This window comes from Lynx canadensis, chromosome X (assembly GCF_007474595.2).
Source record: "Lynx canadensis isolate LIC74 chromosome X, mLynCan4.pri.v2, whole genome shotgun sequence".
NCBI lineage: Eukaryota > Metazoa > Chordata > Mammalia > Carnivora > Felidae > Lynx > Lynx canadensis.
This window is the reverse complement of record NC_044321.2, coordinates 46,773,947-46,846,035: the sequence shown is the minus strand read 5'-3', so window position 1 is coordinate 46,846,035 and position 72,089 is coordinate 46,773,947. Positions and strand designations below refer to the sequence as shown.

The following is a 72,089-nucleotide window of genomic DNA, read 5'->3' as shown; positions in this document are numbered from 1 at the left end:
TGATATAGGCCTGAACTCAGATCTACATAAAGAAAGAGCATTGGTGGGGCGCCTGGGTGGTGCAATCGGTTGAGCGTCCGACTTCAGCCAGGTCATGATCTCGCGGTCCGTGGGTTCGAGCCCCGCGTCAGGCTCTGGGCTGATGGCTCAGAGCCTGGAGTCTGTTTCCGATTCTGTGTCTCCCTCTCTCTCTGCCCCTCCCCTGTTCATGCTCTGTCTCTCTCTGTCCCAAAAATAAATAAACGTTGAAAAAAAATTTAAAAAAAAAAGAAAGAGCATTGGTGAATAAATAAGTAAAATTAAACCTTTTTTATTCTTAATTTACCTAACAGGTAAGTTTATTCAAAACAATAATAGCAATAGACTATCCAAATATTTACGTGTGCTTATGAATAAGTGAAATGAGTGACAGCAGTAATACAAGGAACAAGAGGGGAGAATTACAATTATTTTGTTATTAACATTTACTTTACCACTTGTGAAGTGGAATAAAGTAATTTGAAAGTGGACTTGGATTAGTTGTAAACGTATACTGAAAACTCTACAGTAATCACTAAAAAAGTGTAATTGATATGTCAACAAGAAAAAGAAAATTAAATAAGATACAATTCTGAATTAAAGCAACAAAAGGAATAAAAATAGTGAAAGGAAAGAATAGGAACAAAGAATAAGAGCAATGAATAAGAAGTAGTAACAACTATGAAAGATGTTATTCCAACTATATCAATAATGACTTTAAACATCAAAGGCCTAATACAGTAATTAAAAGACAGAGAAAGTTAAAGTGGATAAAAAATAACAACCATCTTTATGTTGTTTATATGAAACCTACTTTAAATGCAGAGACACACAGATTGAAAGCAAAAATATGGTTTCCTTCACTATGCAAAAAATGCTTATGTACAATGAATGAAGCCACCAATACAACAAAAAGGCAACTTACTGAATGGGAGAAGATATTTTCAAATGATATATCCAATAAAGAATTGATGTCCAAAGTATGTAAGGAACGTTTACAGCTCAAAACACACACACACACACACACACACACACACAATCCCTTGATTGAAAAAATGGTCAGAGGAACTAAATAGACATTTTTCCAAAGAAGATATACACATGGCCAATAAATACATGTAAAGATGCTTAACAATACTAATCATCTGGGAAATGAAAATCAAAACCACAATGAGATATCACATTATGCCTATCAGAGTGGTTAAAATCAAAAGGACAAGAAATAACAATGTTGGCAAGGATGTGGAGCAAAGTATATCCTCATTCATGGTTGGTGGGAATGTAAACTGGTATAGCCACTGTAGAAAATCATATGAAGATTCCCCAAAAAGTTAAAAATAGAGGGGTGCCTGGATGGCTCAGTCAGCTGAGTGTCTGACTTTGGCTCAGGTCATGATCTCATGGTTCATGGGTTTGAGCCCCGTATTGGGCTCTATACTGACAGTTTAGAGCCTGGAGCCTGCTTTGGATTTTGTGTCTCCCTCTCTCTCTGCTCCTTCCCCCCCTCCGCCTCTCTCTCTCTTTCTCTCTCTCTCTCTCTTTCTATCTCAAAAGAAAACAAACATCAAAAAAGTTAAAAATAGAAATACAAAACAGATGAACATAAGGGAAGGGAAACAAAAATAATATAAAAACAGGGACGGGGACAAAACAGAAGAGACTCATAAACATGGAGAACAAACTGAGGGTTACTGGAGGGGTTGTGGGAGGGGGGATGGGCTAAATGGGTAACTGGCACTAAGGAATCTACTCCTGAAATCATTGTTGCACTATATGCTAACTAATTTGGATGTAAATTTTAAAAAATAAAAATTAAATTAAAAAAAAGAAATAACATATGATTCAATAATTCTACTAGTGGGTATTTACCCAAAGAAAAGAAACTCTAATTCGAAAATATATGTGCACCCCTATGTTTACTGTAGCATTATTTACAATATCCAAGTTATGGCAGCAATCTACTGTACATTAATCAATGGATAAGGACGATGTGGTGTGTGTATGTGTGTGTGTGTGTGTATGACATTACCTAGTCACAAAAATGATGAGATTGTGCCATTTGAGACAACATGGATGGACCTAGAGGGAATTATGTTAAATGAAATAAGTCAGGCTGAGAAAGACAAGTGATATATGATTTCACACATATGTGAAATTTTAAAAAAACACACACAAATCAACAAAATCAGAATCAGACCTGTAAACACAGAGAATAAATTGGTAGTTTTTAGAGGCATGGGTGTAGACATTGGTATAAAGAAGTGGGAGATATAGGCCACCAATTATTGAGTAGTCATGGTAATATAAGGCACAGCATAAGGAATATAGTCAATGATATTGTACTAGTGTTGTATGTGGTAGCTACACTTGTGAGCATAGCATAATGTTTAAACTTGCCAAATTAAGGGCGTCTGGGTGGCTCAGTTAAGCGTCTGACTTCAGCTCAGGTCATGATCTCACATTCGTGGGTTTGAGCCCTGAGGCGGGTTCTGTACTGACAGCTGAGAGCCTAGAGCCTGTTTCAGATTCTGTCAGTCTCTCTTTGTCCCTCCCTTAATCACACTGTGTCTCTCAAAAAATGAAATAAAACATTAAAAAATTATAACTTTTTGAATAACATTATAAATAGGAGCACCTGGGTGGATCAGTCAGTTAAGAGTCCAACTTCAGCCCAGGTCATGATCTCATGGTTTTGAGTTCAAGCCCCATGTCAGACTCTGTGCTGACAGCTCAGAGCCTGGTGCTTGCTTTGGATTCTGTTTCTCCCTTTCTCTCTCTGTCCCTCCTCCCCCATTACACTCTGTCTCTGTCCCTCAAAAATGAATAAATGTTTAAAAAAATTAAATTTGTCAAATCACTATTTTGCACATCTGAATCTAATGTAACATTGTGTATCAACTACACCCAAATAAAAAAAATAATTAAAAATTAAAAAAATAAAGGTATGAATGAGCAGCCAAAGGAATCCTAAAAAAGTTCAAAGTTTGAGACATCTCACTTCTGATTTCAAACTATATTACAAAGAAATAGTAACAAAACAGTATGTTACTGACATAAAAACAGGCATATAGAACAATACAACAGACCTGAAAGGCCAGAAATAAAACACCTACATATACAGTCAACTAATATTTGACAAGGGAGTCAAGAATACATGATGAGAAATGGATAGTCTCTTGAATAAATGGTACTGGTTAAACAGGATAAAAAAATGCAAACAAATGAAATTGGAACACTATTTTACACCACATACAAAAATTAACTTGAAAGGGATTAATGACTTAAACATCAGACCTGAAGTTGTAAATTTCCAGGAAAAAAAAATCTATAAAAATCTGACATTGGTCTTAAGATTTTTTGGATATAACACCAATAAGCACAGACAACAAAAGCAGAAATCAATCAGTAGAACTACATTAAACTAAAAAGCTTCTGTGCAAGAAAAGAAGCAATTAACAATATGAAAAGACAGTCTATAGAATGAGAGACAATATCTGTAAATCATATGTCAGATAAGGGGGTAATATCCAAAATATATAAGGAATTCATACAACTCAATAACAAGAAAATGAACAATACTATTTAAAATGGGCAAAGGATATGAATAAAATTTTTTTAACATACAGTATTTTATTAGTTTCACGTGTACAGTATAGCAATGAAACAATTCCGTACATCACCCAGTACTTATCAGAACAAGTGCATTCCTCAATGCCCATCACCTATTAATGCATACCACTTTTCCCTTCCCCTGTAGTATAGGGGAAGATATTTGTTATCTATAGATAACAGTATATTTCTTGTTTTGTCCATCTCTTTCTTTTTTCCCTTTTCTAGTTTGTTTTGTTTCTTAAATACCACATATGAGTGAAATACTATGGTATTTGCCTTTCTCTGACTTATTTCACTTAGCATAATACTCTCTGGCTCAATCCATGTCATTCAAAATGGGAAGATTGCATTCTTCTTTATGCCTGAGTAATATTTCACTATATATATATAATCTTTATCCATTCATCAATCAATGGACACTTGAGCTGCTTCCATATGGTGGCTATATAAATAATGCTGCTATAAACATAAGAGTGCATGTATTCCTTTGAATTAGCGTTTTTGTATTGTTTGGGTGAATACCCAATAGTGTGATCGCTGGATCATGGGAAAGTTCTATTTTTAACTTTTTGAGAAACCTCCATACTGTTTCCCACAGTGGCTAAACCAGGTTGCATTCCCACAAACATTCAAGAGGTTTCCTTTCTCCACATCCTCGCCAATGCTTGTTTCTTGTGTTGTTGATTTTAGCCATTCTGACAGATGTGAGGTGATATCTCATTTTAATTTTGACTTGCATTTCCTGACGGTAAGTGATAATAAGCCTCTTCTCATGTGTGTATTGGCCATCTGTATGTGTTTTTTTGGAAAAAGATATCTATTCATGTATTCTGCTCCTTTTTTAGATTTATTTGCTTATTTTTTAGAGAGAGAGAGAGAGAGTGAGCTTGAGTGGGGAAGGGGAAGAGAGAGAGGGGGAGAGAGAATCTCAAGCAGACTCCACACTCAACGCTGAGCCCAATGCAGTGTTTGATCCCACGACCATGAGATCATGACCTGAGCCAAAATCAAGAGTCAGAAAGTTAACTGACTGAGCCACCCAGGCAACTCTTCTGCCCATTAATTAGATTATTCATTTTTGGGGTGTTGAGAATTACAAGTTTTTAAATATATTTTTAATACTAATCCTTTACCAGGTAATGTCAGTCGCAAATATCTTCTCCCATTCCATAGGCTGCCTTTTTGTTTTGTTGATTGATTCAAAAACTTTTTCTTCTGATGTAGTCCCAATGGTTTATTTTCCTTTTGTTTCCATTGCATTAAGAGACCTATCTAGGAAAAAATGTTGCGATGGTCAATGTCAGAGAAATTCCTGCTTGTGCTCACCTCTCGGGTTTTATGGTTTGAGCCTCATATTTGAGTCTTTAATCCAGTTTGAATTTGTTTTTGTGTATGGTGTAAAAAAGTGGTCCAGTTTGACTTCTTTTGCATGTTGCTGTCCAGTTTTCCTGACACCATTTGTTGAAGAGACTTCTTCCCATTGGATATTCTTTCCTTTGTCAAAGACTAGTTGGCCATATAGTTGTGGGTCCATTTTGGGAGTTTCTTTTCTGTTCTATTGATCTATGGGTCTATTTTTCTGCCAGTACCATACTTTTTTGATTACTACAGCTTTGTAATATAACTTGAAATGAAGAATGGTGATGCTTCCGGGTTTGGTTACCAAATTCAACACCCAAAAAACAAATAATACAGTGAAGAAATGGGAAGAAGACATGAATAGACACTTTTCCAAAGAAGACATCCAGACGGATTTTCTTTTTCAAGTTTGCTTTGGTTATTTGGTCTTTTGTGGTTCCATACAAATTTTAACATTGTTTCTTCAATTTCCATGGAAAACTTCTGGTGGTATTTTGAAGGGGATTACATTAAATCTGCAGATTGCTTTCGGTAGTATGGCCATTTTAACAAAAGTTGTTTTTCCAATTCATGAGTTTGGAATGCTTTTCCATTTTTTTGTGGCCTTTTCAATTGCTATTTGTGTTTTATAGTTTTCAGAGTACAAGTCTATTACCACTTTGGTTAAGTTTATTCCTAGGTATCTTATTGTTTTTGGTGCAATTATAAATTGGATTGATTCCTTAATTTCCCTTTTCCACTGAATAATTATTGATGTATATAAATACAAGATTTCTGTACATTGATTTTGCATCCTGTGACTTCACTAAATTAATTTATCAGTGTTAGCAGGGTTTTTTGGTGGAGTCTTTCAGGTTTTCTACATAGAATATCATGTCATCTGCAAATAGTGAAAGTTTACTTCTTCCTTACCTATTTGGATTACTTTTATTTCTTTTTGTTGTCTGATTGCTGTGGCTAGGATTTCCAGTACAATGTTGAATAAAGGTGGTGAGGGTGGACATTCTTGTCTTCTTACTCCTGACCTTAGGGGAAAGTCTCTCAGTTTTTCACCAGTGAGGATGATGTTTGTTGTTTTTTAATAGCAGATAGACATTTTTTAATGTTTATTTTTGAGAGAGAGAGAGAGAGAAGGAGAGAGGAGGGGCAGAGAGAAAGAGAAACACAGAATCCAAAGCAGACTCTAGGCTCTGAGCTCTGAGCTGTCAGCACAGAGCCTGATGCGGGCTCAAACCACAAACCGCAAGATCATGACCAGAGCTGAGGTAAGACGCTTAACCAACTGAGCCACCCAGGCACCCCACTATGGGATTTTCATATATGGCTTTTATTATGCTGAGGTATGTTCCCTCTACAGCTACTTTATTGAGGGCTTTTATCATGAATGGATGTTGTACTTTGTCCAATGCATTTTCTGTGTCATGAGCAGACATTTTTATGAAGACACACAAATGGCCAGTAGGTACATTAAAAAGTGCTCAACAGGAGCTTGGGAAGAAGATGGCAGCGTAGGAGGACGCTGGGCTCACCGCGCGTCCAGCTGATCACTTAGATTCCACCTACACCTGCCTAAATAACCCACAAAACCGCCAGAGGATTAGCAGAACGGAGTCTCGAGAGCCAAGTGCAAACGAGAGGCCCACGGAAGAGGGTAGGAAGGGTGGCGAGGCGGTGCGTGCTCCACGGACTGGCGGGAGGGAGCCGGGACGGAGGGGCAGCCTGCCAGCCAAGCAGAGCCCCCGAGTCCGGCTTGCAAAAGCAGAGGGGCCTGACGGATGAAGTGTGTTCCGAGAGCAAGCGCGACTTAGCGTCTGGGAGGTCATAAGTTAACAGCTCTGCTCAGAAAGCGGGAAGGCTGGAGGACAAAGGGAGGGAGAGCTGCTGAGCCCCCAGAGGACAGAGCTCAGTTTGGTGGGGAACAAAGGCGCTCGCCAGCGCCATCTCCCCCGCCCATCCCCCAGCCAAAATCCCAAAGGAAACCAGTTCCTGCCAGGGAACTTGCTCGCTCCACGCAAACACCCAACTCTGTGCTTCTGCGGAGCCAAACCTCCGGCAGCGGATCTGACTCCCTCCCGCTGCCACAGGGACAATCATGAATTGGATCACCTAAAGAGAAGTGAGCTAAGCCTGCCCCTCCTGCCCCTGTGCACCTTGCCTACCCACCGCAGCTAATATGCCAGATCCCCAGCACCACAAGTCTGGTAGTGTGCAAGTAGCCCAGATGGGCCACACCACCCCACAGTGAATCCCGCCCCTAGGAGAGGGGAAGAGAAGGCACACACCAGTCTGTGGCCCCAGCGGTGGGCTGGGGGCAGACATCAGGTCGGACAGCGGCCCCGCCCACCAACTCCAATTATACACCACAGCACAGGGGAAGTGCCCTGCAGGTCCTCACCACTCCAGGGACTATCCAAAATGACCAAGCGGAAGAATTCCCCTCAGAAGAATCTCCAGGAAATAACAACAGCTAATGAACTGATCAAAAAGGATTTATATAATATAACAGAAAGTGAATTTAGAATAATAGTCATAAAATTAATCGCTGGGCTTAAAAACAGTAGAGAGGACAGCAGAGAATCTCTTACTACAGAGATCAAGGGACTAAGGAACAGTCATGAGGAGCTGAAAAGCGCTTTAAACGAAATGGAAAGCAAAATGGAAACGACGACAGCTCGGATTGAAGAGGCAGAGGAGAGAATAGGTGAACTAGAAGATAAAGTTATGGAAAAAGAGGAAGCTGAGAGAAAGAGAGAAAAAAAACTCCGGGAGTATGAGGGGAAAATTAGAGAACTAAGTGACACACTAAAAAGAAATAATATATGCATAATTGATATCCCAGAGGAGGAAGAGAGAGGGAAAGGTGCTGAAGGGGTACTTGAAGAAATAATAGCTGAGAACTTCCCTGAACTGGGGAAGGAAAAAGGCATTGAAATCCAAGAGGCACAGAGAACTCCCTTCAGACATAACTTGAATCGATCTTCTGCACGACATATCATAGTGAAACTGGCAAAATACAAGGATAAAGAGAAAATTCTGAAAGCAGCAAAGGATAAACGTGCCCTCACATATAAAGGGAGACCTATAAGACTCGTGACTGATCTCTCTTTTGAAACTTGGCAGGCCAGAAAGGATGGGCACGATATTTTCAGTGTGCTAAACAGCAAAAACATGCAGCCGAGAATCCTTTATCCAGCAAGTCTGTCATTTAGCATAGAAGGAAAGATAAAAGTCTTCCCAAACAAACAAAAACTGAAGGAATTTGTCACCACTAAACAGCCCTACAAGAGATCCTAAGGGGGATCCTGTGAGACAAAGTACCAGAGACATCACTACAAGCATAAAACATACAGACATCACAATGACTCTAAACCCGTATCTTTCTCTAAACCCGTATCTTTCTATAATAACACTGAATGTAAATGGATTAAATGCGCCAACCAAAAGACATAGGGTATCAGGATGGATAAAAAACAAGACCCATCTATTTTCTGTCTACAAGAGACTAATTTTAGATCTGAGGACACCTTTAGATTGAGAGTGAGGGGATGGAGAACTATCTATCATGCTACTGGAAGCCAAAGGAAAGCTGGAGTAGCCATACTTATATCAGACAAACTAGACTTTAAATTAAAGGCTGTAACAAGAGATGAAGAAGGGCATTATATAATAATTACAGGGTCTATCTATCAGGAAGAGCTAACAATTATAAATGTCTATGCGCCGAATACCGGAGCCCCCAAATATATAAACAAATTACTCATAAACATAAGAAACCTTATTGATAAGAATGTGGTAATTGCAGGGAACTTTAACACCCCACTTACAGAAATGGATAGATCATCTAGACACACGGTCAATAAAGAAACAAGGGCCCTGAATGATACATTGGATCAGATGGACTTGACAGATCTATTTAGAACTCTGCATCCCAAAGCAACAGAATATACTTTCTTCTCGAGTGCACATGGAACATTCTCCAAGATAGATCATATACTGGGTCACAAAACAGCCCTTCATAATTTACAAGAATTGAAATTATACCATGCATACTTTCAGACCACAATGCTATGAAGCTTGAAATCAACCACAGGAAAAAGCCTGGAAAACCTCCAAGAGCATGGAGGTTAAAGAACACCCTACTAAAGAATGAGTGGGTCAACCAGGCAATTAGAGAAGAAATTAAAAAATATATGGAAACAAACGAAAATGAAAATACAACAATCCAAATGCTTTGGGATGCAGCGAAGGCAGTCCTCAGAGGAAAATACATTGCAATCCAGGCTTATCTCAAGAAACAAGAAAAATCCCAAATACAAAATCTAACAGCACACCTAAAGGAAATAGAAGCAGAACAGCAAAGGCAGCCTAAATCCAGCAGAAGAAGAGAAATAATAAAGATCAGAGCAGAAATAAACAATATAGAATCTAAAAAAAAATGGTAGAGCATATCAACGAAACCAAGAGTTGGTTTTTTGAAAAAATAAACAAAATTGAGAAACCTCTAGCCAGGCTTCTCAAAAAGAAAAGGGAGATGACCCAAATAGATAAAATCATGAATGAAAATGGAATTATTACAACCAATCCCTCAGAGATACAGTTATCAGGGAATACTATGCAAAATTATATGCCAACAAATTGGACAACCTGGAAGAAATGGACAATTTCCTAAACACCCACACTCTTCCAAAACTCAATCAGGAGGAAATAGAAAGCTTGAGCAGACCCATAACCAGCGAAGAAATTGAATCGGTTATCAAAAATCTCCCAACGAATAAGATTCCAGGACCAGATGGCTTCCCAGGGGAGTTCTACCAGACGTTTAAAGCAGAGATAATACCTATCCTTCTCAAGCTATTCCAAGAAATAGAAAGGGAAGGAAAACTTCCAGACTCATTCTATGAAGCCAGTATTACTTTGCTTCCTAAACCAGACAGAGACCCAGTAAAAAAACAGAACTATAGGCCAGTATCCCTGATGAATATGGATGCAAAAATTCTCAATAAGATACTAGCAAATCGAATTCAACGGCATATAAAAAGAATTATTCACCATGATCAAGTGGGATTCATTCCTGGGCTGCAGGGCTGGTTCAACATTCGCAAATCAATCAACGTGATACATAACATTAACAAAAAAAAAGAGAAGAACCATATGATCCTGTCAATCGATGCAGAAAAGGCCTTTGACAAAATCCAGCACCCTTTCTTAATAAAAACCCTTGAGAAAGTTGGGATAGAAGGAACATACTTAAAGATCATTAAAGCCATTTATGAAAAGCCCACAGCTAGCATCATCCTCAACGGGGAAAAACTGAGAGCTTTTTCCCTGAGATCAGGAACACGACAGGGATGCCCACTCTCACTGCTGTTGTTTAACATAGTGCTGGAAGTTTTAGCATCAGCAATCAGACAACAAAAGGAAATCAAAGGCATCAAAATTGGCAAAGATGAAGTCAAGCTTTCACTTTTTGCAGATGACATGATATTATACATGGAAAATCCGATAGACTCCACCAAAAGTCTGCTAGAACTGATACATGAATTCAGCAAAGTTGCAGGATACAAAATCAATGTCCAGAAATCAGTTGCATTCTTATACACTAACAATGAAGCAACAGAAAGACAAATAAAGAAACTGATCCCATTCACAATTGCACCAAGAAGCATAAAATACCTAGGAATAAATCTAACCAAAGATGTAAAAGATCTGTATGCTGAAAACTATAGAAAGCTTATGAAGGTAGTTGAAGAAGATATAAAGAAATGGAAAGACATTCCCTGCTCATGGATTGGAAGAATAAATATTGTCAAAATGTCAATACTACCCAAAGCTATCTACACATTCAATGCAATCCCAATCAAAATTGCACCAGCATTCTTCTCGAAACTAGAACAAGCAATCCTAAAATTCATATGGAACCACAAAAGGCCCCGAATAGCTAACGTAATTTTGAAGATGAAGACCAAAGCAGGAGGCATCACATTCCCAGACTTTAGCCTCTACTACAAAGCTGTCATCATCAAGACAGCATGGTATTGGCACAAAAACAGACACATAGACCAAGGGAATAGAATAGAAACCCCAGAACTAGACCCACAAACGTATGGCCAACTCATCTTTGACAAAGCAGGGAAGAACATCCAGTGGAAAAAAGACAGTCTCTTTAACAAATGGTGCTGGGAGAACTGGACGGCAACATGCAGAAGGTTGAAACTAGACCACTTTCTCACACCATTCACAAAAATAAACTCAAAATGGATAAAGGACCTGAATGTGAGACAGGACACCATCAAAACCTTAGAGGAGAAAGCAGGAAAAGACCTCTCTGACCTCAGCCGTAGCAATCTCTTACTCGACACATCCCCAAAGGCAAGGGAATTAAAAGCAAAAGTGAATTACTGGGACCTTATGAAGATAAAAAGCTTCTCCACAGCAAAGGAAACAACCAACAAAACTAAAAGACAACCAACGGAATGGGAAAAGATATTTGCAAATGACACATCGGACAAAGGGCTAAGATCCAAAATCTATAAAGAACTCACCAAACTCCACACCCGAAAAACAAATAACCCAGTGAAGAAATGGGCGGAAAACATGAATAGACACTTCTCTAAAGAAGACATGCGGATGGCCAACAGGCACATGAAAAGATGTTCAATGTCGCTCCTTATCAGGGAAATACAAATCAAAACCACACTCAGATATCACCTCACGCCAGTCAGAGTGGCCAAAATGAACAAATCAGGAGACTATAGATGCTGGAGAGGATGTGGAGAAATGGGAACCCTCTTGCCATGTTGGTGGGAATGCAAATTGGTGCAGCCGCTCTGGAAAGCAGTGTGGAGGTTCCTCAGAAAATTAAAAATAGACCTACCCTATGACCCAGCAATAGCACTGCTAGGAATTTACCCAAGGGATACAGGAGTACTGATGCATAGGGGCACTTGTACCCCAATGTTCATAGCAGCACTCTCAACAATAGCCAAATTATGGAAAGAGCTGAAATGTCCATCAACTGATGAATGGATAAAGAAATTGTGGTTTATATACACAATGGAGTACTACGTGGCAATGAGAAAGAATGAAATATGGCCTTTTGTAGCAACGTGGATGGAACTGGAGATTGTTATGCTAAGTGAAATAAGCCATACAGAGAAAGACAGATACCATATGGTTTCACTCTTATGTGGATCCTAAGAAACTTCACAGAAACCCATGGGAGAAGGGAAGGGAAAAAAAAAAAGGTTAGAGTGGGAGAGAGCCAAAACATAAGAGACTGTTAAAAACTGAGAACAAACTGAGGGTTGATGGGGGGTGGGACGGAGTGGAGGGTGGGTGATGCGTATTGAGGAGCGCACCTTTTGGGATGAGCACTGGGTGTTGTATGGAAACCAATTTGACAATAAATTTCATATATTAAAAAAAAAGTGCTCAACATCACAAAAATGTAAATCAAAACCACAAGGAGATATTACTTCACACCTGTTAGAATGGCTGTAATCAAAAACAAAGATAACAATTGTTGGTGAGGATGTGGAGAAAAGGAAACTGTTGTACACTATTGGTGAGAATGAAAACTGGTGTAGGCACTACAGGAAACAATATGGAGGTTACTCAATTAATTAAAAATAGAACTACTATATGATCAGCAATCACACTTCTGGTAATAAGGAATGTGGTATTCACACACACATACACACACACACACACACACTAGAATGTTATTCAGCCATGAGAAAGAAGGAAACTCTGTGGTTTGCAACAACATGGATGGACCCTAAAGGCATTATGCTAAGGAAGATTAGTTAGGCAGAAAGAATATACTGTTGGTATCACTTATATGTGCAATATAAAAAAAGCCAAATTCATAGAAACAGAGAGTAGAATGGTGGTTACCAGGGGTTAGGGGGTGATGGGGGAATGGGGAGATATTGGTCAAAGGATACAAGCCTAGTTAGAAGATGGATAAATTCTAGGGATCTAACGCATGGCACAATGATTATAGTTAATACTGTGTTATATACCTGAAAGTTGCCAAGAGAGTAGATCCTAAATGTTCTCACTACAAGAAAGAAATGGTAATCAAGTTACATGATGGATATATTGGCTAATGCTACAGTAGTAATGATTTTGCAATATATAAGTGTACCAAACAACACATTGTATATCTTAAATTTAAACAATGTTATATGTCAGTTGTATCTCAATAAAGTTGGAAAAAATTTTTTTTAATTTTTTATCTTAAAAAATGGTAAAAGGATGGATAAAGATATATCATGCCAACACTAAATTTGAAAAGTTGGAACAACTATATTAATTTCAGACAGAAGATTTAAGACCAAGGAAAATTATCAGGTATAAAGTGGAGGATTACATAATGATAAAGGAGTTGATTCTCCCAGAAGACATACCAATACCTAATGTGTATGCACCTAATAATAGAGCAGCAAAATACATGAGGCTAAAACTAATAGATCTTCAAAGACAAATAGACAAACCCAATATCATAGTTGGAAACTTCAACACTCCCTTATCAGATATGAGAATATTCATCAGGGAAAAAATCAATAAGGACATATTTGAAAGAAATAGCACAATAAGTCAGCTGTATCTGGCAGATATCTATCACCTACTTTATCCCATGACAGTGGAATACATATCCTTCTCAAACTCCCAAGGAATACTCACCAAGATACAGCACATTCTGGGCCATAAACATACATTAAATTTAAAAGAATATAAATCGGCTCCTGAGGGGAAGATGACAGAGCAGGAGGACCACAAGCTCACCTTGCTCCATGGATACAACTACATAACACTCACATCATCATAAATAATCCAGAAAGTGACCCAACAACTGGCAAAACAAACCCCACAGCCAAAGGTAGCGAAGATGCCACATCAAAGAAAGTATGATCTGAGACTTAAACAGACTGTGCCTGTCCACAAACAGGAAGGAGCCAAGAGCACCGTGAAGGAGGAGAAACAGAGGATCACACCAGGGCCCTTCGCAGGGAAGAAAAATCCTCATAATACTTGAAAGTGAGAAGGGTCAAATTTCATGAGTTCTTACAACCAGAGGGACTTAAAGCCTGGAATTCTGAAAAGCAGTGGGCTTGGCTCTGGGAGAGCCCTGAGGGCATTTGGAAGCTGTGTCCCTGACCTTAAATAAGCAGCAGAACAAACAGCCTGAGCAGACAGAGCTTAAAACCAGAGGTTTGAAAAACACCTGGGGTACGTGGGAGGGTGATTTATTCATCAGAGTTTGTTCCTGAGAGATAGGGATCTCAGAGAGGCTCCTCCAGGAACAACAACAAAAAAGCTGGCAGGTGCCATTTATGTCTCCCTCCCCCCCAGCATAAAAAACAGCCATCTACAGGAACCAATGTGCTGACACTCTTTACCCAATTTGCACCAATCTCTACCTTCCTGCACATCAGCAGATATGCCCTTCCCAATCATACTTGCATGAGTCCCTGCCCTATAGGACCCCTGTCAAAAGACCCAGGCCAACTTTGCAAGTACCATGTCTCCTGACCCACACCTTTTGCAGGGCCTCAGTCCTAACAGCAGTGTCAGCGGTGTAGGCAGTCACTGCAGAAGCCTGGAGCAGACATTGTTAGAAGTGCGCACTTCACCCACATGTACTTTGCAAATCTGCTTATGCCAGCCTAATCCCAGCAGGGGATGTAGAAAGGTATGTAGAAAGATGATCAGCATGTACCTTGTTAAAATACACCGCAACCCAACCAGGGACCAAACACCGCCCACAACAAAGCAAAGAGAGCCACTTCAGATGAGAGAGCTAAAATGGTGGAGAAGTAGGGGGGCCTGGATTTTTCTCATCTCTCAAACACAGTTGTATTGAGTTCAGATCACTTGGAACACCCAGGAAATCGATCTGCCAAGTGGCAGAAGGATCTCCACAGTTTGAGGGAGACATCTTGGCACGATCGAGATGCATATTAGTGAATTAGGGGAGATAAAGCAGCATAGGCATGGAGGGGATGGAACTCTTTCTGTGGTGAGACCAAAAGGAGAGAAAGAGAGAGGGGTTATGAAAGTGCAGCATTGAGTTAGCCCAAGAGGTAAACCTCTCTGGATGACAGGCTCAGAAATGAGAAATATGGATAATGCCAATTTCTTTTCTGCAAACAGCTTTAGGAGCTGAAACTCAGAGGTTTGGAAGTGGGCAACTTTCTCTGGAGTGAAGCCAGGAGGCTAGAAGCGCTTCTGGGGAGGAGGAGATGGGCCTGGAGTGCATAGTGTGGTGTAGTGATCTCAGGGGGGTACTTGGGAGAGAATAGTCTCCTTCCTGGAGTAATTTGGGAAGAAGGTTTATTGCCTCCCCAAGAACAAAAGACCCTGCAGGTGCCAGCCAAAGGCCTTTTATCAGCAGGGTGGAGTGGCTGTACTCTGTAGCAAGGGAGAGGAGACACACAGATCTGGATCCATTAAGACTTCAGGTTGTGAATCTCAGCCCTGTGCCTATAAGGCACAAGAGAATTGAGGAGCAGGGCAAGCTGACTGCCCTTGCTGTTCTGTGATGGCTGCCTGAACAGCATGGGTTTAGATACCCTGTCTGGGGAGGAGAGAATGGGGTGTTGCCATTTTCCCCAACACCAACATGGTGGGAATTCAGAAAGCAGCACAGAGACCCCCCAGTGGAGGTGAGACACACTTACACCAAACCCTGCCCCTCCATGCCTGGCAACTGCTTATTTACTGGAGCAAGACTGACTGACCCAATGCAGCCACTCTTTCCTCCAGACCAGCACAGCCAACCATCTCACACACCAACAGACAACTGTATTTGGGTGTGGTGGTGGTGTTAAATTTAATTTAATTTTACATTATTATTTTATTTCTACCTTCTTATTTTTTTATTTTGGAATCAGGCTCATAGTTTCTGTTTTGTTTTTGGTCAATTCTATCTATCTATCTATCATCTATTGTTTGTATATTTGATCAGGCATTTTTATTCTATTCTTTTTCCACCTATTTTCTTTCTTCTTTTTTTATTTTCCTTTCTCTTTCTCTGGATTTAGCCATACAGTTTTTTGATTCTCTGTTTGGTCGTCTTTTCTCCCCGGTCACTTTTCTCTTTTTATGGAATCAGGCTTCACACACACATGCACACACACACACACACACACCTTTTTCTTTTATTTCCAGGGCTACTTCAATAAACAAGGCAAAGCACACCTGGTTAAAATTCCAAACACTCCATCACTGCAAGAAAGGAGGAGCTCTTAGGATAAAGCAGCCAAAACACAACAGCAGAGTGCATGCAACATGCACTAAAAACACTTCCTGAGGTTCCAGGCCCTGGAGAGTGTATGACCCCATTTTAAAATTGGGGCGCCTGGGTGGCGCAGTCGGTTAAGCGTCCGACTTCAGCCAGGCCACGATCTCGCGGTCCGTGAGTTCGAGCCCCGCGTCGGGCTCTGGGCTGATGGCTCGGAGCCTGGAGCCTGTTTCTGATTCTGTGTCTCCCTCTCTCTCTGCCCCTCCCCCGTTCATGCTCTGTCTCTCTCTGTCCCAAAAATAAATAAACGTTGAAAAAAAAAATTTTAAATAGTAGTACTCTCAGGTTCAGGATACATAACAAGCTTTTAAAACACACAAAAGACAGAAAATTAGCCAAAATGACAAAATGGAGGAATTCTCCCCAAAAGAATGTTCAAGAAGAAATCAAAGCCAGAGAAGTGCTCAAAACAGACATAAAAAATATATCTGAACTTGAATTTAGAATCACAGTCATAAGACTAATTGTTGGGCTTGAAAAAAGTAGAGAAGACACCAGAGAAAATCTTGCCTTGGAGACCAAGGACCTCAGAAGTAGTCATAATGAATTTAAAAATGCTATACTTGAGATACAAAATAAGCTAGATACACTGACAGTGAGGATGGAAGAAGCTGAGGTGAGAATAGGTGAAATAGAAGACAAAATTGTGGAAAATAATGACACTGAAAAAAGAGGGAAAGGAAATTACTAGATCACAAAGGGAGAGTTACAGAACTAAGTGATTCCATGAAACAAAACAATATTATATCATAGGAGTCCCAGAAGAAGAGTGAGAGGAAGGAGAAGAAGGTTTAGTCAAACAAATTATAGCTGAGAACTTTCCTAATCTGGGGAAAGGAAACAGGCATCCAAGTCCATGAGGGACAGAGAACTCCTTTCAAGATCAACAAAAACAGGTAACCACCACAACACATCAGAGTGAAACTGGAAAAATACAAAGATAAAAAAAGAATTCTGAAAGCAGCTAGGGACAAATGGTCCATAATCTACAAGGGTACACACATAAGGTGAGTAGCAGTCCTGTCCACTGAAACGTGGCAGGCTAGAAGGGAGTGGCAGGAAATATTCAATGTGCTGAATAGGAAAAATATGCACCCAAGAATCCTTTATCCAGCAAGCCTGTCATTCAGAAAAGAAAAAGAGATAAAAACTTTCCCAGACAAACAAAAATCAAAGGGGCTTGTGACCACTAAGCCAGCCCTGCAAGAGATCCTAAGAGGAACTCTGTGTGAGTGGAAAGCACCAAAGACCACAAAGGACCAGAGACAACACAGCAAACAGGAAATCTACAGAAAACACAATGGCACAGAATTCATATCATTCAATAATCACTTTAAATGAAAACTGGACTAAATGCCCCAATCAAAAGGCATAGGGAATCAGAATGGATTAAAAAAAAAAAAAACAAGATCCATCTATATGCTGCGTACAAGAGACTCATTTGAGCCCTAAGCACACCTGCAGATTGAAAGTGATTGGATGGAAAACCATCTATCATGCTAATGGAGGTCAAAAGAAAAGCATAGTGTGTGTGTGTGTGTGTGTGTGTGTGTGTGTGTGTGTGTATAAAACAAGATTGTAAAACAAAACTGTAAATGAGATGAAGAAGGGCACTATATCATAATTAAGGGGTCTATCCATCAAGAAAAGCTAACAATTTTAAATATTTATGCCCCCAATTTATGACTCAAATATATAAATCAATTAAGCACAAACATAAGCAAACTTATTGATAATAACATCATAATTGTAGGAGACTTTCATACTTCACTTACAGCAATGGAAAGATCATCTAGGCAGAAAATCAATAAGGAAACAACGGCTCTGAATAACACATTGGACCAGATAAACTTAACAGATATATTCAGAACATTTCATCCTAAAGCAGCAGAATACACATTCTTCTTGAGTTCACATAAAAAAGTCTCCAAAATAGATCACATACTGGGTCACAAGAGAGCCCTTAGCAGGTAGAAAAAATTGATCATGCCATGCATATATTCAGATCACACTCCTATGAAAATTGAAATCAAGCACAAGAAAAAATTTGAAAAAAAAAAACCAAATACATGGAGGTTCAAGAACATCCTACTAAAGAATGAATGGGTTAACCAGGAAGTTAAAGAATAAATAGAAAATAATGGAAACAAATGGAAATGAAAACACAACAACCCAAACCCTTTGGGATGCAGCAAAGGCAGCCCTAAGAGGAAAATACATTGCAATCCAGGCCTATCTCAAGAAGCAAAACGGTACCAAATGCACAACCTAACCTTAAACCCAAAGGACATAGAAAATGAGCAGCAAACAAAGCCCAAAACCAGCAGAAGAAAGGAAATAATAAAGATTAGAGCAGAAATAAATGATATTGAATCCAAAAAAAAAAAAAAAAGTAGAACAGATCAACGAAACTAAGAGCTGGTTTTTGAAAGAATAAACAAAATTGATAAACCCCTACTCAGACTTCTCAAAAAGAAAAGAGAGTGGACCCAAAAAGATAAAATCACAAATGAAAAAGGAGAGATCACAGCCAACACCACAGAAATGCAAACAATTACAAGAGAATACTGTGAAAAAGTAGATGCCAACAAACTTGACAATCTGGAAGAAATTGACAAATTCCTAGACACACACTACCAAGTCTAACAGGAAGAAATAGAAAATTTGAACAGACCCATAACCGTCAAAGAAATTAAATTGGCTGACAAAACTCACCCAACAAATAAGAGTCCTGGGACAGATGCCTTCCCAGGGAAATTCTACCATATGTTTAAAGCAGAGGTAATGCCTGGTCTTCCCAAACTGTACCAAAAAATAGAAATAGAAGGAAAACTTACAAACTCATTCTATGAAGCCAGCATTACCTTGATTGCAAAACCAGACAGACTCCACTGAAAAGGAGAATTACAGGCCAATACCCCTAATGAACCTGGATGGAAAAATTCTCAACAAGATACTAGCAAATCGAATTCAATAGTACATTAAGAGAATTATTCACCATGATCTGGTGGGATTCATTGCAATGTTGGTTGAATATTTGCAAATCCATCAATGTGGTACACCACATTAATAGAAGAAAGGATGAGAACTCTATGATCCTATCAATAGGTGCAGAAAAAACATTTGACAAAATACAGTATCTTTTCTTGACAAAAACTCTCAAGAGGGTAGGGTAGAAGGAACATACCTTAACATCATAAAAGCCATATATGAAAGGCCCACAAGTAATATCATCCTCAATGGGGAAAAACTGAGAACTTTCCCCCTGATATCAGGAACACGACAGGGATTTCCACCCTCACCACTGTTTTTCAACACAGTGTTGGAATCCCCAGCCTCAGCAGTCAGACAACAAAACGAAACAAAAGGCATCCAAATTGTCTAGGAAGAAGTCAAAATTTCACTTTTCACAGATGACATGATATTCTACATGGAAAACCTGAAAGACTCCACCAAACAACTGCTAGAGATTATACATGAAATCAGCAAAGTCGCAGGATACAAAATCAATGTACAGAAATCAGTAGCATTTCTTTATATTTAACTTTTTAATGTTTATTTATTTATGAGAGAGGCAGAGCACGAGCAGGAGGAGGGGAAGACAGAGAAGGACACAGAATCTGGAGTGGGCTCCAGGCTTTGAGCTGTCAACACAAAGGGCTCGAACCCATGAACCGTGAGATTATGACCTGAGCTGAAGTCAGACACGTAACAACCGAATGAGCCACACAGGTGCCCCAGTAGTATTTCTATACGCCAGTATGAAGCAACACAAAGAGACATCAAGGAATCGATCCCATGTACAATTACACTAAAAGCCATAAGATACCTAGGAATAAACCTAACCAAAGAGGTAAAAAATCTGTATGTTGAAAACTATAGAAACCTTATGAAAGGAATTGAAGATGACACAAAGAAATGGAAAAACACTCCATGCTCATGGATTGGAAGAACAAATATTGTTAAAATGTCTGTACTACCCAAAGCAATCTATGCATTCAGTGCAATCCCTATCAAAAATAAAAACACCAGCATTCTTCCCAGAGCTAGAACAAACAACCCTAAAATTTGTATGGAACTACAAAAGACCCCAAATAGCCAAAGTAATGTTGAAAAAGAAAACCAAAACTTGAGGTATCACAACCCCAGATTGTAACCTGTATTACAAAACTGTAATCATCAAGACAGTATGGTATTGGCACAAAAAAAACCAGACTCATATATCAACGAAATAGAATAGAGAACCCAGAAATGGACCCACAATCATATGGCCGACTAATCTTCAACAAAGCAGGAAAAAGTATCCAATGGAAAAAAGACAGTTTCTGCAGCAAATGGTGTTGGGAGAACTGGACAGCAACATGCAGAAGACTGAAACTGGACCACTTTCTTAAACCATACACAAGAGCAAATTCAAAATGGATGGAAGACCTAAATATGAGACATGAAAGCAATGAAACCCTACAGGTAAAAACAGGCAGTGACTTCTTAGACCTCAGCTGCAGCAAGTTCTTCCTAGACATGTCTCTGGAGGCAAGGGAAATAAAAGCATAAATGAACTATTGGGACCTCATCAAGATAAAAAGTTTCTGCATCACAAAGGAAACAATCAACAAAACTAACGGGCAACTGATGGAATGGGAGAAGATATTTCCAAATGACATATCAGAAAAAGGGTTAGTATCCAAAACTCTATAAAGAACTTCTCACACTCAACACCTAAAAAACAAGTAAGCCAGTGAGGAAATAAGCAGAGGACATGAATAGACACTTTTCCAAAGAAAACATCCAAATGACGAACAGACACATGAAAAGATGCTCAACATCACTCATCATCAGGGAAATACAAATGAAAATCACAATGAGATACCACCTCACACCAGAGTGGCTAAAATTAACAACTCAGGAAACAGCAGATGTTGGCAAGCATGTGGTGAAGGGGGAATCCTTTTGCGCTGTTGGTGGGAATGCATACTGGTGCAACCATCTGGAAAAGAGTATGGGGGTTCCTCAAAAAACTAAAAATAAAACTACCCTATGACCCAACATTTGAACTACTAGGAATTTATTTACAGGACACAAAAACGCTGATTCGAAATGTCACATGCAACCCAATGTTTATAGCAGTGCAATCAACAATAGCTAGTGTATGGAAAGAGCCCAAATGTCCATCAACTAATGAATGGATTAAGAAATGTGATACACACACACACACACACACACACACACACAATGGAATACTACTTGGTGATAAAAAAAAAGAATGAAACCTTGCCATTTGCAACAACGTGGATGGAACTGGAGTGTATTATGCTAAGCGAAATAAGTCAGTCAGTGAAAAATATCATATGATTTCACTCATGTGTGGAATTCAAGAAACTTAACAGATGAACATAGAGGAAGGGAAGGAAAAATAAGATAAAAACAGTGAGGTAGGCAAACCATAAGAGACTTTTAAATACAGAGAACAAACTGGGACTTGCTGGAACGTGGGGTGGGTTAAATGGGTGACAGGCATTAAAGAGGCACTTTTGGGGATGAGAACTGGGTGTCATATGTAGAAAATGAGACTACCAAGAGAGGACTTAAGATAGCAGAGCAGCATGGAGATCCTGAGTTTGTCTCATCCATGAAACACAGCTAGATCAGCACCAAACCATTTTTGGAACACCTAGGAAATTGATCTGAGGATTAACACAACAATCTGCCTAACTGGAGCCACAAAACTTGGCAGGTACACATTGCGGAAGGGTGAACTGGGGGAGGGGAAAGCCACGGAGGGTAGGGAACTGTCTTTGCAGAGAGAGGACAGAGAAAGAGAAAGGGGAGAGTGTGGCACATCAGGATTGTGTAAGGAAAGCATTCCCCTGAAACATCCAGGAAATAGATCTGGTGAGCGGCTGAAGGATCTGCACAGTTGGAGGGAGACAGCTTCACACGATCGAGGTGAGTTGGGGAAGATAAAATGGCTGAGCTATGGAAGAGAGGGAGTACTTTCTGTGGAGAGACAAAAAAGAGAGAAAGATAGAGGGGTCATGAAAGTGTGGCATTGAGTTCACATAAGAGGAAAATATCTCTGGACCACAGACTGGGGAGTGGGAAGTACTGAGAGTACCAGTTCTTTTTTTCAAACAGCCTTTGGAGCTGAAACTGAGTGTTTGCAAGTGCGTGACTTTCTCTGGAGTGAAGCTGTGACACTCACTAATGGGGAGAAGAGATCTGGCCCTGGAGTGCATAGCATGATGTATCTACCTCCAGGGTGCACTGGGAGAGAAGAGTCCCCTTCCTGGAGTACTTTGTGAACAAGGGTTTTTGCCTCCCAAAGGACAAAAGACCCTACAGGTGCCTGCCAAAGGCCTTTCATCAGCAGGGTGGAGAGGCTCTATCTAGTCCAGAGGAGGGGAGTGGATCTCTGCTCGGTTGGGTTCTTTAAGACTTCAGGTTTTGAATCCTAGCCGAGCGCCAAGGAGAAGGTGGAGAATTATGGTGCAGGGCAAGCTGACTGCCCTCGCTATTCTGTGAAGGGAGCCTGAAGAGCTTGGGTTGAGATCCCCAGTCCGGGGAAGACATATTGGGGCAATGCCACGTCCCCCAAAAACACCAACACAGTGGGATTTGCAGAGCAGCACAGCAGGTCTCAATGGTGGTGGGACATGCTTACACTTAACCCCGACCCTCTGGGCCTGGCAACTGCTTCTTTACTGGAGCAAGACTGACTGACCCAATGCAGCTGGCCTCTTCTCCAGATCAGCACAGCCACCACCCCCAGGCACCAATAAACAACTCTCTTTTTCTTTTTTTTCCTTTTTTCTTCCCTCTTCTTTTTTTTCTTTTGGAATCAGTCTCATAGTTTATGATTTATATTTTGTCCTTTTTATTACATATATATATGTATACATATTTGTTTTAATAAGTCTTTTTTACTCTATTCTTTTTCCTTCTTTTCTCTTTTCTTCTGCAATTTTTCTTTTTTTCCTCTTTCTCTTTCATTGGAATCAGCCTTATAGTTTTTTTTATTCTCTGTTTCATTTTCTTTTCTCCCCTTTTCCTTTTCATAATTTTTGGGATCAGGCTCCCCACATTTTTTCCCATGGATACCTCAGCAAATAAATCAAAGCACACCTAGTTAAAGGTCCAAACACTCCCCACTGCAAGCAAGGAGGAACTCTACAGAGGACTGACGAGTGGGACAGGCTGACCAAAATGTAGCAGCAGAGTGCCCACAACATACACCAGAAACACTTCCTGGAGTGCCAGGCCCTGGACAGTGTATGAGCCCATCTTCATATAGTAGTACTCTCAGGTGCAGGACACATAACAAGCTTTCAAAACATTCAAAAGACAGAAACCTAGCCAAAATTATATGACTTAGGAATTCTCCCCCCCCCCAAAGAAAAGGGTTAAGAAGAGAACACAGCCAGAGAGAAGCTCAACAGAGATATAAATAATATATAGGAACAAGAATTTAGAACAAAAGTCATAAGATTACTAGCTGGACTTGAAAAAAGCATAGAAGACATCAGAGAAACACTTGCAGCAGAGATCAAAGACCAAAGAACTAGTCAGGATGAATTTAAAAATGCTATACTTAAGATGTCACTAGATACAGTGACAGCAAGTATTGAAGAAGCAGAAAAGAGAATAGGTAAAATAGAAAAAATTATGGGGAAAATTAAGATAAAAAAGAGAAAGAAAATTACTAGATCATGAGGAGACATTAGAGAATTAATTGATTCCATGAAATGAAACAATATCCATATCATACGAGTCTCAGAAAAAGAAGAGCCAGAAAAAGGGGCAGAAGGTTTCTTTGAACAAATTATTGCTGAGAATTTCCCTAATCTGGGGAAGGAAACAGGCATCCAAGTCCAAGAGGGACAGAGAACTCCCTTGAAAATCAACACAAAGAGGTAAACACCATGACATATCATAGTGAAACTTGCAAAATACAAGAATAATAAGGGAATTCTGAAAGCACCTAGGGACAAAATGTCCTTAAACTACAAGGGTAGACACTTAAGATTAGTAGCAGACCTGTCTACTGAAGCTTGGCAGGCCAGAAGGGAGTGGCAGGAAATATTCATTGTGATGAATAGGAAAAATATACAGCCAAGAATCCTTTATCCAAGAAGACTGTCATTCAGAGTAGAAGGAGAGATAAAGACTTTCCCAGACAAACAGAAACTAAAGGAGTTTGTGACTATTAAATCAGCCCTGCAAGAAATTCTAAGGGAGACTCTGTGAGTGGAAAGCACCAAAGACTACAAAGAAACAGAGAACATCACCAGAAACACCATCTAAAAAAAAAAAAAAAAAGAAAGAAGAAAGAAAGAAAGAAAGAAAGAAAGAAAGAAAGACCATCTCTGCAGGTAACACAATTGCCCTACATTCATATATTTTGACAATCGCTCTGAATGTAACTGGACTAAATACCCCCAATCAAAAGACATAGGGTATCAGAATGAATAAAACAAATAACCCCCCCAATCCATCTACATGCTGCCTACAGGAGACTCATTTTAGGCCAGAAGATACGTGCAGATTGAAAATTAGGGGATGGAAAACCATCTATCAGGCTAATGGATGTCAAAAGAAAGCTTGAGTAGCCATACTTATTATATCAGACAAATTAGATTTTAAAACAAGAGATGAAGAAGGGCATTATATCATAATAAAGGGGTCTATCCATCAAGAAGATCTAACAATTGTAAATATTTATGCCTCCAACATGAAGTACCCCAATATACAAATCACTTAAGTACAAACATAAGCAAACTCATTGATAACAATACCGTTATTGTAGGAGACTCTAAAACTCCACCTACAGAAATTGACAGATCATCTCAGCAGAAAATCAACAAGGAAACCACTGCTATGAATACCACACTGGACTAGATGGACTTACCAGATATAATCAGAACATTTCATCCTAAAGCAGCAGAATACCCATTCTTCTCGCGTGCACATGGAACATTCTCCAGAATAGATCACAAACTGGGTCACAAATCAGTTTTGAACATGTACAAAAAGACTGAGTTCACACCATGCATATTTTCAGATTACAACGCTATGAAACTTGAAATCAACTACAAGAAAAAAATTGGAAAGCCTTCAAACACATGGAGGGTCAAGAACATCCTTTTAAAAAATGAATGGGTTAATCAGGAAACTAAAGAATAAATTCAAAAATATATAGAAGCAAATAAAAATGAATATACAACAGTCTAAACCCACTGAGATGCAGCAAAGGCTGTCCCAAGAGGAAAGTATATCACAATTCAGACCTATCTCAAGAAGCGAGAAAGGTCCCAAATAGACAACCTAACCTTACACCTAAGGGAGCTAGAAAGTGAGCAGCAAATAAAGCCCAAAGCCAGCTGAAGAAGGGAAATAAGAAAGACTGGAGCAAAAATAAATGATATAGAAACAAAAAAAACCTCAGTGGAACAGATTAATGAAGTTAAAAGTTGGATCTTTGGGGCACCTGGGTGGCTCAGTCGGTTAAGCGTCCGACTTCGGCTCGGGTCATGATCTCACGGTTTGTGAGTTCAAGCTCCGCGTCAGGCTCTGTGCTGACAGCTCAGAGCCTGGAGCCTGTTGCCGATTCTGTGTCTCCCTCTCTCTCTCTGACCCTCCCCCATTCATGCTCTGTCTCTCTGTCTTAAAAATAAATAAACATTTAAAAAAAAAAGAGTTGGATCTTTGAAAGAATAAAGAAAATTGATGGAGCCCTAGCCAGACTTCTCAAAAAGAATAGAGAAAGGATGCAAGCAGATAAAATCCTGAACAAGAGAGATCACAACCAACACCGCAGAAATGCAAACAATTATAAGATAATATTATAAAAGAATTATATGCCAGCCAACTGGACAATTTGGATGAAATGGACAATTTCCTAGACACACACACTACCAAAACTCAAGCAGTAAAAAATCAGAAATTTGAACAGGCCCACAGCCAGCAAAGAAATTGATTTGATTATCAAAAGTCTCCCAACAGGGGCGCCTGGGTGGCGCAGTCGGTTAAGCGTCCGACTTCAGCCAGGTCACGATCTCGCGGTCCGTGAGTTCGAGCCCCGCGTCAGGCTCTGGGCTAATGGCTCAGAGCCTGGAGCCTGTTTCCGATTCTGTGTCTCCCTCTCTCTCTGCCCCTCCCCTGTTCATGCTCTGTCTCTCTCTGTCCCAAAAATAAATAAACGTTGAAAGAAAAAATTTAAAAAAAAGTCTCCCAACAAATAAAAGTCCTTGGCCAGATGGCTTCCCTGAGAAATTCTACCAGACATTTAAAGAAGAGTTAAAACCTATTCTCTTTAAACTGTTCCAAAAAATAGTAATGGAAGGAAAGCTTCTAAATTCATTCTATGAAGGCAGCATAACCTTGATCCCAAAATCAGACAAAGATGCCACTAAAAAGGAGAATTATAGGCCAATATCCCTGATGAACTGGGATGGAAAAATTCTCAACAAGATACCAGCAAATCTAATTCAACAATACCTTAAAATAATTATTCACCATGGTTAAGGGGGACTCATTCCTGGGTTGCAGGGCTGGTCGATATTTGTAAAACAATCAGCAAAAGTAAAAGGCAATTGACGGAATGGGAGAAGATATTTGCAAATGACATATCAGATAAAGAGTTAGTATCCAAAATCTAGAGAGAAATTACCAAACTCAACACCCAAAAAACAAATAACCCAGTGAAGAAAGGGGCAAAAGACATGAATAGACACTTTTCCAAAGAAGACATCCAGATGTCCAATAGACACAGGAAAAAATGCTCAACATCACTCATCATCAGAGAAATACAAATCAAAACCACACTGAGATACCACCTCACACCTGTCAGAATGGCTAACATTAACAACTCAGGCAACAACTGATGTTGGTGAGGATGTGGAAAAGAGTAACACTTTCACAATGCTGGTGGGAATGCAAACTGGTGCAGCCACTCTGGAAAACAGTATGGAGGTACCTCAAAAGACTAGTAATAGAACTACCCAACGACCCAACAATTGCACTACTAGGGATTTATTCAAAGCATACAGGAGTGCTGTTTTGAAGGGTCACTTGCACCCCACTGTTTATAGCAGCACTATCAACAATAGCCACAGTATGGAAAGAGCCATAATTTCCACTGACTGACGTATGGATAAAGAGGATGTGGGATATACAACGGAATACTCCTTGGCAAACAAAAAGAATGAAATCTTGCCATTTGCAACAATGTTAATGGAACTAGAGTGCATTATGCTAAGTGAAATAAGTCGGTAAGAGAAAGACAAATATCATATGACTTCATTCCACTCAGATGGAGTATGGATGTATTCAAGATACAAAACAGATGAACATGAGGGAAGGGAAGCAAATTATTATAAAAACAGAGAGGAAGACAACCCATAAGAGACTCTTAAATACAGAGAACAAAGTGAGGGTTGCTGGCAGGGTGTTCAGTGGGAGGATGGGTTAAATGGGCAAGGGGCATTAAGAAGGACATTTTTTGGTTTGAGCACTGGGTGCTATATAAATTCTTTCCTGAAAACATCTCACTATATGTTAGCTAACTGGGATTCAATTTTTTTTTTAAGTATGGTACTGCCATAAAACCAGACATATAGATTAATGGAATAGAGAACCCAGAAATGGACCCACAAATGAATGTATGGTCAACTTATCTTCAATGAAGCAGATAAGACTAACCAATGGGGAAGAGTCTTTTGATGGGGGAGAAGTAGGGAGATCCATACTTCCTGCATCTCTCAAAGAAGTGCTGAAGCCAAAGGACTTTGAACCCCAAGAGTCTGGGAGGAAAAGAGACTGAATCTACTAGGAAGAAAATGAGACAACTTGAGAAACCATAGGGGGGTGATAACAATCTGGGGGTGACAAAACCAGCCACAGAGGCAAGGAGGGGAGGGATCCCCTTCTGTGGAAAGACAAAGGGAAGAGAAAGAGCGGCTGGAGAACTGTAGGACTGTATCTGGAGAAAAGAAAACCTTGGTCTGGGAGAGAGAGGAATGCTATCTTTAACTGTGGGGCTTTCATCGGACTGTGGCCTTCTCCCTGTTCGTGCACTTGGGGAGGAGAGCCAGCCCTGGGTTCAGTGGTAGAACAGGAACACAGTCTGCAGTAGGAGAAAGTGGTCCCCTCCCTGGAGGGCTGCATGATAGAACAAAGCCTGCCTGCCTCCGCCACCCCCAGGCTCAGTGGTTGGGCAGAGGGTGCAGTCTGCAGTAGGAGAAAGCGGCCCCCTCCCTGGAGTGCTGTGGGAAAAGACAAAGCCTGACTGCATCTGCCAACCCCAGGCTCATCGGCGAAGTCAGCCACGCAGTCTGCAGCAGGAAAAGGTGGTCCTCTCTGAAGTGCGGTGGCACAGACAAAGCCATCCAGGGCCACATATTGAGCCACACAGAAAGGTGCTTCCCCAGTGCCAGAGCGCACGGAGTGGGACTTTGAATCCTAGACAAGTGCCAGGCCATGGGAGTTGGTGGAGCGAGAAGGACTGCCCTATCTGCACCCACAGCACAGTGAGTACAAATCAAATGGAGTCCGCTGGGTCTGTGGAGAAGAGACTGGGGATCACCATTCCCCACACACACAAGGTGGAGCCTCAGGGATCAGTCCCAAGGTCCATAGTGGGACCAGCCTACACCAAACCACTCCTCTCTGTGCTGGGTAACTGTGTATCTGCTGGAGCCTGATAGATGCTGTGCAACCAGACGGCTCCATCATCCAGACCAGTGATGCTGTGTAGCCTGGATTCAATCCAGGACAATTCTTGTTATTTATATATATTCTCTCTTCCTTTCTCTTCCCTCCTCTGGTTGTTGGTTTGTTTAAGCACATATATTTAATCCATTTGTGTGACACCTGTTCTACATCTCCTTCTGTACTTTCCTTTCTCTCTCTCTGGGATAATCAAGCCATATAGTTTCTCTCTCTGGGTAACTTTATCTTCATTTTTTTCCTCCTTCTTTATTTTCCTTTCTCTCTCTCTGTATTAAGCCATTTAGTTTCTCTAACCAATCAATGTTTATTTTCTCTTTGTCCCCGCCCCTGTCACTTCTCTCTTTGTATGTGCTCTTCCATCAGCACTGCCTCCACCCTGTTCTTTACTTGCAGGTGGCATTTCTAGGTTTTTTGGTTTTATTTTTTGCTTTTGGACTGTTTTTTTTCGTTTCTTTGTTTATGTGTGTGTGTGTGTGTGTGTGTGTGTGTTGTCCATTTGTTGGTTGGTTTGTTTTATTTGTATGTATGTTGCCATTTCTTTGTTTCCTGTTTGTTTCTTTGTTTGTTTTCCTTTCTAGGGCTACTTCCAGGAACAAATCAAAATGCACTTCGTGGAGCATCCAAAACATCACTATGAGTAGAGAAATAAAATAACCAAAGTCACAAAAACAGGGAGCAAGTAACACTCTCCAAAAAACAACCTCCTGAAGGACCAGGCCTTGGACAGTGTATGACCACCCTTTATTATAGCAGTGCTCAAGGTGCAGAGTACATAACAAACTTTTCAAACTCATAAGGGACAACACTAACCAAAATGATGAAACAGAAGAATTCCCCCCAAAAGAAACTCCAGGAAGTGACAGGTAAAGAATTGATCAAAACAGATATAAACAATATAACAGAACAAGAATTTAGAATAATACTCATAAGATTAATCACTGGGCTTGAAAAAGGCACAGAAGAGAGCAGAGAATCTATTACTGCAGACATCAAGGAACTAAAAAACAGTCATGATGAATTTAAAAATGCTATAAATGAGGTGAAAATAAAATGGAGGTGGCCACAGCACAGATTGTAGAGGCAGCGGAGAGAATAGGTGAATTAGAAGATAAAATTATGAAAAAAGAGGAAGTTGAGCAAAAGAGAGATAAAAAAAATCCAGAATCAGGAGGGGAAAATTAGAGAACTAAGTGATGCAATCAAACAGAACAATATCCATATCATAGGAATTCCAGAAGAAAAGAAACAGAAAGGGGCTGAAGGTGCAGCTGAACAAATCATAGCTGAGAACTACCTCAATCTGGGGAAAGAAACCATCATCGAAATCCAAGAGAAACAGAGAACTCCCTTCAGACGTAACTTGAATCGATCTTCTGCACAACATATCATAGTAAAACTGGCAAAATACAAGGATAAAGAGAGAATTCTGAAAGCAGCAGCTAGGGATAAATGGGCCTTAAGATACAAAAGTAGACACATAAGGGTAGTAGCAGACCTATTTACTGAAACTTGGCAGACCAGAAAGGAATGGCAAGAGATCTTCACTGTGATGAACAGGAAAAATATGCACCCAATAATCCTTTATCTAGAAAGCCTCTAATTCAGAATAGAAGGAGAGATAAAGATTTTCCCAAACAAACAAAAACTGAAGGAATTTATGACCACTAAACCAGTCCTACAAGATAACCTAAGGGGGACGCTGTAAGTGAAATATTGCAAGGACCACAAAGTACCAGAGACACCACACAAACATGAAATCTACAAACATCACAACGACTCTACACCCATATCTTTCAATAATAACACTGAATGTAATAGGACTAAATGCTCCAACCAAAAGACATAGGGTATCAGAATGGGTAAAAAACAAGACCCATCTATATGCTGTCGACAGGAGACTCACTGTAGACCTGAGGACACCTTCAGATTGAAAGGGAGGGGATGGAGAACTATCTATCATGCGACTGGAAGTCAAAAGAAAGCTGGAGTAGCCATACGTATATCAGACAAATTAGACTTTAAATTAAAGTCTGTAACAAGAGATGAAGAAGGGCATTATATCATAATTACAGGGTCTATCCTTCAGCAAGACTAACAATTATAAATGTCTATATGCTGAATACAGAAGCCCTCAAATATTGAAAACAATTAATCACAAACATAAGCAACCTTATTAATAAGAATGTGGTAATTGCAAAGGACTTTAATACTCCACTTACAACAATGGAGAGATCATCCAGGCACAGAATCAATAAGGAAACAAGGGCCCTGAATGATACATTGCATCAGATGGAGGTGATAGACATATTTAGAACCCTACATCCCAAAGCAACATAATATACTTTCTTCTCAAGTGCACATGGAACATTCTCTAAGATAGATCACATACTGGGTCACAAAACACCCCTTCATAAGTATAAAAGAATTGAGATCATACCATGCACACTTTCAGACCACAATGCTATGAAACTTGAAATCAACCACAGGAAACAGTCTGGAAAACCTCCAAAAGCATGGAGGTTGCAGAACACCCTACTAAAGAATGAATGGGTCAACCAGGCAATTCGAGGAGAAATTAAAAAATATATGGAAACAAATGAAAATGAAAAGACAACAATCCAAAGCTTTGGGATGCAGCGAAGGCATTCTGAGAGGAAAATACATTGCAATCCAGACCTATCTAAAGAAACAAGAAAAACCCCACGTACAAAATCCAACAGCACACCTAAAGGAAATAGAAGCGAAACAGCAAAGACACTCCAAACCAAGCAGAAGAAGACAAATAATAAAGATCACAGCAGAAATAAACAATATAGAATGTAAAAAAACTGTAGAGCAGATCAATGAAACCAAGAGTTGGTTTTTTGAGAAAATGAACAAAATTGATACACCTCTAGCCAGACTTCTCAAAAAGAAAAGGGAGATAACCCAAATAGATAAAATCATGAATAAAAAAGGAATTATTACAACTAATCCCTCAGAAATACAAGCAATTATCAGGAAATACTATGAAAAATTATATGCCAACAAACTGGACAACCTGGAAGAAATGGACAAATTCCTAAGCACCCAAACATTTCCAAAACTCAAAAAAGAAGAAATAGAAAACTTGAACAGACCCACAACCAGTGAAGAAATTGAATCAGTTATCAAAAATCTCCCAACCAATAAGAGTCCAGGACCAGATGGCTTCCCTGGGGAATTCTACCAGCTATCTAAAGCAGAGATAATACCTATCTTTTCCAAGCTGTTCCAAAAAATAGAAAGGGAAGAAAAACTTCCAGACTCATTCTGTGAAGCCAGCATTATGTTGATTCCTAAAGCAGACAGAGACCAAGTAAAAAAAGAGAACTACAGGCCAATATCCCTGATGAATATGGATGCAACACTTCTCAATAAGATACTAGCAAATTGAATCCAACAGCATATAAAAAGAATTATTCACCATGATCAAGTGGGATTCATTCCTGGGATGCAGGACTGGTTCAACATTTGCAAATCAATCAATGTGATACATCATATTAATAAAAGAAAAGATAAGAGCCATATGATCCTGTCAATCGATGCAGAAAAGGCCTTTGACAAAATCCAGCATCATTTCTTAATAAAAACCCTCAAGAAAATTGGGATAGAAGGAACATACTTAAACATCAGGAGAGCCATTTATGAAAAGCCCACAGCTAATATCATCCTCAATGGGGAAAAACTGAGAGTTTTCCCCCTGAGATCAGGAACACAACAGGGATGTCCACTCACACCGCTGTTGTTTCACATAGTGTTGGAAGTGCTAGCATCAGCAATCAGACAACAAAAGGAAATCAAAGGCATCAAAATTGCCAAAGATGAAGTCAAGCTTTCACGTTTTGCAGATGACATGATATTATACATGGAAAATCCGATAGACTCCACCAAAAGTCTGCTAGAACTGATACATGAATTCAGCAAAGTTGCAGGATACAAAATCAATGTACAGAAATCAGTTGCATTCTTATACACTAATAATGAAGCAACAGAAAGACAAACAAAGAAACTGATCCTATTCACAATTGCACCAAGAAGCATAAAATACCTAGGAATAAACCTAACCAAAGATGCAAAAGATTTGTATGCTGAAAACTATAGAAAGCTTATGAACGAAATTGAAGAAGACACAAAGAAAAAAAATCCTTGCTCATGGATTAGAAGAATAAATGTTGTTAAAATGTCAATGCTACCCAAAGCTATCTAAACATTCAATGCAATCCCAATCAAAATTGCACCAGCATTCTTCTCGAAACTAGAGCAAGCAGTCCTAAAATTCATATGGAAACACAAAAGGCCCCGAATAGACAAAGTAATTTTGAAGAAGAAACACCAAAGCGGGAGGCATCACAATCCCAGACTTTAGCCTCTAGTACAAAGCTGTAATCATCAAGACAGCATGGTATTGGCACAAAAACAGACACATAGACCAGTGGAATAGAATAGAGACTCCAGAAGTAGACCCACAAAAGTATGGCCAACTAATCTTTGACAAAGCAGGAAAGAATATCCAATGCAAAAAAGACAGTCTCTTTAACAAATGGTGCTGAGAGAGCTGGACAGCAACATGCAGAAGAATGAAACTAGACCACTTTCTTACACCTTTCACAAAAATAACCTCAAAATAGATGAAGGACCTGAATGTGAATTGGGAAACCATCAAAACCCTAGAGGAGAAAGCAGGAAAAAAACCTCTCTGACCTCAGCTGCAGTAATTTCTTACTCAACATATCCCCAAAGGCAAGGGAATTGAAAGCAAAAATGAACTATTGGGACCTCATGAAGATAAAAAGCTTCTGCACTGCAAAGGAAACAATCAACAAAACCAAAAGGCAACCGATGGAATGGGAAAAGTTATTTGCAAATGACATATCGGAGAAGGGGTTAATATCCAAAATTTATAAAGAACTCCCCAAACTCCACACCCAAATAACAAATAATCCAGTAAATACATGGGCAGAAGACATGAATAGACACTTCTCTAAAGAAGACATCCAGATGGCCTACAGGCACATGAAAAGATGCTCAATGTCACTTCTCATCAGGGAAATACAAATCAAAACCACACTCAGATACGACCTCACACTAGTCAGAGTGGCTAAAATTAACACATCAGGAGACTATAGATGATGGAGAGGATGTGGAGAAATGGGAACCCTCTTGCACTCTTGGTGTGAATGCAAACTGGTGCAGCCACTCTGGAAAACAGTGTGGAGGTTCGTCAAAAAATTAAAAATAGATCTACCCTATGACCCAGCAATAGCACTGCTAGGAATTTACCCAAGGGATACAGGAGTTCTGATGCATAGGGGCACTTTTACCCCAATGTTTATAGCAGCACTTTCAACAATAGCCAAATTAGGAAAGAGACTAAATGGCCATCCTCTGATGAATGGATAAAGAAATTGTGGTTTCCTCTTGCACTGTTGGTGGGAATGCAAATTGGTGCAGCCGCTCTGGAAAACAGTGTGGAGGTTCCTCAGAAAATTAAAAATAGACCTACCCTATGACCCAGCAATAGCACTGCTAGGAATTTACCCTAGGGATACAGGAGTACTGATGCATAGGGGCACTTGTACCCCAGTGTTTATAGCAGCACTCTCAACAATAGCTAAATTATGGAAAGAGCCGAAATGTCCATCAACTGATGAATGGATAAAGAAATTGTAGTTTATATACACAATGGAGTACTACATGGCAATGACAAAGAACGAAATGTGGCCCTTTGTAGCAACGTGGATGGAACTGGAGAGTGTTATGCTAAGTGAAATAAGCCATACAGAGAAAGACAGATACCATATGGTTTCACTCTTATGTGGATCCTGAGAAACTTAACAGAAACCCATGGGGGAGGGGAAGGAAAAAAAAGAGGTTAGAGGGGGAGAGAGCCAAAGTATAAGAGACTGTTAAAAACTGAGAACAAACTGAGGGTTGATGGGGGTGGGAGGGAGGGGAGGGTGGGTGATGGGTATTGAGGAGGGCACCTTTTGGGATGAGCACTGGGTGTTGTATGGAAACCAATTTGACAATAAATTTCATATATTGAAAAAAAAAGAAATTGTGGTTTATATACCCAATGGAATACTACATGTAATACTACATGAGAAAGAATGAAATATGGCTGTTTGTAGTAACACGGATGGAACTGGAGAGTGTTATGCTAAGTGAAATAAGTCATACAGAGAAAGATAACATGATTTCACTCATCTGTGGATCCTGAGAAAATCAACAGAAGACCATGGGGGAGGGGAATGGGGAAAAATGTTACAGAGAAGGAGGGAGGCAAACCATAAGAGACTCTTAAAAACTGAAAACAAACTGAGGGTTGATGGGGAGTGGGGGTGATGTGCAATGAGGAGGGCACCTGTTAGGATGAACACTGGGCGTTGTATGGAAACTTATTTGACAATAAATTATATTTAATAAAAAAAATCTAAGGGCAACTGACAGAATGAGAGTAGATATTTGCAAATGACTTATTGTTAAATGATTAGTATCCAAAATCTCTAAAGTACATATAAAGCTCAACACCCAGCAAACAAATAATACAACGAAGTATTGGACAGAAGACATGAATAGACAGTTTTCCAGAGAAGACATCCAGACTGCAGACACATGAAAAGATGCTCAACATCACTCATTATAGAGAAATAGAAATCAACACCACAATGAAATAGTACATCACACCTGTCAGAATGGCCAAAATTAACAACTCAGGAAGCAACAGATGTGGGCAAGGATATGGAGAAAGAGGAACCCTTTTGCCCTGATGGTGGTAATGCAAAGTGTTGCAGCCATTCTCAAAAAACAGTATGGAGATTCCTCAAAAAATTAAAAATAAATTGCCCTATGACGCAGCACTTGCACTGCTAGGTATTTATTCAAAACATACAGGAGTGCTGTTATGTAGGGCACATTCATCCCAATGTTTTTACCAGTGCTATCAACAACAGCCAAATTATGGAAAAAGCCTAAATATCCATTGGGTAATAAATGGATAGAGAAGGTGTGGTATATATGTACAATGGAATACTACTTGGCAGTAAAAAATTCAGTCTTGCCATTTTCAACCAAGTGGATGGAACTGTAGTATATTATGATAAGCAAAATAAGTCAGATAATGACCTGTCATATGACTACACTCATTGGTGGAATTTGAGAAACACAATAGATGAACATAGGGAAAGGGAAGGTAAAATAAGATAAAGACAGAGATGGAAGAAAACCATGAGAGTGTCATAAATACATAGAATAAATTAAGGGTTGTTAGAGGTAAGGTTGGTGGGAGGATGGGTGAATAGGTGATGGGCATTAAGGAGTGCACTTTTCGATGTGAGCACTGGGTTTCTTATGTAAGAAATGAGATTGTGTGAAAGAAGTTAAGATGGCAGAGCAGCATGGAGACCCTGAGCTTGCCTCTTTCCTGAAACACAGCAAGATCAAAACCAAACCATTTTTGAACACCTAGGAAATTGATCTAAGGAGTAACACAACAATCTGCATAATTTGAGCCATAAAACTTAGCATGTAATCGTTAGGGAGAGGTGAAATGGGGGAGGGAAAAACTGAGGAGGTTAGGGAGTTGATTTTGTGAAGATAGGACAGAGACACAGAAAGGGGGAGAGTGCAGGGCATTGGTATCATGCAAGAAAAGGATTCCCCTGAATGTAGGTGGAGAGAAAGAGAAAGAAAAGGTGAAAACATTCGCATGGGACTGAACAATCTCTTCCCCAAAACCATTGACAGGAATAAAGGAGAAGGCTTCAGTATTATGATTCTATAGATAGTGGAGCACAGAAAGTTTTAGATTTCAGTGACTGGCAGTGCCCTGGTGAGGAATATGGCAAATCCCCAGGAGTAGGCAGCATGGTGTGAGGGTTCCATGTGCCACATGTGGAGAAATGGTTCCCCTGCTTGGAATGCATTTGATAGAGGCCTTACAGCTTCCCCATGGACAAAGGTCCCAGCAGACACTGGAGAGCAGCAGCCATGTTTGCTGGTATTGGGACAAAGACTCCAGAGGGCAACAAAACCTGACTCTGGCTCTATTTTTATTTGCTATAATCTCTGAACCCCTGCTGAGGAATGATTGAATGAACATTTTCTGGGGTAAGCCATACCTGGCCATTGCCCAGTGAGTCCCTCCCCCAGAGAGTTGGTGCAGAGCCAAGCCACAGGGGTCTCTGAAGTGTGAGGTTTTTAAACACAACTCCATCTGAGACAAAACTCTGGAGGGAGTGCCACATGGCAGGCGGACAGCTTCATCATGATAGGGTAGTTGTGGGGAGTGGATAGAAGACTGAAACAAAAGAAGGGGCTTGATCATGGGTTATTGAGAGCCCGAAGTTTCTGCTCCAGAGACTAAGGAGCTGAGTGAAGTCATTTTCCCCTCCCCGCACATGTGCATATACAGGCACAGGGATCCACCACAGTAAGCTAAGCAGAGCCATGTAGTGAGAAATGGAGCTGTTATACCAAGCCCCGCCCAGCTGCACCTTCCAAGCACATCCCCTAGAAGATGATCAGATTTCACTTCACCTGCTTAGTGTATAGAAGGCTTAAAGAAGGCTTATAGAAGGATTCATAGTGTCAGGCCCAGGGGAAACTGGATGTAACTTCATTTGTTTTCATTCCGTATGCAGGTTTATTTATTTGTTTGTTTCCTTTGCTTCTGTCTTTCCTTATTTTCTTTTATTTAACTTTGTTTGATTCCTCATTCTTGGACACAGAAAGGCAAAAAATTATTTTTTACGTTGTTTTTTACTTTTTAAAATTTTTTATTCTATTGCATTTTCTGTATTTCATTTTATTGTATTTCATTATATAATTTATTAATTTTTCATTTTTTTCTTAAAATTTTTTATTTTATTTCTCTTTTTTCTATTCTATAAATCTTGCTTCAACAAGAAGACCAAAACACACCTAGGATCTAGCTTCCTTTATTTTATTTTTTGTTTTGTTTGTAATTTTTAAATTTTAATTTATTATTTTATTAACTAGAATTTAGAATTTAGAGCTAGAATTTAGAACCACGATAATAAGAATATGAGCTGGGGTTGGAAAAAGCATAGAATCCCATTCTGCAGAGATAAAAGAAATAAAGTCTAATAAGGATGTAATTAAAAATGCTATAACCAAAATGCAATCTTGAATGTATGCAATAATGGCAATGATGGATCAAGCACAGCAGTGAATCAGTGATTTAGAAGATAAACTTATGGAGAATAATGAAGCAGAAAAGAGGGCAAAAATGGCAAAAGATCATGATACAAGACAGTGAAATCAGTGACTTATTAAAAATGAATAAAATCCAAATCATAGGAGTCCCAGAAGAAGAAGAGAGAGAAAAGGGAGAAGAAGGTTTATGTGAACAAAATACAGTGGAAAACGTTCCAAATCTGGGGAAGGACACAGACATCAAAATCCAAGAAACACAGAGAACTCCCATTTGATTCAACAAAAACTAACCATCAACAAGGCATATCACAGTCAAATTCGCAAAACAAAACACAAGGAAGGAATTATGAAAGCAGTAAGGGAAAGTTTTTCTTAACCTACAAGGGAAGAAAATCAGGTTCACAGCAGAACTATCCACAGAAACTTGGCAGGCCAGAAAGAAGTGGCAGGATATATTCAACTTGCTAAATTGCAAAAATATGCAGCCAAGAATTCCTCTTTTTTTCTTCTTTTTAAAAATTTTAAATGTTTATTTATTTTTGATAGAGACAGAGCACAAGCAAGGGAGGGTCAGAGAGAGAGGGAGACAGAATCTGAAGGAGGCTCAGGGGTCTGAGCTGTCAGCACAGGTGACAAAGTCATGATGTAGGGTTTGAACTCACTGATCTTGAGATCCTTACCTGAGCTGAAGTTAACTGACCGAGTCACCCAGGAGCTGCTGAAGCCAATAATTCTTTATCCAGCAAGGCTGTCATTCAAAATAGGAGAGATAAAGAGGTTCCCAGAACAACAACAACAACAACAACAACAAATAAAGGAGTTTGTGAGCACAAAACAAGCCCTGCATGAAAATTTAAGGCGGACACTTTGAGTGGAGAAAAGACAAAACAAAACAAAAAGACCAAAAGCAGGGGCACCTGGGTGGCTCAGTCCATTAAGCATCAAACATTGTCTCAGGTCATGATCTCATGGTCTGTGATTTTGAGCCTCAGGTAGGGCTCTGTGCTGACAGCTCAGAACCTGAAGCCTGCTTTGAATTCTGTCTTCCTCTCTCTCTGCCCCTCTCCTGATCACACTCTATCCTCTCTGTTTCTTAAAAGTTAATAAACGTTAAAAAAAATTAAAAACAGGGGTGGAGCAAAGATGGCGGAACACAATGGAAGTTTTTTTTTGGCATCTCGCATACATGAAATAGAGCCAGATCAACACTAAACCATCCTGCACACCTAGAAAACTGATTTGAGGAGTAACACAGCAATATGCACAACCTGAGCCACAGAACTCAGAAGTTACACTGCACAGAGAGGTGAACTGGGGGAGAGAGAAGCCGCAGACAGCAGGGAGTTGTTTTTGCTTGCAGAGAGAGGAAGGAGATGGGGGTGGAGAATACGAGGAAAGAACACCCCAAAAGCAGAAAAGAGAAAGTGGAAAACTGGAGACAGCTTCAGGGACTGAACTAAGGGAGAAAGGAGAAGGTTTAAATTCCATTAAGACTCTCAACAGGGTGAGCACAGAGTCTGAAACTCCACAGCTTGATACCTGGTAGTGCTCTGGTGAGAAGGGAGAATCCCCAGGGGCAAAGTGAAGTCCAGGGGTCTTTGGGCCACATGGGGAGAGGTGGTTCTCCTGCTGGGAGGATATCTGTTAGAGGCTGTGTGGCCCCCCCACAGGAAAAGGCCCCAGTGGACCCTGGAGAACAACCACATTCATTGGTGCTAGAAAAAGGTTGTTAAGGGTAAAGCCTGGTGCCTGATGTGTGCTGTGATTTGACTTTATCCCTGAAACGCTGCTGCTACACAATCGCATGAACTTTTTCTGGGGCTGGCAGACACCCAGCTGCAGTCTCTGGGCATCAGCAGCCCCACAGTCCCACTAATGTTCCTGGGTGTGGCCGGCACCTGGCCATTGCTCAGTGAGACCCTCCTGCAGAGGGGCAGAATAGGTCAAAGCCGCAATCCCTCAGAAGTAAGGGTTCGGGGAAAACAGCCACATCTGAGATAAAACTCAGCAGGGAGGTGTTACCTAGGGCTTGGTAATGGACAGTGTAAAAGCAGGGAGTGGATGGAAGCCAAAGACAAAGTACGGGTGTGTAATTGCTGACTGGGGAGATGAGTCCCTACACTAGAGACTGGGTAGCTGGGTGACACCATTTTCACCACTCCCGCACTTGCACATACAAACCTACAAGCGCCACAACAATCCACCCCAGTAAGCTAAGCAGTGCCACCTAGAGGAGAATGGAGCCTTTGCACTAAGCTCCGCCCCACTGGGCCAACCACACTCTTAAGGAACACAAGTCTCTCAGCCTGCTTAGTTTATGCACTATAAAGTGCTTCATAATTTGACTTCTAGGTTAAAACGAAGTAATTTCAATCGTCTTTCAGTCTGTTCACTGGTTCATCCATTCAATTTTCTTTTTTCTGCCTCTTTTTCATTTTTTTCTTTTTCTTGAATACAGAAAGAGAAAAATTTTATTTTTATTTTCAATTGTTATTAAAATATTTTTTAAATTTTTTTCTACTTTATTATTTACTTTTTGTAAGTTTTTCAAATTCTATTTTCTTTCCAACATTTCATTTTATTCAATTTCAGTGTATTCATTTGTTCAAATTTTCAAACGATTTCCTGTTTTTCCCCTTTTTTCTCTAATCTATCAAGTCCTAGATGAAAATATACCTAGGATCTAGCATCATTTATTTGATTTTTTTGTGATTCTGTTGTTTTTAACTTTTTGGGTTTTTTTATTTTAATTTTCTTTAAGCTCATTAATTCCTTTTCTTCCTTCAAAATGACAAAACAAAGGGATTCACCCCAAAAGAAAGAGCAAGAAGAAACGATAGCCAGGGGCTTAGCCAACATGAATACAAGCAAGATGTCTGAACCAGAATTTAGAATCATGATAATAGGAAGCCTAGCAGGAGACTAAAATAGATTAGAATCCTTCTCTGTGGAGATAAAAGACATAAATCTAGTCAGAATGAAATAAAAAATGTTATAACTGAGTTTCAACCTTGAATGGATGCCACAGCTGCAAGGATTTGATGAGGCAGAGTAGTGAATCAGTGATGTAGAGGACAAACTTATGGAGAATTATAAAGAAGAAAAACAGGGAAACTAAGGTGAAAGAGCACAATTTTAAGAATTAGAGAAATCAGTGACTCATTAAAAAGGAAGAATATCAGAACCATAGGGGTCCCAGAAGTGGAAGAGAGAGAAAAATGGGTAGAAGGGTTATGTGAGCAAATCATAGCAGAAAACTTTCCTAACCTAAGGAAACACACAGACATCAAAATCCAAGAAGCACAGACGACTCCCACCAGATTCAACAAAAACCAACCATCAAGAAGGCATATCATAATCAAATTCATAAAATACTCAGGCCAGGCAAACCTCATGAAAGAAGAAAGGGAAAAAAAGTCCTTAACCTACAGGGGAAGACAGATTAGGTTTGCAGCAGGACTATTCACAGAAACTTGACAAGCCAGAAAGGAGTGGCAGGATATATTCAATGTGCTGAATCAGAAAAATATGCAGCCAAGAATTCTTTATCCAGAAAGGATGTCATTCAAAATAGAAGGAGAGATTAAAAGTTTCCCAGACAAACAAAAATTAAAAGGAGTTTGTGACCACTAAACTATCCCTGCAAGAAATTTTAAGGGGGACTCCCTGAGGGGAGAAAAGATGAAATACAAAAAAGAGACCAAAAGCAACAAAGACTAGAAAGGATCAGAGAATACCACAGGAAACTCCAATTCTACAAGAAATATAATGGCAATAAATTCATATCTTTCAGTACTCACTCTAAATGTCAATGGACTAAATTCTACAATCAAAAGACATAAGGTAACAGAATGGTTAAGAAAACAAGATCCATCTATATGCTGTTTACAAGAACCCACTTTATTTTATTTTTTTTATATATATGAAATTTATTGACAAATTGGTTTCCATACAACACCCAGTGCTCATCCCAAAAGGTGCCCTCCTCAATACCCATCACCCACCCTCCCCTCCCTCCCACCCCCATCAACCCTCAGTTTGTTCTCAGTTTTTAACAGTCTCTTATGCTTTGGCTCTCTCCCACTCTAAAGTCTTTTTTTTTTTCCTTCCCCTCCCCCATGGGTTCCTGTTGAGTTTCTCAGGATCCACATAAGAGTGAAACCATATGGTATCTGTCTTTCTCTGTATGGCTTATTTCACTTAGCATCACACTCTCCAGTTCCATCCACGTTGCTACAAAGGGCCATATTTCATTCTTTCTCATTGCCACGTAGTATTCCATTGTGTATATAAACCACAATTTCTTTATCCATTCATCAGTTGATGGACATTTAGGCTCTTTCCATAATTTGGCTATTGTTGAGAGTGCTGCTATGAACATTGGGGTACAAGTGCCCCTATGCATCAGTACTCCTGTATCCCTTGGATAAATTCCTAGCAGTGCTATTGCTGGGTCATAGGGTAGGTCTATTTTTAATTTTTTGAGGAACCTCCACACTGCTTTCCAGAGTGGCTGCACCAATTTGCATTCCCACCAACAGTGCAAGAGGGTTCCCGTTTCTCCACATCCTCTCCAGCATCTATAGTCTCCTGATTTGTTCATTTTGGCCACTCTGACTGGCGTGAGGTGATACCTGAGTGTGGTTTTGATTTGTATTTCCCTGATAAGGAGCGACGTTTAACATCTTTTCATGTGCCTGTTGGCCATCTGGATGTCTTCTTTAGAGAAGTGTCTATTCATGTTTTCTGCCCATTTCTTCACTGGGTTATTTGTTTTTCGGGTGTGGAGTTTGGTGAGCTCTTTATAGATTTTAGATACTAGCCCTTTGTCCGATATGTCATTTGCAAATATCTTTTCCCATTCCGTTGGTTGCCTTTTAGTTTTGTTGGTTGTTTCCTTTGCTGTGCAGAAGCTTTTTATCTTCATAAGGTCCCAGTAATTCACTTTTGCTTTTAATTCCCTTGCCTTTGGGGATGTGTTGAGTAAGAGATTGCTACGGCTAAGGTCAGAGAGGTCTTTTCCTGCTTTCTCCTCTAAGGTTTTAATGGTTTCCTGTCTCACATTTAGGTCCTTTATCCATTTTGAGTTTATTTTTGTAAATGGTGTGAGAAAGTGGTCTAGTTTTAACCTTCTGCATGTTGCTGTCCAGTTCTCCAAGCACCATTTGTTAAAGAGGCTGTCTTTTTTCCATTGGATGTTCTTTCCTGCTTTGTCAAAGATGAGTTGGCCATACGTTTGTGGGTCTAGTTCTGGGGTTTCTATTCTATTCCCTTGGTCTATGTGTCTGTTTTTGTGCCAATACCATGCTGTCTTGATGATGACAGCTTTGTAGTAGAGGCTAAAGTCTGGGATTGTGATGCCTCCTGCTTTGGTCTTCTTCTTCAAAATTCCTTTGGCTATTCGGGGCCTTTTGTGGTTCCATATGAATTTGAGGATTGCTTGTTCTAGTTTCGAGAAGAATGCTGGTGCAATTTTGATTGGGATTGCATTGAATGTGTAGATAGCTTTGGGTAGTATTGACATTTTGACAATATTTATTTTTCCAATCCATGAGCAGGGAATGTCTTTCCATTTCTTTAAATCTTCTTCAATTACCTTCATAAGCTTTCTATAGTTTTCAGCATATAGATCCTTTACATCTTTGGTTAGATTTATTCCTAGGTATTTTATGCTTCTTGGTGCAATTGTGAATGGGATCAGTTTCTTTGTTTGTCTTTCTGTTGCTTCATTGTTAGTGTATAAGAATGCAACTGATTTCTGTACATTGATTTTGTATCCTGCAACTTTGCTGAATTCATGTATCAGTTCTAGCAGACTTTTGGTGGAGTCTATCGGATTTTCCATGTATAATATCATGTCATCTGCAAAAAGCGAAAGCTTGACTTCATCTTTGCCAATTTTGATGCCTTTGATTTCCTTTTGTTGTCTGATTGCTGATGCTAGAACTTCCAGCACTATGTTAAACAACAGCGGTGAGAGTGGGCATCCCTGTCGTGTTCCTGATCTCAGGGAAAAAGCTCTCAGTTTTTCCCCGTTGAGGATGATGCTAGCTGTGGGCTTTTCATAAATGGCTTTTATGATCTTTAAGTATGTTCCTTCTATCCCGACTTTCTCAAGGGTTTTTATTAAGAAAGGGTGCTGGATTTTGTCAAAGGCCTTTTCTGCATCGATTGACAGGATCATATGGTTCTTCTCTTTTTTTTTTGTTAATGTGATGTATCACGTTGATTGATTTGCGAATGTTGAACCAGCCCTGCATCCCAGGAATGAATCCCACTTGATCATGGTGAATAATTCTTTTTATATGCTGTTGAATTCGATTTGCTAGTATCTTATTGAGAATTTTTGCATCCATATTCATCAGGGATATTGGCCTGTAGTTCTCTTTTTTTACTGGGTCTCTGTCTGGTTTAGGAATCAAAGTAATACTGGCTTCATAGAATGAGTCCGGAAGTTTCCTTCCCTTTCTATTTCTTGGAATAGCTTGAGAAGGATAGGTATTATCTCTGCTTTAAACGTCTGGTAGAACTCCCCTGGGAAGCCATGTGGTCCTGGACTCTTATTTGTTGGGAGATTTTTGATAACCGATTCAATTTCTTCGCTGGTTATGGGTCTGTTCAAGCTGTCTATTTCCTCCTGATTGAGTTTTGGAAGAGTGTGGGTGTTCAGGAATCTGTCCATTTCTTCCAGGTTGTCCAATTTGTTGGCATATAATTTTTCATAGTATTCCCTGATAATTGTTTGTATCTCTGAGGGATTGGTTGTAATAATTCCATTTTCATTCATGATTTTATCTATTTGGGTCATCTCCCTTTTCTTTTTGAGAAGCCTGGCTAGAGGTTTGTCAATTTTGTTAATTTTTTCAAAAAACCAACTCTTGGTTTTGTTGATCTGCTCTACAGTTTTTTTAGATTCTATATTGTTTATTTCTGCTCTGATCTTTATTATTTCTCTTCTTCTGCTGGGTTTAGGCTGCCTTTGCTGTTCTGCTTCTATTTCCTTTAGGTGTGCTGTTAGATTTTGTATTTGGGATTTTTCTTGTTTCTTGAGATAGGCCTGGATTGCAATGTATTTTCCTCTCAGGACTGCCTTCGCTGCGTCCCAAAGCGTTTGGATTGTTGTATTTTCATTTTCGTTTGTTTCCATATATTTTTTGATTTCTTCTCTAATTGCCTCGTTGACCCACTCATTCGTTAGTAGGGTAAGAACCCACTTTAGACCTAAAGACACCTTCAGACTGAAAGTAAGGGGATGGAGAACCATCTATCATGCTAATGGTCAACAAAAGAAAGCAGGAATAGCCATACTTATATCAGACAATCTAGACTTTAAAATAAAGACTATAATAAGACATGAAGGGAATTATAATCAAGAGATCTATCCACCGAGAAGACCTAACAATTGTAAACATTTATGCTCCAAATGTGTTAGAACCCAAATATATAAATCAATTAACCACAAACATAAAGAAACTCATTGATAATAATACTATAATAGTAGAGGACTTCAACACCCCACTTACAACAATGAACAGATCATCTAATCAGAAAATCAACAAGGAAACAATGGCTTTGAATGACACACTGGACCAGATGGACTTAACAGATATATTCAGAACATTTCATCCTAAAGCAGCAGAATATACATTCTTCTCCAGTGCACATGAAACATTGTCCAGAATAGACCACATACTGGGATGTAAATCAGCCCTCAACAAGTACAAAAAGATTGAGATCATACTGCACATATTGTTAGACCACAATGATATATGAAACTCGAAATCAACCACAAGAAAAAAATTTGGAAAGGTAACAAATACTTGTAGACTAAAGAACATTACACTAAAGAATAAATGGGCTAACCAAGAAACTAAAGACGAAATTAAAAAGTACATGTAAGCCAATGAAAATGATAACACCACAACACAAAACCTCTGGAATGCAGCAAAGGCAGTCAGAAGAGGAAAGTATATAGCAATCCAGGCTTCCTAAAAAGGAAGAAAGGTCTCAGATACACAATCAAATCTTACACCTTAAAGAGCTGAAAAAAGAACAGCAAATAAAACCCAAAACCAGCAGAAGAAAGGAAATAATAAAGGTTAGAGCAGAAATTAATGCTATCGAAACCAAAAAAAAAAAAAAAGTAGACTAAATCAATGAAACCAGAAGCTGGTTCTTTGAAAGAATTAACAAAATTGATAAACCACTAGCCAGTTTGATCAAAAAGAAAAAGGAAAAGACCCAAATAAAATCAAGAATGAAAGAGGAGAAATCACAACCAACACAGCAGAAATACAAACAATAATAAGAGAATATTATGAGGAATTATACGCCAATAAAATGGGCAATCTAGAAGAAATGGAAATTTCCTAGAAACATATACACTATCAAAATTGAAACAGGAAGAAATAGAAAATTTTAACAAACCCATAACCAGTAAAGAAATCGAATTAGTAATAAAAAATCTGCCAAAAAACAAGAGTCCAGGGCCAGATGGCTTTCCAGAGGAATCCTAGCAAACATTTATAGAAGAGTTAACACCTGTTCTCTTGAAGCTGTTCCAGAAAATAGAAATGGAAGGAAAACTTTGAAACTCTTTCTGTGAAGCCAGCATTACCTTGGTTCCAAAACCAAAGACCACACTAAAAATTAGAAGTATAGACCAATTCCCCCAATGAACATGGATGCAAATATACTCAACAAGATATTAGCCAAACAGATCTAACAATATATTAAAAAAATTATTCTCCATGACCAAGTGAGATTTATATCTGGGATGCAGGGAGGGTCAATATCCACAAAACAATCAATGTGATTCATTACATCAATAAAATAAAGGGCAAGAACCACATGAACCTCTCAATAGATGCAGAGAAAGTAGTTGACAAAATTCAGGATCCTTTCTTGATATAAACCCTCAAGAAAGAAGGGATAGAAGGAACATACCTAATGATCATGAATGCCATACATGAAAGGCCCTTAGGTAATATTATCCTCAATGGAGAAAAACTGAGAGCTTTCGCCCTAAGGTCAGGAATCCGACAGGGATGCCCACTCTTGTCACTGTTATTCAACATAGTATAGGAAGTCTTAGCCTCAGCAATAAGACAATACAAAGAAATAAAAGGCATCCAAATCGGCCTGGAGGAGGTCAAACTTTCACTCTTCGCAGATGACATGATACTGTACATGGAAAACCCAAAAGATTCCACCAAAAAACTGCTAGAATTGATCCATGAATTCAGCAAAGTGGCAAGATATAAAATCAAGGCACAGAAATCGGTTGCATTCCTATACACCAACAATGAGGCAATGAAAAGAGAAATCAAGGAATCAATCAATTTACAATTGCACCAAAACCCATAAAATACCTAGGAATAAATGTCACCAAAGGGGTGAAAAATCTATACACTGAAAAATATAGAAAGCTTATGAAGGAAATTCAAGAAGACACACAAAAAAATGGAAAAACATTCCATGCTCCTGGGTAGGAAGAACATATATTGTTAAAATGTCAACACTACCCAAAGCAATCTACATATTCAATGCAATCCTTATTAAAGTAACACCAGCATTCTTCACAGAGCTAGAACAAAATAATCCTGAAATTAGTATGGAACCAGAAAAGACCCTGAATAGCCAAATAAATCTTGAAAAAGAAAATCAAAGCAGGAAGCATCACAATCTCGGTCTTCAAGCTGTATTACAAAGCTGTAATCATCAAGAAAGTATGGTACTGGCACAAGAATAGACACTCAGATCAATGGAACAGAATAGAGAACCCAGAAATGGACTCACAGACATATGGGCCACTGATCTTTGACAAAGCAGGAAAGAATATCCATTGGAATAAAGACAGTCTCTTCAGCAAGTGGTGCTGGGAAAACTTGACAGTGACATGCAGAAAAATGAACCTGGACCACTTTCTTACACCATACACAAAAATAAACTCAAAACAGATGAAAGACCTAAATGGAAAATAGGAAGCCATCAGAATCCTCGAGGAGAAAGCAGGCAAAAACCTCTTTGATCTTGGCCGCAGCAACTTCTCACTCAACACGTCTCCAGAGGCAAGGGAAACAAAAGCAAAAATGACCTATTGGGACCTCATAAAAACAAAAAGCTTCTGCACAGTGGGAAAACAGTCAGCAAAACTAAAAGGCAACTGACAGAATGGGAGAAGATATTTGCAAACGACATATTAGATTAAGGGTTAATATCCACAATCTCTAGAGAACTTATCAAACTCAAGACCCAAAACACAAATATTCCAGTGAGGAAATGGGCAAAAGATATGAATAGACACTTTTCCAAAGAAGACATCCAAATGGCTAACCAACACATGAAAAAAAATGTTCAACATCACTCACCATCAGGAAATTACTAATCAAAACCACCACAATGAGATACCACTGCACTCCTGTCAGAATGGTTAACATTAAAAACTCAGGCAACAATAGATGTTGGTGAGGATACAGATAAATGGGAACACTTTAGTACTGCTTGTGGGAATGGAAACTGGTGCAGCCACTCTGGAAAACATTATGGAGGTTCCTCAAAAAATTAAAAATAGAACTACCCTATGACCCAGCAATTGCACTACTAGGTATTTATCCAAGGGATAGAGGTAGGGTGTTTCGAAGGGGCACATGCACCCCAATGTTCATAGCAGCACCATCAATAATAGCCAAAGTATGGAAAGAGCCCAAATGTCCATCAATGGATGAATGGATAAATATGTGGTATATATACACAATGAAGTATTACTTGGCAATCAAAAATAATGAAGTCTTGCCATTTGCAACTACGTGGATGGAACTAGAGGGTATTATGCTAAGCAAAATTGGTCAGTCAGAGAAAGACAAATATCATATGACTTTACTCATATGAGTACTTTAAGACACAGAACAGATGAGCACAAGGGAAGGTAAGTAAAAATAATATAAAAGCAGAGAGGGGGATGAAACCTAAGAGACTCTTAAATATGGAGAACAAACAGAGGGTTACTGGAGGGGTTGTTGGAGGGGGGATGGGCTAAATATTAACAGACATTAACGAATATACCCCTGAAATCATTGTTGCACTATATTCTAACTAATCTGGATGTAAATTTAAAAAATTAAATTAAAAAAATTAAAAACACAGACCAAAAGCAACAAAGACCACAAAGGTCCAGAGAACATCACCTGAAACCTCAAATCAACAGGCGCTAAATTCATATCTTTCAGTACTCACTCTAAATGTCAATGGACTAAATGATCTAATCAAAGGTTAGGGTATCAGAATGGAGAAAACAAGACCCATCAATGCTTCTTACAAGACACACATTTTATGCCTAAGAACACCTTCAGCTTGAATGTAAGGGGATAGAGAACCATCTATCATGCAAATGGTCACCAAAAGAAAGCTGGAATAGCCATATTTATATCAGACAACATTTTTAAATAAAAACTGTAACAAGAGATGAAGAATGTCATGATATCATAATTAAGTGGTCTATCCACCAAGAAGATCTAACAATTGTGAGTATTTATACCCCCAATGTAAGAGAACCCAAATATATAAATCAATTAACCACAAACATAAAGAAACTCATTGATAATGATACCATAATAGTAGGGGGCTTCAACACCCCACTTACAACAATGGACAGATCATCTAAGCAGAAAATCAACAAGGAAACAATGGCTTTGGGTGACACACTGGACCAGATGCACTTAACAAATATATTCAGAACATTTCATCCTAAGGCAGCAGAATACACATTCTTTTCAAGTGCACATGGAACATTCTCCAGAATAGATCACAAACTGGGTCACAAATCAGCCATCAACAGGTACAAAAATTTCGAGGTCATAGCATGAAAATTTTCAGATCACAATACTATGAAACTTGAAATCAACCACAAAGATGTGTATTTCCCTGATGAGGAGTGACATTGAGCATCTTTTCATGTGCCTGTTGGCCATCTGGATGTCTTTTTTTTTAGAAAAATGTCTATTCATGTCTTCTGCCCATTACTTCACTGGATTATTTCTTTTTTGGGGTGTGGAGTTTGGTGAGTTCTTTAGAGATTTTAGATACTAGCCCTTTATCCCATATGTCATTTGCAAATATCTTTTCCCATTCCATCAGCTGCCTTTTAGTTTTTTTGATTGTTTCCTTTGCATTGGAGAAGCTTTTTATCTTCGTGAGGTCCCAATAGTTCATTTTTGCTTTCAATTCCCTTGCCTTTGGAGATGTGTCAAGTAAGAAATTGCTGCGGCTTAGGTCAGAAAGGTTTTTTTCCTGCTTTCTCTTTTAGGGTTTTGAAATCTGGCCATTTGTAGCAACGTGGTTGGATCTGGAGGGTATTATGCTAAGTGAAATAAGTCAGGCAGAGAAAGGCGAATACCATATGTTTTCACTCATATGTGGATCCTGTTGAGAAACTCAACAGAAGACCAGGGGGGAGAGGAAGGGGGAAAACAAAAAGTTACAGAGAGGGAAGGAGGCAAACCATAAGAGACTCTTAAATACTGAGAACAAACTGAGGGTTGATGGGGGGTGGGAGAGAGGGGAAAATGGGTGATGGGCATTGAGGAGAGCACCTATTGGGATGAGCACTGGGTGTTGTATGGAAACCAATTTGACAATAAATTACATATAAAAATGGATATCATTCCCATGTGTGATTTTGTACTTTTATTTGATAAAATATACATTAAAATATAAAAAAAGAAATCAACCACAAAAAAAATTGGAAAGCCCTCAAATACATGGAGGTTAAAGAACATCCTATGAAAGAATGAATGTGTTAACCAGGAAATTGAAGAAGAAATTAAAAATACATGAAAGCAAATAACAAATGAAAGCACGACGTTCAAAAACCTTTGGGATGCAGCAAACGTAGTCCTAAGAGGAAAGTACATTGCAATTCAGGCCTATCTCAAGAAGCAAGAAATGTCCCAAATACACACCCTAACCTTACACCTAAAGGAGCCAGAAAAGGAGCAGAAAATAATTCCTAAAGCCAGCAGGAGAAGGGAAATAATAAAGATTAGAGCAAAAAATGGGTGCCTGAGTGGCTCAGTCAGTTAAGCCAGCAACACCTGACTTCATCTCATATCATGATCTCACGGTTCATGAGCTCAAGCCCTGCATCAGGCTTTTTGCTGACAGCTCAGAGCCTGCTTGGGATTCTCTCTCTCTCTCTCTCTCTCTCTCTCCCTCTCTCTGTCTGCCCCCCATCCTCCCTTCCTCTTTCTCTATCTTTCTCTGAAAATAGATAAATAAACTTTAAAAAGGAAGGAATGGAGCAGAAATAAATGATATAGAATCCAAAAAATTACAGTAGAACACATTTATGAAACTAAAAACTTTTTACAGATAAACAAAATTGAGGGGTGCCTGGGTGGCTCAGTTAGTTAAACGTCTGACTACAGTTCAGGTCATGATCTCATGGTTTGTGAGTTCGAGCCCCCATCAGGCTCCAGGCCATGGAGACTGCTTCGGATTCTGTGTCTCCCTCTCTCTCTCTGCCCCTCCCCTGCTCGCTCTCTCTCTCTCTCTCTCAGGAAATGAATAAAACACTAAAAAAGTTTTTTTAAAAAATTCATAACCCCCTAACCAGATTTCTCAAAAAAAAAAAAAAAAAGAGAGAGAGAGAGAGAGACAGGGAGGGAGAGTGGACCCAAATATATAAAATCACTAATGAAAGAGGAAAGATCACAACCAACGCCACAGAAATACAATTATAAGGCAATACTATGAAAAATTATATGCCAAAAAAACTGGACAATCTGGAAGAAATGGAAAAATTCCTAGACATTCACATAGTATCAAAACTGAAACAGAAAGAAACACAAAATTTTGAACAGGCCCATAGCCAGCAAAGAAATTTTATCAGTAATCAAAAATCTTCTAACAAATAAGAGTCCTGGCCAGAAGGCTTCCCAGGAGAATTCTACCAGGTATTTAAAAAAGACTTAATGCCTATTCTTCTCAAACTCTTCCAAAAAAATAGAAATGAAAGGAAAGCCTCTGAACTCATTCTTTTAAGTCAGGATTACCTTGATTACAAAATCAGAAAAAGACCCCACTGAAAAGGAGAATTACAGACTAAAATCCTTGATGAACCTGAATGCAAAAATTCCCAACAAGATACTAGCAAATTGAATTCAAGAGTACATTATAAAATTTTTCACCACGATCAAGTGGGATTCATTCCTGGGCTTCAGGGCTGGTTCAATACCCACAAATCAATCAATGTGATACACCACATTACTAAAAGAAAGGACAAGAGGGGTGCCTCGGTGGCTCAGTCGGTTAAACGTCCAACTTCAGCTCAGGTCATGATCTTACGGTTTGTGAGTTCAAGCCCCACATTGGGCTCTGTGCTGGCAGCTCAGAGCCTGGAACCTGCTTCAGATTCTGTCTCCGTCTCTCTGTCCCTCCCCTGCTTGCACTGTTTGTGTGTGTCTCTCTCTCTCTCAAAAATAAACATAAAAAAATTTTTTAAGGTAAGAATCATATGATTCTATCCACAGATGCAGAAAAGCATTTAACGAAACACAGCACCCTTTCTTGATAAAAACCATCAAGAAAGTAGGGATAGAAGAAACATACTTTAATATCATAAAAGCCATATATGAAAGCCCCACAGTTAATATCATTCTCAAGAGGAAAAAATTGAGAGCTTCCCCCTAAGATCAGGCATGAAAAGTATGTCCACTCTCACCACTATTGTTCAACACAGTACTGGAAGTCCTAGCCTCAGCAATCAGGCAACAAAAAAAATAAAATAAATATAATTTTGGAAAGAAGAAGTCAAATTTTCACTCTTCACAGTTAACATATTCCTCTAGGTGGAGAAGCTGAAAGACTCCATGGTAAAAAAAGTGGTAAAAATTATATGTAAATTCAGCAAAGTTGCAGGATACAAAATCAACGTACAGAAATTGGTTGCATTTTGGGGCACCTGGGTGGCCCAGTCGGTTGAGTGGCCGACTTCGACTCAGGTCATGATCTCGCACTCCGTGAGTTCGAGCCCCATGTCGGGCTCTGTGCTGACAGCTCGGAGCCTGGAGCCTGTTTCAGATTCTGTGTCTCCCTCTCTCTGCCCCTCCCCCGTTCATGCTCTGTCTCTCTCTGTCTCAAAAATAAATAAACGTTAAAAAAAAGAAATTGTTTGCATTTCTATTCACCAATAATGAGGCAGAAGAAAACTAAATCAAGGAACAAATTCCATTTAAAATTGCAGCAAAACTGCAAGACACCTAGGAATAAACCTACCAAAGAAGTAAAAGATCTGTACGTGGAAAACCATAGAAAACTTATGAAAGAAATTGAAGACGACACAAAGGAATGGAAAAAAAAGTCCATGCTCATTGATTGGAAGAACAAATATTATAAAAATGCCAATATTACCTGAAATAATCTACACATTCAATTTAATCCCAATTAAAATAACACCAGCATTCTTCACAGGTCTGGAAAAAACAATCCCAAAATTTTTATGGAAACAGAAAAGAAAGTGAGTTGCCAAATAATGTTGAAAAAGAAAACCAAAGCTGGAGACATAATAATTCCAGACTTGAAGCTGTGTTACAAAGCTATAATCATCAAGATAGTATGGTACTGGCACAAAAACAGACAAATAGATCGATGAAACAGAAAACCCTGAAATGAACCCACAAGTATATGGTCAATTAATCTTCAGCAAAACAGAAAAGAATATCCAATGGGAAAAAGACAGTCTCTTCAACAAATGGCGTTGGGAAAACTGGACAGCAACATGCAAAAGAATGAAACTGGACCTCTTTCTTACAACATGCATAAAAATAAGTTCAAAATTGATTAAGGATCTAAATGCGAGACGTGAAAAGATAAAAATCCTAGAGGAGAACATAGGCAGTAACCTCTTTGACATTGGTCATAGCAACTTCTTTCTAGATATGTCTCCTGATAGAAGGCAAACAAGGGCAAAAATAAACTATTGAGATTACATCAAAATAATAAAGTTTATGCACAGTGAAGGAAATAGTCAACAAATCTAAAAGGCAACCTATGGAATGGGAAAAACTATTTGCAAATGACATTTTTGATAAGGGGTTAGTATCCAAAATATATAAAGAACTTATCAAACTCAACACACACACAAAAATAAACAATCCGGTTAAGCAATGGGCAGAAGAAGACAAACAGATGGAAATTTGAAGGAAGATGGCGGCGTAGAAGGACGCTGGGCTCACCGCGCGTCCTGCTGATCACTTAGATTCCACCTACACCTGCCTAAATAACCCAGAAAACCGCCAGAGGATTAGCAGAACGGAGTCACCGGACCCAAGTGCAGACGAGAGGCCCACGGAAGAGGGTAGGAAGGGCGGCGAGGCGGTGCGCGCTCCACGGACTGGCGGGAGGGAGCCGGGGCGGAGGGGCGGCTCGCCAGCCAAGCAGAGCCCCCGAGTCCGGCTTGCAAAAGCGGAGGGGCCTGACGGACTGTGTTCCGACAGCAAGCGCGACTTAGCGTCTGGGAGGTCATAAGTTAACAGCTCTGCTCGGAAAGCGGGAAGGCTGGAGGACAAAGGGAGGGTGAGCTGCGCAGCCCCCGGACGACAGAGCTCAGTTTGGCAGGGAACAAAGGCGCTCGCCAGCGCCATCTCCCCTGCCCATCCCCCAGCCAAAATCCCAAAGGGAACCGGTTCCTGCCATGGAACTTGCTCACTCCGTGCAAACACCCAACTCTGTGCTTCTGCGGAGCCAAACCTCCGGCAGCGGATCTGACTCCCTCCCGCTGCCACAGGGCCCCTCCTGAAGTGGATCACCTAAGGAGAAGCGAGCTAAGCCTGCCCCTCCTGCCGCCCTGCACCTTGCCTACCCACCCCAGCTAATACGCCAGATCCCCAGCATCACAAGCCTGGCAGTGTGCAAGTAGCCCAGATGGGCCACACCACCCCACAGTGAATCCCGCCCCTAGGAGAGGGGAAGAGAAGGCACAAACCAGTCTGACTGTGGCCCCAGCGGTGGGCTGGGGGCAGACATCAGGACTGACTGCGGCCCCGCCCACCAACTCCAGTTATACACCACAGCACAGGGGAAGTGCCCTGCAGGTCCTCACCACACCAGGGACTATCCAAAATGACCAAACGGAAGAATTCCCCTCAGAAGAATCTCCAGGAAATAACAACAGCTAATGAGCTGATCAAAAAGGATTTAAATAATATAACAGAAAGGGAATTTAGAATAATAGTCATAAAATTAATCGCTGGGCTGGAAAACAGTATACAGGACAGCAGAGAATCTCTTGCTACAGAGATCAAGGGACTAAGGAACAGTCACGAGGAGATGAAAAACGCTTTAAATGAAATGCAAAACAAAATGCAAACCACCACGGCTCGGATGGAAGAGGCAGAGGAGAGAATAGGTGAACTAGAGGATAAAGTTATGGAAAAAGAGGAAGCTGATAAAAAGAGAGATAAAAAAATCCAGGAGTATGAGGGGAAAATTAGAGAACTAAGTGATACACTAAAAAGAAATAATATACGCATAATTGGTATCCCAGAGGAGGAAGAGAGAGGGAAAGGTGCTGAAGGGGTACTTGAAGAAATCATAGCTGAGAACTTCCCTGAACTGGGGAAGGAAAAAGGCATTGAAATCCAAGAGGCACAGAGAACTCCTTCAGACGTAACTTGAATCATTCTTCTGCACGACATATCATAGTGAAACTGGCAAAATACAAGGATAAAGAGAAAATTCTGAAAGCAGCAAGGGGTAAACGTGCCCTCACATATAAAGGGAGACCTATAAGACTCGTGACTGATCTCTCTTTTGAAACTTGGCAGGCCAGAAAGAATTGGCACGAGATTTTCAGTGTGCTAGACAGAAAAAATATGCAGCCGAGAATCCTTTATCCAGCAAGTCTGTCATTTAGAATAGAAGGAGAGATAAAGGTCTTCCCAAACAAACAAAAACTGAAGGAATTTGTCACCACTAAACCAGCCCTACAAGAGATCCTAAGGGGGACCCTGTGAGACAAAGTACCAGAGACATCACTACAAGCATAAAACATACACACATCACAATGACTCTAAACCCGTATCTTTCTATAATAACACTGAATGTAAATGGATTAAATGCGCCCACCAAAAGACATAGGGTATCAGAATGGATAAAAAAACAAGACCCATCTATTTGCTGTCTACAAGAGACTCATTTTAGACCTGAGGACACCTTTAGATTGAGAGTGAGGGGATGGAGAACTATTTATCATGCTACTGGAAGCCAAAAGAAAGCTGGAGTAGCCATACTTATATCAGACAAACTAGACTTTGTATTAAAGGCTGTAACAAGAGATGAAGAAGGACATTATATAATAGTTACAGGGTCTATCCACCAGGAAGAGCTAACAATTATAAATGTCTATGCGCCGAATACCGGAGCCCCCAAATATATAAAACAATTACTCATAAACAGAAGCAACCTTATTGATAAGAATGTGGTAATTGCTGGGGACTTTAACACCCCACTTACAGAAATGGATAGATCATCTAGACACACGTTCAATAAAGAAACAAGGGCCCTGAATGAGACATTGGATCAGATGGACTTGACAGATATATTTAGAACTCTGCATCCCAAAGCAACAGAATATACTTTCTTCTCGAGTGCACATGGAACCTTCTCCAAGATAGATCATATACTGGGTCACAAAACAGCCCTTCATAAGTTTACAAGAATTGAAATTATACCATGCATACTTTCAGACCACAATGCTATGAAGCTTGAAATCAACCACAGGAAAAAGTCTGGAAAACCTCCAAAAGCGTGGAGGTTAAAGAACACCCTACTAACGAATGAGTGGGTCAACCAGGCAATTAGAGAAGAAATCAAAAAATATATGGAAACAAACGAAAATGAAAATACAACAATCCAAACGCTTTGGGACGCAGCGAAGGCAGTCCTGAGAGGAAAATACATTGCAATCCAGGCCTATCTCAAGAAACAAGAAAAATCCCAAATACAAAATCTAACAGCACACCTAAAGGAAATAGAAGCAGAACAGCAAAGGCAGCCTAAACCCAGCAGAAGAAGAGAAATAATAAAGATCAGAGCAGAAATAAACAATATAGAATCTAAAAAAACTGTAGAGCAGATCAACAAAACCAAGAGTTGGTTTTTTGAAAAAATTAACAAAATTGACAAACCTCTAGCCAGGCTTCTCAAAAAGAAAAGGGAGATGACCCAAATAGATAAAATCATGAATGAAAATGGAATTATTACAACCAATCCCTCAGAGATACAAACAATTATCAGGGAATACTATGAAAAATTATATGCCAACAAATTGGACAACCTGGAAGAAATGGACAGATTCCTGAACACCCACACTCTTCCAAAACTCAATCAGGAGGAAATAGACAGCTTGAACAGACCCATAACCAGCGAAGAAATTGAATCGGTTATCAAAAATCTCCCAACAAATAAGAGTCCAGGACCACATGGCTTCCCAGGGGAGTTCTACCAGACGTTTAAAGCAGAGATAATACCTATCCTTCTCAAGCTATTCCAAGAAATAGAAAGGGAAGGAAACTTCCGGACTCATTCTATGAAGCCAGTATTACTTTGATTCCTAAACCAGACAGAGACCCAGTAAAAAAAGAGAACTACAGGCCAATATCCCTGATGAATATGGATGCAAAAATTCTCAATAAGATACTAGCAAATCGAATTCAACGACATATAAAAAGAATTATTCACCATGATCAAGTGGGATTCATTCCTGGGATGCAGGGCTGGTTCAACATTCGCAAATCAATCAACGTGATACATCACATTAACAAAAAAAAAAGAGAAGAACCATATGATCCTGTCAATCGATGCAGAAAAGGCCTTTGACAAAATCCAGCACCCTTTCTTAATAAAAACCCTTGAGAAAGTCGGGATAGAAGGAACATACTTAAAGATCATAAAAGCCATTTATGAAAAGCCCACAGCTAGCATCATCCTCAACGGGGAAAAACTGAGAGCTTTTTCCCTGAGATCAGGAACACGACAGGGATGCCCACTCTCACCGCTGTTGTTTAACATAGTGCTGGAAGTTCTAGCATCAGCAATCAGACAACAAAAGGAAATCAAAGGCATCAAAATTGGCAAAGATGAAGTCAAGCTTTCGCTTTTTGCAGATGACATGATATTATACATGGAAAATCCGATAGACTCCACCAAAAGTCTGCTAGAACTGATACATGAATTCAGCAAAGTTGCAGGATACAAAATCAATGTACAGAAATCAGTTGCATTCTTATACACTAACAATGAAGCAACAGAAAGACAAATAAAGAAAATGATCCCATTCACAATTGCACCAAGAAGCATAAAATACCTAGGAATAAATCTAACCAAAGATGTAAAGGATCTGTATGCTGAAAACTATAGAAAGCTTATGAAGGAAATTGAAGAAGATTTAAAGAAATGGAAAGACATTCCCTGCTCATGGATTGGAAAAATAAATATTGTCAAAATGTCAATACTACCCAAAGCTATCTACACATTCAATGCAATCCCAATCAAAATTGCACCAGCATTCTTCTCGAAACTAGAACAAGCAATCCTCAAATTCATATGGAACCACAAAAGGCCCCGAATAGCCAAAGGAATTTTGAAGAAGAAGACCAAAGCAGGAGGCATCACAATCCCAGACTTTAGCCTCTACTACAAAGCTGTCATCATCAAGACAGCATGGTATTGGCACAAAAACAGACACATAGACCAAGGGAATAGAATAGAAACCCCAGAACTAGACCCACAAACGTATGGCCAACTCATCTTTGACAAAGCAGGAAAGAACATCCAATGGAAAAAAGACAGCCTCTTTAACAAATGGTGCTGGGAGAACTGGACAGCAACATGCAGAAGGTTGAAACTAGACCACTTTCTCACACCATTTACAAAAATAAACTCAAAATGGATAAAGGACCTAAATGTGAGACAGGAAACCATCAGAACCTTAGAGGAGAAAGCAGGAAAAGATCTCTCTGACCTCAGCCGTAGCAATCTCTTACTCGACACATCCCCAAAGGCAAGGGAATTAAAAGCAAAAGTGAATTACTGGGACCTTATGAAGATAAAAAGCTTCTGCACAGCAAAGGAAACAACCAACAAAACTAAAAGGCAACCAACGGAATGGGAAAAGATATTTGCAAATGACATATCGGACAAAGGGCTAGTATCTAAAATCTATAAAGAGCTCACCAAACTCCACACCCGAAAAACAAATAACCCAGTGAAGAAATGGGCAGAAAACATGAATCGACACTTCTCTAAAGAAGACATCCAGATGGCCAACAGGCACATGAAAAGATGTTCAGCGTCGCTCCTCATCAGGGAAATACAAATCAAAACCACACTCAGGTATCACCTCACGCCAGTCAGAGTGGCCAAAATGAACAAATCAGGAGACTATAGATGCTGGAGAGGATGTGGAGAAACGGGAACCCTCTTGCACTGTTGGTGGGAATGCAAATTGGTGCAGCCGCTCTGGAAAGCAGTGTGGAGGTTCCTCAGAAAATTAAAAATAGACCTACCCTATGACCCAGCAATAGCACTGCTAGGAATTTATCCAAGGGATACAGGAGTACTGATGCATAGGGGCACTTGTACCCCAATGTTCATAGCAGCACTCTCAACAATAGCCAAATTATGGAAAGAGCCTAAATGTCCATCAACTGATGAATGGATAAAGAAATTGTGGTATATATACACAATGGAATACTATGTGGCAATGAGAAAAAATGAAATATGGCCTTTTGTAGCAACGTGGATGGAACTGGAGAGTGTAATGCTAAGTGAAATAAGCCATACAGAGAAAGACAGATACCATATGGTTTCACTCTTATGTGGATCCTGAGAAACTTAACAGGAACCCATGGGGGAGGGGAAGGAAAAAAAAAAAAAGAGGTTAGAGTGGGAGAGAGCCAAAGCATAAGAGACTGTTAAAAACTGAGAACAAACTGAGGGTTGATGGGGGGTGGGAGGGAGGGGAGGGTGGGTGATGTGTATTGAGGAGGGCACCTTTTGGGATGAGCACTGGGTGTTGTATGGAAACCAATTTGTCAATAAATTTCATATATATAAAAAAAATTAAAAAAATGAAGATTAAATTAAAGATAAAAAAAAAGAAGACAAACAGATGACCAACAGACACATAAAAAGATGTTTATCATCACTTACTATCAGGGACATGCAAATCAACACTACAATGAGATATCACCTCGCTCCTGTCACAATGGCTAAAAGCAACAATAAACAACGAGTGTTGGCAAGGATGGAGAAAAAAGGAATACCCATGCACTGCTGATGGGAACGCAAACTGGTGCAGTCATTTTGGAAAACAGTAGGGAGGTTCCTCAAAATTTAAAAATAGAACTACCATATGATCCAGCAATTGCATTACTGTATTTGCAAATACAAAACCACTAATTCAAAGAGATACATGCACCCCCATGTTTATAGCAGCATTATTTGCAATAGCCAAGATACGGAAGCAGCCTAAGTGTCCAATGATTGATTTGATGGATTAAGAAGATGTGCTACACACACACACACACACACACACACACACACACACACACACTGTAATATTATTCAGCCATCAAAAGGAATTAAATCTTGCTATTTGCAATGACATGGACACAGAGAGAATGAGGCCAATTGAAATAAGTCCGTCAGAAAAAGACAAATACCATATGATTTCACTCATATGTGAAATTTAAGAAACAAAGCAAATGAACAAAGGAAAAAGAGAGAGATGGAGGGAGAAAAATCAAGCAAGGGACGATTATGTAGAATAGTCTGATTGTTACCAGAGGGGAGGAGGGTGAGGGATGGGTTAAGTAGCTGATGGGGATTAAGGAGTGCACTTGTCTTGATGAGCAGAGGGTAACGTATAGGAATGTTGAATCACTATATTGTACACCTGAAACTAACATAACATTGTAAGTTAACGAACTAGAATTAAAATTTTTAATAAAAAATAGTAAAAATAAAAAAGAATGTTTTTTTCTGAAGTTCTCATAATAGAACTAAACATGAACATGAACTCACCCTTAAAAAGCTTTCACTTTGTCACTTAAATTATTTAAACTGCTTCTGTCTAACACCAGTAGTCAGGTGGGAAAATCTAATACACCCCAAGCTCCTATATCTTATACTATTCTCTGCCAAATTGAATTAGGGTTACTTGTGTCCCATATCTTATACTATTCTCTGCCAAATTGAATAGGGTTACTTGTGTGGTAGATACATCTCAGGACAAAAGAAAGAAATGGGTCTAGAAATATATTGTCATAAAACAAGAATGCTTTTGCAAATGTTTGTGGAATATTAAAAAAAGGACAAAGACACATTTTAAAAATGCATATTCTTTAACCCAACAATTCCACTTATAGGAATTTATCCCACAAATATACTTAAATATAATATTTACAGAAGGCAAAGAAATTCACTATAGTGAAATTTGCAGTAGAAAAATGTTGAAAAAATCTAAATGTACATCAATAGAGGACTGTGTAAACAAATTGTAGTGCATTTATACAACCTAATACCATAAAACCATCAGGGGGAAAAGTAACAATTCTATTCTATGTGCTTTGAAATGGGAGATCTCCGAAGTCTACTATAAAATGAAAAAAGCAAGATTTATTAGTGTGCACTGGCTGCTGCCATTTCTGTGAAAAGGTAAGCCTGACTATGCCTATAATATCATTGAGAGAATACATAAGAAATTGGCAACAGTGGTTGCTTCTAAGGAGAGGAACTGGGTGGCTGAGGGACGGCAGAGTAAAAAAAGACACTTTTTACTGAATATGATTTTGTACTGTTTGATATTTTTGTTACCATGTGCATGTGTTACTTTTTAAAAATAATACCAAAAACATGACTTTTTAAGATGTCAAAGATTTCAATCTAGATATATTGACCAATAATTAGATAGTATCAAATTATACATTAAAATTAACAATTACAGTCAATGGAAATATGTGAAATCTGCGATAAGAGTTGAGTCCATGATATCAGATGAGGCAACTAAACTCCTCTGAAAATGATTATTCATTGAGGTAACTACAATCCAGGTAGAAACTACAGCATAGTCTATGCTAGTCATAATTCCAAATTTAAGTTATATTTAGATGACTTTTTATGGTTACATATCAATCCACACACACATTTGACACAGTCCCAAACACTACTAAATGATAGTAGAGGTACAAAGATGTATAAGCCAATGGGGGTAAAGAGAGTGGAAGTGGACACAAGAGTAGATGAGATATTTCGGCATATTTTGTGAAGATGAAAATCAGATTAATTAACTAACTTGGCAGAGAAGTGTAAAGTAAAATTTGAATGCCTCCAAAAAATAGCTATTTTACCCCCATAGAACCATGAAAGATTTAGGACATAGAGGTACAAAGTACTTTGGAAAATGAAAGTGAGGTATGAAACTGAAAAAAGGGAGATTCCTTGAAAGTCTATAGACAGCAATTAAACTCCCCAATTCTCCCAACCTTTCAAATTAATGACTACTATTCTCCCACTTTACAAGATTCCTGAGGTTTATTCTCAGAAGAAAATGAAGCCAAGAGGATTTGGACGTGGATACATCAACCTCAGTGAAGACTGGAGTGAAACACTAGGCTGCAAAGTGATAAAATTAAATTTTTCATCTAAAACACTGGGACCACAACCCCTTGTCATTGGCTTGTTTCCAGAATTCTGGAGCCTGGATGAAATATTTCAAGTAGGAGTTTAGAAAAATATTTTATCTTATTTTTTTATTTTTTAACATTTATTTTTCTTTAATTTTATTTTTTTTATTTTACACCCAAATTAGCATATAGGGAAACAATGATTTCAGGAGTAGATTCCTTAATGCCCCTTACCCATTTAGCCCATCCCCCCTCCTACAACCCCTCCAGCTACCCTCAGTTTGTTCTCCATATTTATGAGTCTCTTCTGTTTTCCCCCTCCCTGTTTTTACATTATTTTTGTATCCCTTCCCTTATGTTCATCTGTTTTGTCTCTTAAAGTCCTCATATGAGTGAAGGCATTTGATTTTTGTCTTTCTCTGACTGACTAATTTCACTTAGCATAATACCCTCCAGTTCCATCCACGTAGTTGCAAATGGCAAGATTTCATTCTTTTTTATTGCCGAGTAATACTCATCAAGGAAATACAAATCAAAACCACAATGAGATACCACCTCACACCTGTCAGAATGGCTCACATTAACAACTCAGGCAACAACAGATGTTGGCAAGGATGCGGAGAAAGAGGATCTCTTTTGCATTGTTGGTGGGAATGCAAGCTGGTGCAGCCACTCTGGAAAACAGTGTGGAGGTTCCTCAAAAAACTAAAAATAGAACTACCCTACAACCCAGTAATTGCACTACTAGGCATTTATCCACGGGATACAGGTGTGCTGTTTCGAAGGGACACATGCACCCCCATGTTTATAGCAGCACTCTCAACAATAGCCAAATTGTGGAAAGAGCCTAAATGTCCATCAACTGATGAATGAATAAAGAAATTGTGGTTTATATACACAATGGAGTACTACGTGGCAATGAGAAAGAATGAAATATGGCCTTCTGTAGCAATATGGATGGAACTGGAGAGTGTTAGGCTAAGTGAAATAAGCCATACAGAGAAAGACAGATACCATATGGTTTCACTCTTATGTGGATCCTGAGAAACTTAACAGGAACCCATGGGGGAGGGGAAGGAAAAAAAAAGAGGTTAGAGTGGAAGCGAGCCAAAGCATAAGAGACTGTTAAAAACTGAGAACAAACTGAGGGTTGATGGGGGGTGGGAGGGAGGGGAGGGTGGGTGATGGGTATTGAGGAGGGCACCTTTTGGGATGAGCACTGGGGGTTGTATGGAAACCAATTTGACAATAAACTTCATATATTGAAAAAAAAGAAGAACTGGATAAAATCCATGCAGCGCCTGGGTGCCTCAGTCAGTTAAGCGTCTGACTTCAGCTCAGGTCATGATCTCATGGCTTGTGGGTTTGAGTCCCACATCAGGCTCTGTACTGACAGCTCAAGGCCTGGAGACCTGCTTTGATCTGTGTCTCCCTCTCCCTCTGCTCTCTCTCTCTCTCTCTTTCTCTCTCTCTCAAAAATAAATAAACATTACAAAAAGAAATGGATAAATTCCTAGAAACATATGAACTACCAAAACTGAAACAGGAAGAAATAGAAAACTTGAACAGACCAATAACCAGCAAAGAAATTGAAAAAATCAGTAATCAAAAATCTCCCAACAAACAAAAGTCCAGGGCCAGATGGATTCACCTGGGAATTCTACCAAATATGTAAGAAAGTGTTAATACCTATCCTTCTCACTATTTAAAAAAAAAAAAAGAAATGAAATGAAGGAAAACTTCCAAATTCATTCTATGAGGTCCACATTACCCTGATACCAAAACCAGAAAAACACTCCACTAAAAAAGAGAACTAAAGCCCAATATCCCTGATAAACATGTATGCAAAAATTCTCAATAAAAATACTAGCAAACCTATCCCTACAATACATTAAAAGAATCATTTACCACCATCAAGTAGGATTTATGCCTGGATTGCCCAATGGCTCAATATTAACAAATTAATCAAGGTGTTACACTACATTAATAAAAAAAAGGATAAGAATCATATAATCCTTCCAATAAATGGCAGAAAAAGCATTTGACAAAGTACAACATCCATTCATGATTAAAACCCTCAACAAAGTGGATTTAGGGGGACCATACCCCAACATATTAAAGGCCATAAATGAGAATCCCACAGCTAATATTATCCTAAAGGTGAAGCAAGTGAGAGCTTTTCCTCTATACTCAAGAATACAACAAGGATGTCTGCTTTCACAATTCTTATTTAACATGGTATTGGAAGTCTTAGTCACAGCTATAAGGCAAAAAAAAAAAGAGAGAAAGAAAGAAAGAAAGAAAGAAAAGGCATCCAAATCAGTAAGGAAGAAGTCAAACTTTCACTATTTGCAGGTGACATGATACCCTATATAGAAAACCTGAAATAGTCCACAAAGAACTGCTAGAACTGGTATGTGAATTTGGTAAAGTCTCAGGATACAAAATCAAAGTACAGAAATCTGTTGTATGTCTATACACCAATGGTGAAGCAGCAGAAAGGGAAATTAAGGAATCATTTCCATTTACAATTGCACCCAAATCCATCAGATACTGAGGAATAAACCTAACCAAAGAGGTGAGAGATCAGTCCTCTGAAAACTATAAAACATGGCACAAAAACAGACACACAGACCAATGGAATAGAATAGAAACCCCAGAACTAGACCCACAAACGTATGGCCAACTCATCTTTGACAAAGCAGGAAAGAATATCCAATGGAAAAAAGACAGCCTCTTTAACAAATGGTGCTGGGAGAACTGGACAGCAACATGCAGAAGGTTAAAACTAGACCACTTTCTCACACCATTTACAAAAATAAACTCAAAATGGATAAAGGACCTAAATGTGAGACAGGAAACCATCAGAACCTTAGAGGAGAAAGCAGGAAAAGATCTCTCTGACCTCAGCCGTAGCAATCTCTTACTCGACACATCCCCAAAGGCAAGGGAATTAAAAGCAAAAGTGAATTACTGGGACCTTATGAAGATAAAAAGCTTCTGCACAGCAAAGGAAACAACCAACAAAACTAAAAGGCAACCAACGGAATGGGAAAAGATATTTGCAAATGACATATCGGACAAAGGGCTAGTATCTAAAATCTATAAAGAGCTCACCAAACTCCACACCCGAAAAACAAATAACCCAGTGAAGAAATGGGCAGAAAACATGAATCGACACTTCTCTAAAGAAGACATCCAGATGGCCAACAGGCACATGAAAAGATGTTCAGCGTCGCTCCTTATCAGGGAAATACAAATCAAAACCACACTCAGGTATCACCTCACGCCAGTCAGAGTGGCCAAAATGAACAAATCAGGAGACTATAGATGCTGGAGAGGATGTGGAGAAACGGGAACCCTCTTGCACTGTTGGTGGGAATGCAAACTGGTGCAGCCGCTCTGGAAAGCAGTGTGGAGGTTCCTCAGAAAATTAAAAATAGACCTACCCTATGACCCAGCAATAGCACTGCTAGGAATTTATCCAAGGGATACAGGAGTACTGATGCATAGGGGCACTTGTACCCCAATGTTCATAGCAGCACTCTCAACAATAGCCAAATTATGGAAAGAGCCTAAATGTCCATCAACTGATGAACGGATAAAGAAATTGTGGTATATATACACAATGGAGTACTATGTGGCAATGAGAAAAAATGAAATATGGCCCTTTGTAGCAACGTGGATGGAACTGGAGATTGTTATGCTAAGTGAAATAAGCCATACAGAGAAAGACAGATACCATATGGTTTCACTCTTATGTGGATCCTGAGAAACTTAACAGGAACCCATGGGGGAGGGGAAGGAAAAAAAAAAAAAAAGAGGTTAGAGTGGGAGAGAGCCAAAGCATAAGAGACTGTTAAAAACTGAGAACAAACTGAGGGTTGATGGGGGGTGGGAGGGAGGGGAGGGTGGGTGATGGGTATTGAGGAGGGCACCTTTTGGGATGAGCACTGGGTGTTGTATGGAAACCAATTTGTCAATAAATTTCATAAAAAAAAATAATAAAAAAAAAATAAAAACTGAGAACAAACTGAGGGTCGATGGGGGGTGGGAGGGAGGGGAGGGTGGGTGATGGGTATTGAGGAGGGCACCTGTTGGGATGAACACTGGGTGTTGTATGGAAACCAATTTGAAAATAAATATCATATATTAAAAAAAAAAAAAACTGAGAACAAACTGAGGGTTGATGGGGGGTGGGAGGGAGGGGAGGGTGGGTGATGGGTATTGAGGAGGGCACCTTTTGGGATGAGCACTGGGTGTTGTATGGAAACCAATTTGTCAATAAATTTCATATATATATATAAAAAAAAAAAAAAACACAATTTGCAGAGTGCCTAAGGGTTGAAAGTTACATTGACTCTTTTGAGCAATGAAACTTTGGCAAAGGATATGTTTTAATGAGCCTTTTTTTTTCTTTTTTTTACACTCAGAGTGAGAGAAAACTGGAGTTCTACTTGCTGTATATAAAACCCTCTATAACCTGTTAACAGGTGTTCCAAGAATAAAGAAGACTACTGTTCTGCAAAAAAAAAAAAAAAAAAAAAAAAAAAAAAAAAAAAAAAAACTATAAAACACTGATGAAAGAAATTGAAGAGGACACAAAGAAATGGAAAGACAATCCATGCTCGTGGATGGGAACAAAAAATATTGTTAAAATGTCTATACTATCTAAAGCAATCTAAACACTTAATGCAACCCCTATTAAAATACCAACAGCATTTTTCACAGAGCTAGAACAAAGAATCTTAAAATTTGTGTGGAGTCATAAAAGACCCAGAAGAGACAAAGCAACCTGGGAAAAGAGAAGCAAAGCTGGAGGCATCACAATTCTGGACTTCAAGTGGTATTACAAAGCTGTACTGATCAAGACAATATTATACTGGCACAAAAATAGACAGATACATCAATAGAACAGAATAGAAAACCTAGAAATAAACCCACCACTGTATGGTTAATTAATCTTCAGCAAAGAAGAAAAGAATATCCAATGAGGAAAAGACTGTCTATTCAACAAATGGTGTTGGGAAAACTGAACAGCACCATGCAGAAGAATGAAACTGAACCACTTTCTGACAGCACACACAAATATAAATTCAAAATGGATTAAAGACCTATATGTGTGCCTTTAACCCATGAAACATCCTAGAAAAGAACACAGGCAGTTACTTCTTTGACATCAGCCATAACATCTTCTTTCTAGATGTGTCTCCTGAGACAAAAGAAACAAAAGCAAAAATGAGCTATTGGCAAATTATGCAAAGAGGCTAAATGTCCATGAACTGATGAATGGATAAAGAAATTGTGGTTTATATGCACAATGGAATACTACATGGCAATGAGAAAGAATGAAATATGGCCTTTTGTAGCAACGTGGATGGAACTGGAGAGTGTGATGCTAAGTGAAATAAGTCATAGAAAGATAAGTCATAAGAGAAAGATACCATATGTTTTCACTCCTATGTGGATCCTGAGAAACTTAACAGAAGACCATGGGGAGGGGAAGGAAAAAAAAAAAAAAGGTTAGAGAGGGAGGAAGCCAAAACATAAGAGACTCTTAAAAACTAAGAACAAACTGCGGGTTGATGGGGAGTGGGAGGGAGGGGAGGGTGGGTGATGGGTATTGAGGAGGGCACCTGTTGGGATGAGCACTGGGTGTTGTATGGAAACCAATTTGACAATAAATTTCATATTAAAAAAAAATAAGCTATTGGGACTACATCAAAATAAAAAGCTTCTTCACACCAAAATAAAAAGCTCCTTCACACGTGAAAGGAAACAGTCAACAAAACTAAGAGGCAGCCTATGGAATGGGAGAAGATACCTGCAAATGACATATCTGATAAAAGGTTAGTATCCAAAATATATAAAGAACTTATAAAACTCAACACCCAAAAATGAATAACGCAATTTAAAAATGCGCATAAAACATGAAAAGACATTATTCCAAAGAAGATGTACAGATAGCCAACTGATACATGGAAAGATGCTCAACATCACTGATCATCAGGGAAATACAAATCCAAACCACAATGAGATATCACCTCACATCAGTCAGAATGGCTAAAATCAACAACACAGGAAACTACAGGTGTTGGCAAGGATGTGGAGAAAGGGGAACCCTCTTGCACTGTTTGTGGGAATGCAAACTGGTGCAGCCACTATAGAAAACAGTATGAAGTTTCCTCAAAAATTTAAAAATAGAACTACCCTACAATCCAGCAATTGCACTACCAGGTATTTACCCAAAGGATGCAAAAATACTAATTCAAAGGGATACATGCACCCCGATGTTTATAGAAGCACTATCAACAATAGCCATATTATGGGAAAAGCCCAAACGTCCATTGACTGATTAATTCACAGAGAAGATATTGACAATGGAATATTATTCAGCCATTAAAAAGGAATGAAATCTTGCCATTTGCAACAGCATAGATGGAGCTAAAGTATTATGCTAAGGAAATAAGTCAGAGATAGGCAAATACCACATGATTTCACTCATGTGTGAAATTTAAGAAACAAATAAGCAAAGGGGGGAAAGAAGAAAGAGAGGCAAACCAAGAAACAGACTTAATTGTAGAGAACAAACTGATGGTTACCAGAAAGGAGGTGGGTGGAGGGATGGGTTAAATAGGTGATAGGGATTATGGAATCACTTGTTGTAATGAGCACCAGGTGTTGTATAGACGTGTTGAGTTTTTGAATATTCATGTGAATACTGTATAACTGAAACTAATATTATGCTGTATATTAACTAACTGGAATTTAAATAAAAACTTAAAAAACACATAATGATTGTGAGTAAGCACATTAAAAGTGTTCAACATCATTATCCATTAGGTAAATGCAAAATAAAACCATGATGAGATACTACTACACACATATTAAAATAAAAATTAGTAATACCAATTGTTGGTGATTATGCAGAGAAACTGGATCTCTCATACATTGCTAGTGGGAATATGAAATTGTACAACCACTATGGAATATAATTTACTAGTTTCCTAAAAAGGTAAACATATATTTACCATATGTTCTATCAATAACACTCCTGGGCTTTTATCTCAGAGAATGGAAACTTACATATATACAAAAATCTGTGTATAAATGTTCATAGCAGCTTTATTTGTTATAGCCAAAAACTGAAAATAACCCAAATGTTCTTCAGTTGACATATGGATAAGCAAAATGTGATAAATCCATAGAACAGAATGTTATTCTGCAATAAAAAGTATGAACTACTGATACCCAACAATTAGGATGGATCGCAAGGGCTTTGTTTTTAGTGAAAAAAGCCAAACTCATAATGTCACATATTATATGATCCACTTTATATACCATTCTCAAAATGATAAAATTATAGAGATGGAGAATATATTTGTGTTTTCCAGGGGATATGGATGATGGCAGGGAAGAAAGTATGACTAAAAAGAGTAGTACCACAAGAGAGTTCCCTCACAGTGACAGAAAAATTCTGAATCCTGATTATTGTAGTGGTAAATGAATATATATATATAGAATGATAAAATTGCAAAGAACTACAGAGAGAAATACATATAAGTAAATGCATATAAAAATGGCTAAATCTGAAGATTTGTAGATTGTACCAATGTCAGTATCCTGATTTCGATGTTGTATTACATTTACACAAGCTATGATCTTCAGGGGAAGCTGGGTAAAGAGTAGAAGTACTCTATCATAGTTTGCAACTTCCTGTGGATATATAATTATTTCAAACTAGGAAGCTTTTTAAAAATATACTACATGTTTGCTTCTCTCTGCACATTTCTCCCATGCTCATCTCTCAATTAAGAATTTCTGCTGGCACTTGAGCTGGTCCATAATGCACACCTTCTAGCAGCATCCTTGTCTGCTGGACCTGTTGGATCAACTACCCACAACTGGCAACTCCCCTCTGGATATCTTAGTTCATATTCTCAAAAAAAGCAATCTGATTGGCCCACCTCATCTTTTCAAGCTGGTCCATAAAACACAGGTTGTGAGGCTTGCCTTGGATCAGGTACAATCATTTGTACTCTAAAGGAGGGAAGGATATAGAACATGGTCAGGCCCCACTTGGCCATTCAGCAGGAGCTGTAAGTAGAATAGATTCTACCATAGTGGGGTATAAAGAAGACAGTTAAGAAGGGGCATTTCTGATGCATATGTGTAGCATAGTGACTGGCAGATGGTAAGTGTTCAACAAATGGTCATGATTATTACGAGTAACATTATACCACTTCTTACAGGAAGACTTCCCAGAACTTTCAAGAGTCCAAACTTTTTCCCCCAGTGCAGAAGTCCTACTACAGGAATCATCCAGTTAAGAAATCAATGAAATCCTTTCATTCAACACAGACTTTTACGTTATCCTAGGTGTAAAGGACTGTGCTGGGCACTGGGAAGAGGGATACACAATTGAATCCGGCCCTTATTCTGTCCTCAAGGATCTCCCAGAATAGTTAAAGGAAAAAGGCAACCTGACACATGAGAGACCACAGATAGAGAGCTCTGGGAGTTCAGAGAAGGGCAAAGACTATTGTTTATCCATTTGTATCCTGTCTCCTGGATACCTCCCCTTAGATGTCCCAAAGACACCTTGAACTAAATATATTTAAAACTGATCTCATCTGCCCTCTCCCAAACCTGTTCCTCTTCTCAGATTCCCTGTCACAGTAATATAAGTTCATCCACTCCAGTTGCCCAAGCTTGAAACCTGAGCTGTTCCCCCTCACAATGTCAGCTGTTGCAGTTGCTAAAGTTGTCCCTGAACGTTTAATGTGTGTTTGTCTTGCCCCAAAGGTCAGAAATAATAATAAACCTGAACACTTGCTGCAAGATGGAGAAATTAAAACCAGCCTGGAGACATACAAGACCTGGAGTTAACTCACTAGCATTGATTTTGGATTTGGCCTCTGTTGTCAATGGGTACAATCAATTTCAGGAAAGCAGATCAACAAGAGCCTGAAATTTGTTTATGCCATTTTCCCAGTAATTCTGCAACTAAATGAGTATACACCCACTCCCAAACAGGAAAAGCTCTAAGCACAAAACTTTCTTGCAGGACTATTTTCTGATGGTCAATCACAGAGAAGTAGTCTTAATATCCAACAAGAGGAGAAGGGTTAAGTGGATTGTGGCACGGCCATCTGATGGGACTTTCTATAACCATCACGGAGGGA

The 72,089-nt window shown here is 39.2% G+C and overlaps 1 long non-coding RNA gene across 1 annotated transcript; it reads left to right on the top strand.

Annotated features, from left to right (window-relative positions):
- The first annotated feature begins 38,543 nt into the window (after positions 1 to 38,543).
- LOC115507393 lies at positions 38,544 to 41,690 on the top strand. The gene is made up of 3 exons (XR_003966638.1): positions 38,544 to 38,576; positions 40,296 to 40,300; positions 41,622 to 41,690. It is a non-coding gene; the product is annotated as an uncharacterized LOC115507393 (long non-coding RNA).
- Positions 41,691 to 72,089: the final 30,399 nt, after the last annotated feature.